General features: G+C 36.2%; 3 protein-coding genes across 7 annotated transcripts; 2 read left to right on the plus strand and 1 right to left on the minus strand.

Moving 5' to 3' along the window:
* Positions 1–19,355: 19,355 nt before the first annotated feature.
* LOC112736526 (uncharacterized) lies at positions 19,356–24,633 on the plus strand. Of its 3 annotated transcripts, none has more exons than XM_025786032.3 (3): positions 19,356–19,969; positions 21,341–21,460; positions 21,707–24,633. In XM_025786032.3, the coding sequence occupies exon 3, from the start codon at positions 21,841–21,843 to the stop codon at positions 24,322–24,324; it is 2,484 nt and encodes an 827-aa protein (XP_025641817.1). In that variant the 5' UTR covers positions 19,356–19,969; positions 21,341–21,460; positions 21,707–21,840; the 3' UTR covers positions 24,325–24,633. The 3 variants fall into 3 exon arrangements, with proteins under 3 accessions (XP_025641817.1, XP_025641823.1, XP_025641830.1); XM_025786038.3 differs by having other exon boundaries at positions 19,357–19,969; positions 21,341–21,430; XM_025786045.3 differs by lacking the exon at positions 21,341–21,460 and having other exon boundaries at positions 19,357–19,969.
* A 1,859-nt stretch (positions 24,634–26,492) lies between these two features.
* Positions 26,493–29,088, plus strand: LOC112721360 (uncharacterized). Its single transcript, XM_025772431.2, has 4 exons — positions 26,493–26,813; positions 27,180–27,492; positions 27,576–28,572; positions 28,662–29,088. The coding sequence occupies exons 1-3, from the start codon at positions 26,493–26,495 to the stop codon at positions 28,205–28,207; spliced, it is 1,266 nt and encodes a 421-aa protein (XP_025628216.1). The 3' UTR covers positions 28,208–28,572; positions 28,662–29,088.
* Positions 29,089–31,025: 1,937 nt separating this feature from the next.
* On the minus strand, positions 31,026–46,678 carry LOC112736543 (probable disease resistance protein At1g52660). Of its 3 annotated transcripts, XM_072214497.1 has the most exons (5): positions 46,473–46,678; positions 45,012–45,080; positions 38,957–39,021; positions 33,124–33,886; positions 31,026–32,732 (listed from the first exon to the last, which is right to left on the minus strand). In XM_072214497.1, exon 5 carries the CDS (start codon positions 32,507–32,509, stop codon positions 31,040–31,042), a length of 1,470 nt encoding a protein of 489 aa, XP_072070598.1. In that variant the 5' UTR covers positions 32,510–32,732; positions 33,124–33,886; positions 38,957–39,021; positions 45,012–45,080; positions 46,473–46,678; the 3' UTR covers positions 31,026–31,039. The 3 variants fall into 3 exon arrangements, with proteins under 3 accessions (XP_072070598.1, XP_072070597.1, XP_029147143.1); XM_072214496.1 differs by lacking the exon at positions 38,957–39,021; XM_029291310.2 differs by lacking the exon at positions 38,957–39,021 and having other exon boundaries at positions 31,538–32,732.
* Positions 46,679–72,089: the final 25,411 nt, after the last annotated feature.

Here is a 72,089-nt window from a genome sequence, read left to right on the forward strand (position 1 = left end):
CAACACCATTCATGCTAGGTTTGCCTGGCATGGTGTATTGCGGAACAATACCACACTCCTCTAGGAAAAGAGCAAAAGGTCCGGGACGTTGCTCACCTGAACTATCATATCTTCCGTAGTATTCACCACCACGATCAGATTTGACAGCTTTGATTTTCTTTCCAAGTTGAAGTTCAACTTCAGCTTTGAAAGACTTGAAAACATCCAAGGCTTGGGACTTTTCATGAATTAAATATAGATACCCATAACGAGAGTAATCATCTATGAGCGTAATAAAGTACCGTTGTCCATTCCAAGATACAGTAGGGAATGGGCCACATATATCGGTGTGTATCAGTTCTAAGACATCTTTAGCTCTCTCGGCACCTAATTTTCTTTCGTTTGTCCTTTTCCCCTTTATGCACTCAATGCAAACTTCAAAGTCCGCCAAATTTAGGGGTCCGAGAATTCCATCCGACACAAGCCTCTGAATTCTCTGTTTAGAGATGTGGCCTAGGCGCTTGTGCCATAATGATGCCGAATTCTCATTAAGTCTTTGTTTTGTACCCGTTTGCAGTATTTCATTATTATAGGAATTTAAGTTAAGCCTATATAGATTATCCACCAAATAACCAGAGCAAATATTATTCGAATTATAAAAGAGACTGACTTTGTTGTCTCCGAATGAACAAAAATAACCTGATTTGTCCAAACGAGAAACAGAAACCAGATTTCGTCTAAATGACGGTACATAAAATGTCTCTAATAAATCCAAATAAAATCCACTCGTGGAACATAATTTAAAGGTTCCTATAGCTTCGACTACAACTATATTGCCGTCTGCCACGTAGATGTATCTTTCAGCATCACTTGGCGGTCGGCTCCACAGGCAACCCTGCATAGTGACACTTACATGAGTAGTAGCAGCAGAATCTACCCACCAAGTATCAACAGGTGCATAACTTAAACTAGCCTCAGAACAAACGAAAGTGAGAATTATACCATTCTTCACACGCCAAGTGGCATATTTGGTACAATCCTTCTTCATGTGTCCCACCTTCTTACAGAAGAAACAGGTTGAAACTTGATCCTGTTTCTTAGCCTTTTTCTGCTGAGAAGGCGCATCCGCAGTAGTATCACGCTTTCTTTTATACTGAGAAGATAAAGCCATGTGAGCACTGAATTTCTTAGTAAAGAATTTCTCAACATTCTTTAGGAACTGTTTGGCATCTTTATCCTCAGTAATTGAGCCCCAAAACGCCTCAGGAATTGAGCGTTTCATGATCATAATGCTCATTCGATTGGATTTCTCCCACTTCTCTATTTTAACCTCATTGAGGTTTTCCGGAGTAGAAGTGGGTTTCTCCTCTCGAAGAGCTGTGTCTAGATCCATACAACCGAGGACAATCTCCACGGTATCCTTCCAAACTTTAAAGTTTGAACCATTCAGCATAGGAATACTGCTAATTTGCGCAGAAACATTGGTAGCTAAAGCCATAGTTTCTGGATTAGAACAAAAAGAACATGCAGTAAATATTAGATATTAATGGGTAAAAAATCCATATTGAGATATCTAGCACAACATTAATTTTCAATCTTTGGATAGAAAAATTAACTGTAAGTGATACTCTCATTGCAGTAATCAAATATTGTCAAAATTCCTGTCACATATTAAGCCTTTCTTTGGACCGACTTAATGCGCACATGGAAACTTAAACTTCGCAACCTATTTATTACCGCATATATTTTCTATTAATTGGCCAAATAATAATCTTCCTTTGGGCCGATTATTGACCGCATAATTAATAGAAAATAAACAAAAGTGTGCAATGCTTATTATTTGGCCAAACAATAAACTTCCTTTGGGCCGATTATTGTTCGCATAAATAATAAGTATTACTTTATTCTTAATTAGTTACCCAAACATGTATTTACCATCAATATGTGTATGTAATTCGGCCAAATATAGACCTTCCTTTGGGCCGACCAATATTCGCATGAATTACATATCACCATATTCCTAATGTTTTGAATAAATCAATTTTCACAAAAGAGACTACTTTGGCAGCATAATGTTCAATCAATTTATTCCAAAACCAAATCTTTATAATAGATGGGTATAATAATCCAAATTATTACTAGTTTCCTTATGTAACAATAAAAAAAATATTTAAATTCTAAAAGAAATTAAATTTTAATAGTGTCTTTTCATACCTTAAAAAAAATATGATTATTAATTTTCATAAGTATCAATTTTATATATATATATATATAAATATATAAACTAAAACGTGCTCGGCATACACTATAAGCACGCAATAATATACATATATATACGTATCGAAATAATAATAATAATATATATGTATAATAAATTACCAACAGTATATATATATATAATATATATATATATATATATATATATATATATATATATATATATATATATGCGTAACGTGTGATACATGCATATAAAAGCAATCTAAAACGGTATGGAAGGAATACGTTTTATATGTAAAGCATATATACGTATTGATGCACACACAATCAGAAATAATTTTATTAAGTGTGCAACAATTTCATATATAATGTAAACAACGCATATGTATATATATTGATCCAATAGAATCAAATATTTTTGATGACTAAATTATGGATGGCTCTGATACCACTTGTTGGAATAATTAATTTTAATATCCCAGATTATCCATATTGAATCACCAAAAATAACAAAATACGGAAGCGTACCTGAATTCATAAACATAAATTATGATGGAAAGAGTTTGGATCTTGTGGTTCTTTCGATCTTCCTCAACCAAAGCCTTCTGTATTCCTAGGCGGCTAAACTGCAACTCTTTTGATGGGAAAAGAGCAACAAAGGCGGCTTTTGGTATATTGGGGACCGAAACCTGAAGGTCTATTTATATTTGAGCATGGCACCCATTAAACCCTTAAGCCCAAATAAAATAGTATCTAAAGCCCAAAAGATAATATATCTAAAATCCAAAAAGATAATTATCTAAGGAACAAAAGATAATATCCGGTTTTATTCTCATTTAATTCCAAATCAAAAGTAATAATGACTTATTCAATTAGCATTTATAATAATAAATGAGATTATCATTATATAAGTCATTTAATTTGAAATAGCATCATTTGTGATTATAATTGATATATGTATTGCCCACAAATAAGTTAGAAAATTAAATAATTTCCTAACAATCTTAGCATGTGAATTAAAATTTCATTAGAATTGAAATCAATCTATTTGATACCAAAACATGAAATAGAACTCCAATTCTCTAGAAAAATCTATTCCAAGAGTTAATCAATACAAAACACATTATTCTAAAAAAATAGTAGGAAATTAAAAAAATTCTACATGAAAATTAAAAAATATCAATTTAGAGTCACAAAAAAAATATCAATTTATATCACAAACATCTAAAGAATGGAAATAACATTAATATATGCAAACAAATAAAAATTAAAAAAATATTTTTTTAAAAACAAATTAATTATATAAAATAAAATATAATTGACAAGACATAATATTTGTATGACATAGTTGTTGAAATAATAAATGAAAATGATATTACTTCATCATAAAAATATGAGTTTTTTAAATATATATATATATATATATATATATATATATATAGTATCATATCAATCGATTAAATACATAAAAAACTTTAATTATGTACAAATTTCACTTAATTGTATTATCATACCAATCGATTAAATACAAAAATATCCTTAATCACGTACAAAATTCAATCGATTGTGTTACTATGCCAATCTGATTAAATAAGAAAATACCTTTATAACTTTGCAAAATTTACTCCATTAGATAATACTACCCATCGATTAAATAAAAAAAACTCTTATTCTATAGCATAATTTAATGGATTTGAGAGGAGACCCTTAAAATACTTTAAAAGGCAAAAACTTACAAAAACACCAAAATATTCTACAAAATTGAGTTATCAACTTTTAGAAAATGAGGAGCTCAAGCTTATCTTTGTTTTCTTTGTGCTTGTATGGGTCTATATGCATTTGTTTCAAACTTAGTGAGACTATGCATTGGTTTGGATTTTCTTGAAGGCGTCTACACAATAAGGAAAGCCAAAGATAAAGTGCAAATGTTGGTTATGCATTTAAAAGAGTCAGGTTTGTTGTCTAACAGTTATTCAAGTGATCATTTCACAATGCAAAACCTTGCTCGCAATGCAGCCTTGTTAATAGCATTGGAGGAAAAAAATGTGTTCGTATTAACAAAAAGAAAGCTAGATGAATGACCTAACGATAATAAACTTAAAAGATATACTACTATTTTTTTCCCTCATTGTGATGTCAATACTAAGGAGTTTTTTCAAAGTCTAAAGCATCCTAAATTCAAATCTTTCATTTTCACAATAATCATTAATACTTCAAAATACCAAAAGACTTTTTTTTGAGAAATGAAAAATCTGAAGGTGTGGTGGTTTAAGGATTAGTTTTTATTATCAAGAATATCATTATTAGGAATATAATGCCTAGAAATGAGATTATTTAGCATATAAGAATTTTATATTTGGTTATAAAATTTAATGTTTTGGAATATTATGTTTGATCAATTATTCTCCATATACTTATTTTACCATATAAGTCTATACATGTCATTTTTCACGCGCCTATTAGTTTAATAGATTTCAGTCAACCTGCGCACCTCTTATTCTTCTTGTTGCACGTTCTTCTTTTTTTTTCGTTATCATTGTCACTAACACTACCTCCTCCTCTTCTTCCTCCTTTTTTTATTCGAATTTCTCTTCGTTCTTCCTTTTCCTCCTTCTCCTCCTTATCTCGTTCCTGAAGATAATGAATAATTAAAGTTTAAATTGTCAATTGAACCAAAACGAAATTGATTATTGTTTTGAATCCAATCAAGTAGTTAACATGTGGCTCGATTCAAGTTAATTTTTTTATTAGTAGTTTATGATTTTATAAGTGAATAATGTTTCATCGTTGATGGTTTGAATTGAATGTAATATAAAAGTTTTGCATTAAGAAAATATTTTTTTGTATTTGCAGCAAATTTGGGTGTAACACGAAGATATTTGGGTATAACACGAAGATATTTGGGTGTATTCTTTAAGAATTTTCGGTGTATGTGTGCTGATAAATTTTGCATAATTAAAAACTCTTCTTCTCACTCCTCCTCATCTTCTGTTACTTCTTCTTCTTTTTCATCATCATCATCATCATATTTTTTTTTCTTATTTATCTTTTTATGTACTTACATTCGTTCAATTAAAAGAAAGAAACAAATAAGGAAAAGAAGAAAAAGAAAAAAAATGCAGCACTAAAGGAAACATTTTCCTGTATTTGTAGCAAATTTGGGTGTAACACGAAAATATTTGGATATATTTGTTTAAGAATTTTTGGTGTACGTGTGTTGATAAGTTTTGCATAATTCAAAATTTTTCATCTTTCTCCTCATCTTCTGCTTCTTCTTTTTCTTTTTTTCATCGTCATTACCATCTTCTTCTTTTTTTCTTATTCATCTTTTCCTTTTTATTTTACCTTTTTAAGTTTCTTCTTATTTTACTCTCTCACCAACACCACCACCACTTCCTCCTCCTCCTCCTCCTCCTCCTCCTCCTCCTCCTCCTTTTCTTCTCCTCTTTCATTTTTCTCTTTCTCCTTCCATCATCAGTTATCTCGTTGTTGAAGAGAATGAATAATTCAAGTTGAGATTGTCAATTGAACCAGAACGAAGTTGATTATTTTGAATCCAATCAAGTGGCTGAGGTGTGGTTCGATTCTAGTCAATATTTTCGTTAGTAGTTTATGATTCTGTAGGTGAATAATGTTGTTTTTGTTTGTGAAAATTATTGTTCATCGTTGATGGTTTGAATTGAATATAATGTAAAAGTTCTGCATTAAAGAAAATATTTTTCTATATTTGCAGCAAATTTGGGTGTAACACGAAGATATTTGGGTGTATTCTTTAAGAATTTTTGGTGTATATGTGCTGATAAGTTTTGCATAATTCAAAACTCCTCTTCTCCCTCCTCTTCATTTTTTGCTGCTTCTTCTTTTTTTATCATCATAATCTTCATCTTTTTTTCTTATTCATCTTTTTTTCTTGTTTTATCTTCTCAAGTTTTTTGTTTTACTCGCTTAACAAGAATAAAAAAATCAAACAAAGAAGAAAAAGAAACACATAATGGTACAAAATTACTTGGAAGAGGATAAACTTACATTTGTTCGAATAAAAGAAAAAAATAATTAAGGAAAAGAAGAAGAAGAAAAAAATGCAGCATTAGAGAAAATATTTTTCTGGATTTGTAGCAAATTTGGGTATAATACGAATATATTTGGGTTTATTGTTTAAGAATTTTTGGTGTATGTATGGTGATAATTTCTATATAATTTAAAACTCTTCCTCTTCCTCCTCCTCATCTTCTGTTGCTTCTTCTTCTTCATCTTCTTATTTCATATTCTCATAATTCTTCTTGGGAGGAAAAAATCAAACAAAGAAGAAAAAAATTCATAATGTTACAAAATCAATAGAAAGAGAATAAGGAAAAAATGCAGCAACAACAACAGTAATAAAAAATGATAATGAAGATGAAACACGCGAAGAAAAAGGAAAAAAATTTAAAGAAGAAGGAGAAGAAGATGGAAGAGAAGGAGGAGGAGGAACGCGAAGCGCGCTATAGAAACCATTGAGTAACGCGCGTGTTAACATGCTCATATGGGAGAGCGTCTTTTTTGTTGGGTTTGCCCCAACTTGTATGACTTGTAAACCAAAATGACTTGTCTGTATAGAACTTCTGATGTTTGATTACGTAATTTTCTTGCTTAGACTTTTCAGTTTTAATATGTTGTTCATACAAAAATGTGATTTGGTTAATTTAGTTTTTAATGTGTTCAAAATAATTTAATTAAAAATAATTAATTAATTTTGTGTCTACTCTAATCTCTTATGATGTTATATATGTAATGTAATTGGCTAATTGCTTAGTTATGAATTTATGATGATGATGGTTTCAGTAGCTAAGAGAAGGGGGGTTGAATCTTAGCCCCCTTTTTTTACTTGCTAACACTTGCTGGACTTAGAGGAGATTTTTCTGTTTTTAGCTCGTCCCTAGCCACGATACATTTTTATTTTGTCTCGTCGCTTGGCACGAGACATTTTTTATTTTTTATCTGAACAGTAGAAACAGAAGTGAAGTAGGAGAGAGAGAAGATTACACCCAGATATATCCTAGTTCAGCTGCTAAGTGCAGTGCAGCCTACATCTAGTCTCCATCACAACAATGATGGAATTTCACTATAATCATCCAGATTACAAGTTGTAAAGTGCTAACCCAACTTACAAGGGGATTCCCACAGAATCATGAAACACAACATAGATGAACAAAGAAACTCTAAGACATCTATGGCTTTTTCTTTTAATTTTGCACTCTCTGCCTTTTTCTGCTCTATGGCTTTTTCATACAAACCTCACTGTTTGTCTTTTTCCATGAGACTCAAGACATGACAAAATTAAACAGAAAAATTACAAAACATAAAACATTGAAGGAGAAGAAAATCTGTAAGCTTAGGTAGCTATGAGATTTCTGTGCTCTGTACTCTCACTTTCTTTCCTTGAATCAAACCATGACTGTTCACCCCTTTTATAGAGAAGTGAAGCCTTCACAGTTGAAACACATACCCGAGCTTAGCTTCCTTTCCTTCAAAACAAACCGGTTCGGCCATAGAGAGAGAAGAGGTAACTAATGCAAAAACCAACATGCAAATACCTCTAGTCCTTTCTTGGTCATCACTCTTCATCAATTCGAGCGCTCCATCCTTAGCTTCCTCTCCAAGATGGATTTCTGGCCTTTGATGCTTCATGATGATGATGGCTTCATCTACTCCAATCTCTGCCTCTTCCATCACTTCGCCACTCTAGCTACTTCCTGTGGTGGTTGAGCAGAATCAGAGACAAGCCATGCTTCCAAGAATCTCACCTTGCTGGCCGAATCTTCTTCTTTCTTTTTGAGTATGAAGGATCCGAGATTACCTTACCAAATCTTACCACATTTGGTGATTATCTCAGCCACAACATACTTTTGGTTTCTTTTTTCTTGCCATCATTAACTTGATGGTCTTGATGCATGCAGCTTCTTCTTTTTCTTTTTGGTAGCTTAATGTAGCTTCCATGGTTGTTGTGACATGACCGAAGGAAGAAGAAAGAAAGATTAGAGAGAGAAGAAAGAAGATATTCAATGGACTTGATCAAATAATTAATGTAGCAAAGAGTAGGAATAAAAGTGCACTCAAGTTTCCTACTTTCCTTTACTGAGAGGCGTGTGGAATCATTAAAGCCATCAAATCAATTTCTCTCTCATTGTTCCAAGGTTTGCAATAACTCCAATTAATAAAATTTGGATTCCATCAAGGAATAAAAGTGATATCCGTTGGAGCATGCAGCACATAATCAAAGGAATGGGTTTCTTTTGTTAAGTGAATAAAACAATGTTGTGCCCCATTGCCTTTTAATTTCGGACCAAGCATTTTTGGTCTCATACCAAGACCTTTAATTGGGCTTGTTATCACTATTGCTGGCCCAATAACAGGAATAATAATTCAGCCATAACAAACAAAATATTTTTGCATCAATGTTGAATGTATTTATAAAACACTTGGGCTTGCAATTTTTCTTTTATTTTCGGCCCATATTAAAATCCTGCAAAACAAAATTATTAATTAACATATGTTAAATGAAAATCAAATTAATAATTTTATAATTAATTATTTTAATAATGTTTGCTCATCACAAATATTAATTTGGAGTTTTCCAAACTCATCAATCTCCTCCTTGATGACAAACATTATTAAAAATTGAAATGGAAAGAAATTAAGAGATTGAGTAAAGAATACTCCCTTTGAATTTGAATTTCTCGCCCTTTCTAAATGTCACATGGCTCCCCCTTAATGTATGTTATTTTACCAAGGGAGGCATAAACCTGTAACATCTTAATCAAGCCTCTAAATGTCAATGTTATTTAGCATATTTATTCATGATGCTAAATGCTTGATTTATGAGCAGATTTTGAATGATAAACAAAACTCGTTTGTTATCAATAATCTGATTTTCTGCTCAATATTTACACACATCAACTGAGCACAAAACAATGTTGTTCAAAAGATTTCAAATATTTTCCAGTCAAGATATCAGAGCCGTATTATTCAAGTAAGGAAAATATTTTTGAATCACACTTGATCAAAACATGGCAGCTGTTAGATATCACAGTTTAAAGAAACTGCCAAAAAATAAATTTTCAAACCAACATGTTTACCAAGATGAATAAGAATATTCCTATAAAAGCATGTTCATCAAGATAAATCAACATTCAGGCATTTATATAACCAGAATAATATATTTGTCAAACAACATCATAAACTACCAAATGTCAAATGCCAGCAGCAGTAACCATAGTGAAACAAATGCAATAACAACATATATTCTTTGAACAAGGGTGATCATAAATTTTCAATTGAAAATTTCATCCCCTGTTTCAGCAGATGCAGATTCTTCCCTGTTTCATTAGTTTCAATTTCAATTTTTGGAAACTAATTTACCTCCCCCTTTTGTCATCAAGGGGTACTTGCACAAAATATGACAAATACACCAAAATATCCATAATGAAGTAGCAAGAGTGTATCAAAGTATCACAGAGCAGTGAGTATCAAGTCATGCTCATACAAAACTAGATTGAGCCAAATGGAGCCAATATCAATTAAAAGTAAAGAAACAGTTATCAATCATCAGAAAGATTGAACTCTGAACCGGAATCATCTTCGCAGTCCCCTGTTCCCATTTCATCATCAAAGCTCTTAATCATGAAGCCAACTCTGTCGTGACATTTCTTCCAAGCCATTTCCTGTTCATATTCCAATTTTCGGACAGTCTTGTGGGATTTGAACATTAACTTGGACATATTGTGCATCTCATTGAGAACCTCCCGGATTGATGCAGTAACTTTTGAGGGTTCAGGATGGCTCTCTAGATCACTGAGAGATGGTTCAGAGGGAACAGATCTCTTGCCTTTCTTGCCCGAAAATCCTCCTCCTTTAATCATTGAAACCTTGTTCTCAACAGATTCATTAGTCAAATCAACCTTAAAATACTCAAATATACATGTGAGGAACATGCCATATGAAAGATTAGCCTTTTTTGTACTTTTCACTGCTTCCCACATATGACGTATCATAATATAAGCAAATGAAATTTGGGAAGAAGTAAGAAGAGCAAATAGAATAATAGAATCAGAAACTGTTACTCTGTGGTGAGAACCGCCTTGTGGAGTGAGAATGTGAGTGATGATACGGTGCAACAGAGAGTTCTCAGGACCGAGTGCTCGATGAGTTGGGATTAGTCCATCCAAACCAGAGAGATTTGCACAGATGTGTTGCAAGACTGTTTGCTGTGTAATGCCAACTTGATCATCCCACTTATCAATCATGTAAACTTTTGGCCCTTCATCTTCATATCCAAGAGCAGCGCCTGTGGTTTGAGGATTGAGGGTCATGTAAACACGCTTGACGTAAGAGTGGATTGAGCCATCAATCAAGCGCATGTTTGCATAGAATTCCCGGACCAGCCCTGGGTAAACAAATTTCTGAATGTGAATCAGTGGAGTCCACTTCAGAACATCAAACAGGGGAGAAAAGATGATTCCTTTGGTGGCCAGTTTTTCAAGATTTACCAAGTAAGAGAGACAGAGAGGACGCTTCAGCAAAACCTCTTTGTGAAATTCATAGAAAGCACATGAGTAGAATCGAGAGGGATCAAAGTGGGAGTGAGTTTTGTGAAATTTGTTCTTGAAATCTAGTGACTCCAAATTTGCAGGTTCTCTTGTATCATGCAGTACAAAGCTTTTCTGCTTCTTCTGAGAGCCTTTTGTATGAGGAGTGGTTCTCTCCGGTGGTGATGGAGGTGGCGAGGTATATGATTCCTCTTCTTCTTCTTGAACACTGGATTGCTTGTTCTTTCCCGTCTTGCCTCTCCCTGAAGTTTTCTGAGCAATAACCTTGCGGCGCATGGTTTCGGTTCTTTTGGAAGGAGGTGAATGAGTAGAAGAGGAAGTAGAATGAAGATGAATGTGTGTATGAGTTTGAGGTGATGAGAAAGGTGGACTTATTGGAATGGGGGTTCGGCCACTTTTCTTTTGTGCCGTTTTCTTTTTCATGGTAGGATAAGGGATGAAGGTGAATATGAAAGGATGGGAGTGCCGAAAGAGAGTGAGGAGGGAAGGAGGTTAGTGGTGCAATAAATGTGGATTGGAGAGAGATGATGGGAAGTTAATGACCATAATGGCGCAGTTATTAACCAAAGGGTTTTTGAAAAAGGTGGTTTCCTAGAATCAAGGGATTGGATGGAGAGAGGGATTTGATTTGACAATAACCACTTCCAATAAGATTTGAAATGACAATCAAAAAGATTTTGATCATCATAAAATGAGGGATCAATAAAAGTCAAGGTGGGGTCAAATAAGATTTTGTGGGGCCCATCAGAAGCAAAGTCTGCGCAGCCTCCCCCTTAATCATAGCTCCTCCAGCATGCCTTGATTTTATCTCGTCCATTCCCACGAGATAAAATTGGACAGAATCAGACATTCACAAATTTTCAACATGATTTAAATCAAACATTCCCAAGCTTTTCCTTAACAAACAGAATCTATCTTCACAGAGGGGTTTTGTAAAAATATCAGCAATTTGTTCTTCAGATTTTACAAATTGAATATCAATAGTACCCTTTTGCACATGTTCTCTAATAAAATGATATTTGATTTCAATGTGCTTTGTTCTTGAGTGCAGAACAGGATTTTTTGAAATGTTTATTGCACTCATGTTATCACAAAATAAGGGTATATTATTGATCTTTAATTTGTAATCTTCCAATTGAATTTTTAACCAAATTAATTGTGAACAACAAGCAGATGCGGATATATATTCAGCTTCAGCTGTGGATAGAGCCACTGTGGCTTGTTTCTTGCTTGACCACATGTTGAGTGAGCTTCCAAGGAAGTAACACATGCCAGAGGTGCTCCTTCTATCCACTCTATCTCCCGCATAATCTGCATCACAAAACCCTACTGCACAAAAATCATCAGATTTTGGATACCATAAGCCATAATCACATGTTCCTTTAATATATCTAATGATGCGTTTAACGGCCGATAGATGGGATTCTTTTGGGTGTGATTGAAATCTTGAACATACACCCACACTTTGAACTATATCCGGTCTAGATGAGTTAAGATACATTAATGAACCAATCATTCCCCTATACCGTGTTTCATCCACATCTTTGCCATTATAATCTTTTTCAAGTTTATTGTTTGGATGCATTGGTGTTCCCATTGGTTTGGAATTTTCTAAGCCAAATTTCTTTATCAATTCTTTTGCATACTTGCCTTGGTGAATAAAGGTACCACTAGGAGTTTGTTTAATTTGGAGGCCAAGAAAGAAAGTTAGCTCTCCCATTAAACTCATTTCAAACTCACTAGTCATGAGTTTTTCAAACTCTTCACACAAGGACTCATTGGCCGATCCAAACACAATATCATCCACATAAACTTGAACAAGAAGAATATCATCATTAGAAACTTTAATGAACAAAGTAGTGTCGGTGGTTCCCCTTTGAAAATGATTTTCTAATAGGAAGGCACTAAGCCTTTCATACCAAGCTCTTGGAGCTTGCCTAAGGCCATAAAGGGCCTTTGAGAGTTTAAAAACATGGTTTGGGAAATCTTTATGTTCAAAACCGGGGGGTTGAGCCACATACACTTCTCTATCAATAAAGCCATTAAAGAAAGCACATTTGACATCCATTTGAAACATTTTGAAACCTTTATGGGCAGCATAGGCAAGAAGCAACCTAATTGCTTCCATTCTAGCTACCGGAGCAAAAGACTCATCAAAATCAATTCCCTCTTCTTGATCGTAACCTTGGGCCACTAATCTAGCCTTGTTACGAACAACTTGTCCATTCTCACCAAGTTTATTTTTAAATACCCACTTAGTACCCGTTACCTTCTTACCATCCGGATGAGGTACTAATGTCCAAACCTCATTCTTGTCAAATTGAGCAAGCTCCTCTTGCATGGCCTTGACCCATGATGGATCTTCAAGAGCTTGTTTGACATTGTTGGGCTCCATTTGTGACAAGAGAGCAAAGTTGCTAGGTTCGGTTTGCCTTTTGGTGGAGGATCTTGTTGTTACACCTTGAGAGGGATCACCAATGATGAAGTCATGAGGATAACCCCTCATAGACTTCCATTCTCTAGGCTTTCGGACAGGTGTAGAGCTTTGATGAACTTCTGGTGGTCTCACTGTTTCAGTTGCTCGTGCCTGCTCAGGAGACAAAATGGAAATGTCTCCTTCAATCTGACGAGACAAAACTGGGTTGACAGATTCTTCATTTTGCACAGATTTGGAAATTTCTTTACTTGTTCCATCTTCTTCACAATCTGAATCATTATCCTTTACAGTATTGGGAATTAAGTTAGAATCACAGAAAGTAACATGTATGGATTCCTCTATGGTTCTATATTCTTTGAGATAAACTCTATAGGCCTTGCTTGTGGTGGAATATCTAACAAACATTCCTTCATAGGATTTTGGATCAAATTTTCAAGGTTTTCCTTATTGTTAAGAACAAAGCATTTGCATCCAAAAACATGAAAGTACTTAAGATTTGGAGGGGTTCCTTTCCATAGCTCATAAGGGGTTTTCTTTAACCCTTTTCTAATGATTGTTCTATTCAAAACATAACATGCTGTGTTCACAGCTTCAGCCCATAAAAATTTAGGAATCTCATTCTCACATAGCATAGCCCTAGTCATTTCTTGAAGGCTTCGATTCCTTCTTTCAACCACCCCATTTTGTTGGGGGGTTCTAGGGCATGAAAAATTATGAGAAATTCCTAACTCATCACAGAATTTTTCAAAGTCTTGATTTTCAAATTCTCTTCCGTGATCACTTCTCAAATGGGCAATTTTCAAATCCTTTTCGTTTTGAATTTTCTTGCAAAGAGTGGAAAAGGCACAAAATGCATCATTCTTATGAGCAAGGAAAAGCACCCAACAAAATCTAGAGTAATCATCTACCACCACAAGACCATAGTGTTTACCTCCTAAACTTTGAGTTCTAGTAGGACCAAAAAGATCAATATGTAACATCTCCAATGGCCTTTTGGTTGAGATTCCATCTTTTGATTTAAAAGAGGATTTTACTTGTTTGCCCAATTGGCAAGCATCACAAGTAAGATCCTTATCAAACTTGATGTTTGGAATTCCTCTAACCAAATTCTTTTTGACTAGCTTAGAAATTTGGTACATGCTAGCATGACCCAACTTTCTATGCCAAAGCCATTTTTCAGATTCAAGAGAGGTAAAGCATGTTACATTTTGTTCCTTTAAATCCTCAAGAGTTAATCCATACACATTGTTGCATCTTTTAGCTTCAAATAGAACATCCCCAGTTTTCTCACAAACAACTAAGCAAACAAATTTCTTAAAAATAACTTCAAAATCCAAATCACATAATTGACTAACACTAAGTAAATTATGTTTCAAGCCATGTACAAGAAGGACATCATTTATACAAGATGAGAGATTTTTACCCACTTTCCCAACAGCCACTATTTTTCCTTTTGCATCATCACCTAAAGTGACAAATCCTCCATCATATTCATCAAGCTTTATGAAGAAGGTTGTCTTTCCGGTCATATGCCTAGAGCATCCGCTATCCATGTACCACATATTTTCTTTCTTCTTGGATGCTAGTCATACCTACAAAATAAGCTCAACTGACCTTAGGTATCCAAATTTTCTTGGATCCTTTCACGTTAAACCATCTCCTATGTCCCAAATCATTGTAATCAAAAACAACTTTGTAAACTTTATCACCAATCATTCTTTTACCAAAGAAACATTGAACTGAAAAATGACCACTTCGGTTACACAATCTACAAAATCTTGGAGTTGCTGTTTTGTTAAAGTAGGTGGGATCTTGAAACCTTGTGTCATTGGATGAAGAAGGTTTATCTTTAAAAGAGGGTTTCTCATCAGATTTATAAAATCCCAATCCAGCTTTATCAAAAAGTGGTTTTTGACTAGCCAATATTTGATTTAGATTTTCAGAACTGAGAGTAAATTTGGCTAAGTCATTTTCAAGATTTTTAACCTTTTCCCGCAACTCTTCATTTTCCTTAAAACAGTTTACATACGCCACTACCGAGTGATCACTTTCACAGCTTCTGAGTTGGGCTTTCAACTGCTTATTTTCTTCCACAAGATCACAAGTAGTTTCGGCCTCCCTTAGTTTTTCTTTGAGAAAATCATTTTCAACTTTAAGAATGAAAATTTGTTGTTCAAGATCATGATTATCAGTCAGAAAACATCTTATTTTTTTAGAGAGGTGATCTATCATGAGATGAAGGTCTTCGGTGTCAGGGTTTTGAAAAAATACCTGATCTACATGATCTGCCATGAGATAAGGCTGTGACATAGTCTCAGATTCTTCATTACTGTCCGAGTCATTCTCTAAGTCTTCCCATGATGCCATCAGACCTTTCTTCTTTCCTCCTTTTCTCTTCTCCTCCCTTTTTAACTTGGGACAATCAGATTTGTAATGCCCCATTTCCTTGCAGTTGAAACAAGTCACTTTGCTAAGGTCTTTCTTCATTTTCCTTGAGCTACTGCCTTTGCCTTTGAACTTCATCATTTTCTTGAATTTTTTGGCAAACAACACAAATTCATTTTCAGATGAGTTATCACTGGATTCATCATCCAGAGGGTTAGTAACAGAAGAAAATGCAATTCCTTTCTTTTTTGACTCTTTTTTCAAATAAGTGTTTTCAAAAGCAAGAAGATTTCCTCTCAAATCATCAAGTGTCATGGAATCAAGATTACTGCTCTCAGAGATAATTAAAGCTTTTGTTTCCCACTCTTTAGTGAGACATCTCAGCACTCTTCTCACAAGCACAGAATCAGAATGTGTTACTCCCATAGCATCCAAGCCAACAGTGATGGTATTGAACCGTTCGAACAGTTCATCGATAGATTCTCCTTCCTTCATTGTAAACATTTCATATTCCCTGTTTAACATGTCTATCCGAGTCTTCTTAACAATGGTGGTTCCTTCATGAGTGATTTGTAATTTATCCCATATTTCCTTTGCTGTTGTGCATCGTGATACACGTCGGTACTCCTCGAAGCTGATAGCACAGTTGAGTAGATTTATGGCCTTGGCATTTAGCTCCACTTTCTTCCTATCTTCTTCGGTCCAACTTGCTTCTGGTTTAAGAGTGACTACTCCTTCAGCACTTGTGTTAGTAGGAAACTGTGGTCTTTAAGAGTGGCTAAGAGAAGGGGGGTTGAATTTTAGCCCACTTTTTTTGCTTGCTAACACTTGCTGGACTTAGAGGAGATTTTTCTATTTTTAGCTCGTCCCTAGCCGCGAGACATTTTCATTTTGTCTCGTCACTTGGCACGAGACATTTTTGATTTTTTATCTGAACAGTAGAAACAGAAGTGAAGTAGGAGAGAGAGAAGATTACACCCAGATATATCCTGGTTCAGCTGCTAAGTGCAGTGCAGCCTACATCCAGTCTCCATCACAACAATGATGGAATTTCACTATAATCATCCAGATTACAAGTTGTAAAGTGCTAACCCAACTTACAAGGGGATTCCCACAGAATCATGAAACACAACATAGATGAACAAAGAAACTCTAAGACATCTATGACTTTTTCTTTTAATTTTGCACTCTCTGCCTTTTTCCACTCTATGGCTTTTTCATACAAACCTCACTGTTTGCCTTTTTCCATGAGACTTAAGACATAACAAAATTAAACAGAAAAATTACAAAACATAAAAATTGAAGGAGAAGAAAATCTGTAAGCTTAGGTAGCTATGAGATTTCTGTGCTCTGTACTCTCACTTTCTTTCCTTGAATCAAACCATGACTGTTCACCCCTTTTATAGAGAAGTGAAGCCTTCACAGTTGAAACACACACCCGAGCTTAGCTTCCTTTCCTTCAAAACAAACCGGTTCTGCCATAGAGAGAGAAGAGGTAACTAATGCAAAAACCAACATGCAAATACCTCTAGTCCTTCCTTGGTCATCACTCTTCATCAATCCGAGCGCTCCATCCTTGGCTTCCTCTCCAAGATGGATTTCTGGCCCTTGATGCTTCATGATGATGATGACTTCATCTGCTCCAATCTCTGCCTCTTTCATCACTTCGCCACTCTAGCTACTTCCTGTGGTGGTTGAGCAGAATCAGAGACAAGCCATGCTTCCAAGAATCTCACCTTGCTGGCCGAATCTTCTTCTTTCTTTTTGAGTATGAAGGATCCGAGATTACCTCACCAAATCTTACCACATTTGGTGATTATCTCAGCCACAACATACTTTTGGTTTCTTTTTTCTTGCCATCATTAACTTGATGGTCTTGATGCATGTAGCTTCTTCTTTTTTTTGGTAGCTTAATGTAGCTTCCATGGTTGCTGTGACATGACCGAAGGAAGAAGAAAGAAAGATTAGAGAGAGAAGAAAGAAGATATTCAATGGATTTGATCAAATAATTAATGTAGCAAAGAGAAGGAATAAAAGTGCACTCAAGTTTCCTACTTCCCTTTACTGAGAGGCGTGTGGAATCATTAAAGCCATCAAATCAATTTCTCTCTCATTGTTCCAAGGTCTGGAATAACTCCAATTAATAAAATTTGGATTCCATCAAGGAATAAAAGTGATATCCGTTGGAGCATGCAGCACATAATCAAAGGAATGGGTTTCTTTTGTTAAGTGAATAAAATAATGTTGTGCCCCATTGCCTTTTAATTTCGGACCAAGCGTTTTTGGTTTCATACCAAGACTTTTAATTGGGCTTGTTATCACTATTGCTGGCCCAATAATAGGAATAATAATTCAGCTATAACAAACAAAATATTTTTGCATCAATGCTGAATGTATTTATAAAACACTTGGGCTTGCAATTTTTCTTTTATTTTCGGCCCATATTAAAATCATGCAAAATAAAATTATTAATTAACATATGTTAAATAAAAATCAAATTAATAATTTTGTAATTAATTATTTTAATAATATTTGCTCATCACAAATATTAATTTGGAGTTTTCAAACTTATTAGATGAGACTTGAATTTGTTGAATATGGAGTTTGTTAATTACCAATTTGTTTGCTAATTTTGAATTTGGAAAGAAAATGTTTGGAGATTGGTTTTTGGTTATTTAGTTTTACTTTGTGGTCATGGTATTATGATTCTGCTAATAAAAATAATAGAGATGCACCTTATTTTCAATTTCAATTTTGAGGGCCTGAAATTACTATAGTTAGAATTGATGGTTAATTGTCTAATTGATTGTTAATTGTTAATAGACTCCGTTGTTACAATATGATTGTTAATTTCTTAGTTAGAATTGATTTCTAATTGCCTAATTGATTGTCAATGTGATAATGTGATTAAAATTAGTTATTAAACTCGGTTAGAATTGATTGTTAATTGCCTAATTGATTAATTGTTAATTGATTAATTGTTAATTGTTAATAGATTTTGTTGTTGCTGCAGTGTGATTATTAATTGCCTAATTGGAATTTATTGTAAATTACCTAATTAATTGTTACCATTATTGTGTCAAATTAAGATATTATTGTAATATTGACTAATTTTATGTTTATTTTTGTATTAGTTATTTTAGAAATTGAGATTTGTTTGTTGTTAAAGTGTTGATGAAGATATATAATTCAAAATTTAATTTTAAATTTTTGACTATTTATATTTTTATTTAAGTAGGATCGAGTCAGCCGATTCAATTGGTGACCTTCCGATTTAACCGGTAACCAATAATCCGGTAATTCAGTAATCTGACCAATTCGATTACCGGTTCAGTTGTGACAACTATGCTTTCAATTTTTTCTGGAAGTTAACAAACAAATTTGACTAGTATTCTGTCTTTAGTAATTTCCGCCAACCCACCACCTTTACGGTTGCGGCAACTTCGCAGGTTCTCTCTCCTCTTCACCGTCCACTGCTCAGTGTTTGACTGTCAAGGTTATTGTCGCCTGCTGTAGAAGGTGTCTTCTCCGTTGCACAACCCTCCGAGCTTCACCATCACTCAAAACTTTCATAGACGTGATTTAACCCATGGTTCTGAAAATCGGACTGAATCGATTGATCAAACCAGTTTGACCGGGAACCAAATGGCTTTGCGGTTCGTCCATTCTAAAAAACCGCGAGATTGGACGGTTGGATCGAACCGAACCCGACCGGTTTTCACAAAATGGGTCAGACACGGTGAAAACCTAATTGCTTTGCTACTTCTCCCCCAGCCCCTGTCTCCCTTTCTTTCTTTCATTCAGAAACAAATTGAGCCCAAAAAAACCCTAGCCATCACCACCGCCGCAAGCAGTGGCACATCGCCGCCGTCCGTCGCACTAAAAGCCGCCGTCCGTCCGTCCACCTAGCTTCCATCGTGCTCCAAGTCTCCAACTCTCCAACTCCTGTTCGCTTTCACCGATCGCAGCTTCTTCCTCGAGGTCAGCTCGGCGTCCGTCGTCTTTGTCTGCTCAGCCGCGCTGCCGCCACCCAAGCCATTGAATCCCTTCTTCTTCGAGGATTGAAGTTCTTCCCCCTTGCTTCTCGTTCGATCTGGCAGAGTGCTCGCTTTCCACCCCCCCAGTCCGTTCTGATAACTGCATCACAGAGCACTAATTCCGCCGCCGCCGCCGCCGTCGTCTTCTGAATGATATGTCTGTTCGGTCTCCGCCCTTAGAAGCTGGCTCGTGAGTCGTCAGTGGTGAAGTGAAGAAGAAGGAATAACAGTGGTCGTCGTCTGGTCTTCGTCTAATCGCCGTTGTCTGGTCACCGTCGCGCTCAACTGCTCTCCGTCATTGTCTGCTCAGACTACTAAGATCGAAGGTCAGTGCTCCCTGCTAGGGCTTGTTCTTCGTTTTTTTTTTTTAATGCTCTGTTCCGAAGTGAGAACGAAGGTTTAGGGTTCTACTAGTGCTACTCAGATTTTTTGTTGAATGTTCATGTTCTTGTTTCTTTGTTCTTCAGTTTAGGATTCTGCTACTGCTAGTGCCAGATTGAGTTGTTGAATGATTACCTCTGCTCTCTGCCGCTGTGCTATGCTGTACTCTGTTTTGTTGCTTTTTCTTGTGCTGTGTTGAAAAAAATTGTGCTGAAATCTTGATAATATTTGTTAATCTTTGGAAAAGTTTGTTAAAATTATGCTGAAATTTTGTTAAAATTATGATCAGTTGTATGTTGAAAATATTGCTAATCTTTGTTAAAATTAGGCTAAAACATGGGCTTTTATTTGTTCAATATAAAAGTATGAGCTTTTATTTGGATGATTGAGTCTTCTTTGCTGCATTGAACTGAATTTATTTATTGAATTTTGCTAAGTTGTATCTTGTTTTGAATTGATTAAAATGAATGATGGAATTTTTATTGTTGTTGAGTTTTTGTTGTTGAATCTTGTTTGGATTAAAAAAAAAAAGGAACTAAAAGAGAAAAAGGAAGTTAGTACATAAAGAACTAATTAGTGTTTATTGAAGGTCTTGTGATAATTGATTATTGAATGTCTTTTGATTATTGATTATGATTGGTGATGTGCTGCTGGTTTTGCTGTGTTGTGTTTTAGTGTTTTGTGATTTAATTGTGCTTAGATTGTGATGATCTTGATGATTTATCGATTTTAGTTATGGATGATGGTATTAATCAAGAAGCATTTGCCGATTATAATACATCTGTGTTTACTCAACCTAAATCTGTTATTTCTGTTTAAGCCTTGAAATGTATGATGAACCTACTTTTTTTTACAGTCTGATTTTTATTTATTTATTTTTTGAAAAATGATTTTTTTTTTAAAAATATATATAGCTGTTGCTGTTGCGTTGATTCATAACAGTCTGATTAATTTTTCATGAATTCTTTGTTCCATGGGAAAAGGAAGATTAAGTTAAGGTAATTGGACGTATTGTATGTGCCATAAATCATAATTTCTTAATACGTTTTAGGCTGATGTAGAAGAAATTGTGCTTAGAATAGAAGAAGAAAATATGAACTTATAACTGATTGAATATGAATCAAAATTCAATTAATTTTCAGTTTTTCACTTAAGTAGTTGCTATGTTTATCATTTAAATTCAATGAATTGTTGGTTTATATTTCATTTAGGTCATTGAATTGTTCTAAAAATTTTTGTTTCGTCCTTGAGCCATTGTGCTTGTTTTCATGGGATTAGAATTTTTTAGTCTTATTATTTCTTGATTACATCTATAGGTCCTAATGGAGTAATGGTTATGTTTGGTGGCTGGAAAGTTTGTCTCTGCTTTGCATGTTGCAGCAGTGAAAGCTAATTCAGTTGAAAAGGTGCAGTCTGAGATTTTTCAGTTTGTTGAGGTAGTTAAGAACAATACTATAGTTTATTTATGATTTATTTATTATTTTATTATAAAACGGTTTTTCCGGTTGAATCATGGTTGGACTAGTTGAACCAGTGAACCACTAGAGCGGTTTGATGACCGGTCCGGTTTTCAGAACCTTGTTTTAACTTTTTCTCGGTTCCGCTTTTATGGATACTTGATTCTCGTTACATTTTTTTTAAGTACTGATTTTACCGGTTTTTTGGATTGTTGCTTCTGTCAGTGATTGAAAATATGATCGGCTTACAGCTTCTGCATCAAAACTTTGAACAATAAGCCATTTATCCCTACAATCTTTCAGCCCCCAATTTGGAAACCCTAGCAAAAAGCTTCAACAAGACACCTTCCTTCCCAGCCATGTCCAAGGCACCACAAGAGGGAGACTCTGCTCTCAAATCCTCACCTGAACCTAGCAATCATGAGGAACTTAAAGATGGAGAGCGAAAAGTGATCATGGAGAGTGGAGAGAAGGAGGAAGTAATGAACGAGATATCAGATAATTCTGATTCTGATTCAGATGATGAGGCTCAGCAGAACCTCCAGCTCCAATCCCTAGAAGCTGGGCTTACTGCTAATCCCTACAACTATGATTCTCACTTGCAGTATATAAAGCTTCTGAGGAAAATGGGTGACGTTGAGAAATTGAGAGCAGCAAGGGAAGCTATGAGTGAGCTCTTTCCGTTGAGCCCTGCAATGTGGCAAGAATGGATCAAAGATGAACTCTCTCTCAACACTGATTCGCAGGATTCTTCCTCTGTGATTGTGAAGCTTTACGAGCGCGCCGTGTTCGATTATATGTCTGTGTCTCTTTGGTGTGACTACGTCAATTTCGTGCAAGAGTTTGACCCAATTGTACGGCAATGTTCGCCAGCCGGTATTTCCAAGGCAAGGGATCTTTTTGAGGGAGCACTTACCGCGGCCGGTTTGCATGTTGCTGAAGGTAGCAAAATATGGGAAGCATATAGGCAATATGAGCAGGCTATACTCCTAACGATTGATGAAACTGATACACAGGCGAAAGAGAAACAAGTTCAACGCATTCGAGGTTTATTTCATCGGCAATTATCTGTTCCTCTTGCTGATATGAGTTCAACATTTACAGACTATAAGACTTGGGAGGAGGAACAAGGAAGTGTTCAGGATCCTAATGTTGTATCCGCATACCAAAAGGCCTTGGAGATGTATAATGCTCGTGGTCATTTTGAAGAACATGTTACTAGATTGGATTCACCTGATTCAGAAAGACTACAACACTACTTGAGCTATTTGAAATTTGAGGAAACTTCTGGAACACCTGCGAGAGTTCAAGTTCTGTATGAACGAGCCATCACGGACTTTCCTATATCACCTGATCTCTGGCTTGGCTACACTCGATACATGGACAAGACTTTGAAGGTTGGTAGTGTTGTCAGCAACATTTATTTCAGGGCCACTAAGAACTGTCCTTGGGTTGGGGAACTTTGGGTAAGATATCTGCTTTCTATGGAGCGCAGTCATGCTTCTGAGAAAGAGTTGGCCGAAGTCTTTGAGAAGTCCTTGCGATGCACCTTTTCAACTCTTGATGAGTATCTTGATTTGTTTCTCACTCGGATAGATGGCTTAAGGCGAAGAATGGCATCCACTGGTGAAGAGGATCAGCTGGAATACACAAAAATACGGGAGGTCTTCCAGCAGGCTTCAGATTACCTGTCGCCACAGTTGAAGAATACAGAGGGTTTGCTGCACTTGCATGCTTATTGGGCCCGTTTAGAGGCAAAACTTGGAAAAGACATAACTGTGGCACGTGGAGTTTGGGAGAATTTTCTTAAGATATGTGGATCAATGTTGGAGGCATGGAAAAGTTATATAGCAATGGAAGTTGAATTAGGTCACATAAACGAGGCGAGGTCCATATACAGGAGATGCTACAGTAAAAGGTTTTCTGGAACTGGTTCAGAGGATATATGCCACTCGTGGTTGCGCTTCGAGAGGGAGTTTGGCAAGCTCGAAGATTTTGATCAAGCTTTACAAAAGGTTACTCCTCGTCTGGAACAGCTACGATTATTTAGAATGCAGCAGGAATCCAACTCAATAGAGGAAAATGAGAATAGTCGTAGGAAAAATGCTCACGACAAGAGAAAGCTTGGGTCTGACATTAGCAAAGAACAGACTCCTGCCAAGCGACCAAGAGGTGTTGATAGAGTGGCAGAGAAAACACATGTGGAAAATAAACATCATGGGCGGAATTCTTCTCAGGAGACAAAACTAGAAGATGTCAATTCAAGGAATAACAAATCTGATGACAACCTTCCCCCAAAAGAAAGCAAGACATACTCTGACCAGTGCACTGCTTTTATTTCAAATCTTCATGTTAAAGCAAACTATGAACATGTCCGTAATTTCTTCAGTGATGTCGGTGGAGTTGTTGCCATTCGTATCTTGAATGACAATTTCACTGGAAAATCAAGGGGACTGGCATATGTGGACTTCTTGGATGATGAGCACCTTGCTGCAGGTTTAGCTAAGAACAAGCAGAAGTTACTCGGGAAGAGGTTAAGTATTCTTCGATCTGATCCAAAGCGTGGGAAAATGAAGTCTTCTGCTCCAAAATCCTTAAAAGAACATGCAGATGCTCCGGATCATTCCAGTCGAAAAGGTTCCATGTCCAAAGAAACCGGTGATACTTCCAAGGTATCAGATGTAAAGGATGAGGGGATCTCTTCTAGAAAGCCAAGGAAGAATACTTTTGCTATGCCTAGAAATGTCAAACTGCATGGTGTCGCTGCAAATAGATCAAAAACAGAAGAAGACGATGAAAAGCCAAAATCCAATGATGAATTCAGAAAAATGTTTATCCATTAAGGGTAATCCTGAGTGTGGTGCCAATACTTTGTAACTCTGAAGATAGCAGTTATCTTTGAGATGTATTTGGGTAGAAAGTATGCAAGTTACCAGTCTTGTATGTCACTTTGTTCTTTTGCGTAGTAGTAAAAGAGTACCAATTACTTATAGGCATCCTATCCTATCCTATAACTATACTTGAAATTGATCTTCATTTTCAAGGCGTTCCTGGTGTACTTTCTTTTGATTTTGAAATTTGAAGTTTAAATATATATAAGCCTATCAAACATTCAAACCATCTCTTAGATAATCAAATTTCAATTTTGTTCATATCATAACCCTCTTTTTTTCTCTATCTCCTCTCGTGTCTTTCTTTTCCTATCTCTATATATCTCTCTGCATTACTTTTTTTTTTTTTTTTTATCTCTATATAACCTGTTGAGACAGGTCTCTTCAACCCACTGACCAGGCTTCAGGTGAGGCCAAGAAGGGTGTCGCGGTACTGTTGTACGAGGCTGCCGAGAAGATCGATGGCAATGATGATGGGATTCGATAGCAAGCTGGCGGTGACGTGTATTGGTTGTTTGGCAGTGATGAAGGGTTCCTGTTATAGTGTTATTTGTCCATTGTGGATCAAATTCCCATCTGAGGAAGCTACCTTCAGCAATGATGAAGCTTTCATGATTGGAAACAGTCTATTAGTGCTGGCGATCTACACTGAGGTGCTTTGGTTATTTACTTATTTTTTCAGTAAAATCATTTGTTTACTTCATGTTTGGGGTTCATGACCGAAGATTTTATAATGCTTATGGATGGTAGCAAGCTAAACAAGCTTCACTGTATTTTCCTGGAAAAGAATCCTGGTATGACTTTAGAATCGAAAATGCATGCAAGGGAGGTGCGACTCACAAGTTAGGTGTTACGGAAGAGAGCATTCATGTCTTCATGAGAGCTGGTATGTGATTTCCTGCTGATTTTTTGCAATTATACCTAATATGCTTTAACAAAATGCAGGACAACGGGAGATAGCCGATAATATAATATGATATTTGATATTATATTTATATATGTACATTGATTTATACAGGACTATTTACAAAAACATTTTCATTAAATTTGTGCTGTTAAAATTGATTCTCAAATCTCAAGGTAAAATAATATCGTAATGGATAGATGGCTAAAAATATCATAAAATTTGTGCCACAATATCTAATGTTAGATTAAGTAATGATAGTTGGCTCAACACTCGTTTTGCCTCAGAAATTGGCTTGTGATGCTCCTGTGCTACATGCTTTCCCTACTTTACTAGAACCACTAGAGGTGTCTTTAGTTTTTTTCTCTGTTCCCGTCCTGTTAGCTATACAAAAATATAGATATAATTAAGAGTTAATACTCAAAATCGTCTCTGAAAGATATTCCAATCTCCATTTTAGTCCCCTAAAGATAAAATTAATCAAAATCGTCCCTGAAAGTTGCTCACGTTGATCGAGTTTGTCCTTCTGTCATCTTAGTTGGTGATGTGGCTAACGTTTGCTGAGCTGGAACGTTAAGTGCCAGCGTGGTAGACTCCAAAACAACGTAGTTTCATCCCTCCACCCCCAAATCAATGGAACGACGTCGTTTTTGGTCCAGAGTGGGATATTCAAACGTTCTTCCATCTCTCCTCTCATAACAATCCTCTTCAACTTTCGCTCCAAGATCTCTCGTCTTCTCTCTACTCTGGTACTCTGCCCAAGGATCCTTTGGTCAGAACCTCGTTGCGTTATTGACGATTCCTGTGCGTGTCGAGACTTGTAGAGGACTTACTATGGTGGATAGTTGGAGGAGCTCGCGGAGAAATTTCGCTGTTGGAGGAAGGAACAGTAACTGCCATAGGGTAAGATTTAATTTTTTTAACAGTTTCTGTTGATTTTGCAATGTTGGTGTGCGTTGGTTTATGTTGAGTTAGTTCTAAGCACCATCTAATGAGACTAGGGTTCGGATTAGGAAGAACATGTTCTGTATGCGTTTGTCGTTAGGGGTTTCCAGGACGTTATGCGTAGGTTTTTCTGGGGAATGGAGGGTTTGCGATGGTTATGATTATGTTGTTTGCTGTGTGTTTACATGCAGTTGTAAGGCTGTAGTTGACTACATTTATTTATTTTTGCACTTGTAAATGGAGGGTCTTCCTATGACATTTGTATTTCACCATGGTGGAAAAGTTTAAAAAGGATGAGGGTGAAAATCTGTACTATGAGTCGGATCACACAGAGGTGTTAATGGGAGTTGAAGGTGACACACTCGGCGTGTTCTTTGTGAAGGGATACTATGTGGAACTGGGATATGCTGAGGCTAGGGAGTGTTGGTGGAAATCTCCAGGAGTTCCTCTTGAATATGGGCTGAGGAGGCTGGTCACAGATCATGATTTGATTGCAATGGTGAAGGATTGCAGGAGGAACTTCAACTTGATCAACCTGTATTTCGAGCATGGTGTTTCAGAGCCATGTGTGGTTGATGAGCAGGAAGAAGATGTGCCAAAAATTAAGCCAACCCAAACCAAGAGACATTACTCTCAACCCACCAAGTTACTATCCAACCAAAAAGCATGCTCTGAATCCACGAAGGCATTAGATGATGGTAGCAGATTATCCTCTCAACCTTCAAAGTTGCCTTCTCAATCCACGAAATTTCCTACCCAACCCACAAAGGAACCAAGTCAGCCCACGAAACTGCATACCCAGCCCACTAACAAACCAATTCAGCCCACTAAGGAGCCCACTAAGCCCACTAGACCATCATCTCAATCCACCAAAAAGTCACATCACCTTGTGCAAACTCCATCACAGCCCAAAAAATCCTATAGTCAGCCTACCAAACCTACCCTTGCTCCATTGTAGACCAAAGAAAAGACCAAGGCCACTGCCACCACAAGAGCTGGAAGGCATGTGAAGACATTAGAAGTTGAAGAAGACAGTGACTCTCATGACTCTTATGAGAGTGTTGAGGACAGCCTTTACAAACCTCCAAAGGTACTAGGAGATGATGGATCTAGCAATGACAGTGATGATGGTGTGAACTCTACAAGGCTGAACAAAAAAAATGAGATCAAAGAGAAGCACAAGCCTGCTAAGACCAGATTAGCAGAGAAAGAAATAGAGACTGACGATTCAAGCTATGAAGCTTCTGAGGATGAGGATGAAAGTGACTCAGGTATTTGGCTAACTGAATTGGTTTGTAGTTGTTGATTTAATTTTGGTAACATGACTAATTACATTGTGGTTTCGATTTGGCAGACCTAGAAGATAATCCCCTTGATGATGGTGATTCGGATCTCAACTCATGGCACTCGGAGGACTCAGAACAGGAATTGGACTCTGATGAGGAATCACCAACCGTATATCCTCAGTATAATGACAAGACAATGTTCGGGGACCTCAAATTTGAGGTTAGTATGATATTCAAATCAAAGGAACATTTTATGCATGCAACTAGGGACTACACAATCCAGTTAGGTAGAAACATATTGTTTACAAAGAATGACAATGTTCGGGTTACGGCTGTGTGTAAGGTTGAGGGTTGTCCTTGGGTAGTATACTGTACACGTAGTAAGCAAGACGGGTCCTGGCAGATTAAAACCCTAGTTGACAACCATATCTGTCCTAGAAGGCGTAAAAACAGGGCAACGACCCAAAAGTGGACACTAAGCAAACTTGTACAAAAACTTAGGAAGCACCTTACAATGAGACATCGTGAAGTGTATGAGTGGTTTGTGAGAAAGTATAATGTAAACCTCAACAGCACCTGCATCACTAGAGCATTGAAAGTTGCTAGGAAAGTGGTAGAGAGGGATGAAGTTGCCCAGTATGGGTTATTCTGGGACTATGCTAATGAATTGCTTACAAGTAATCCCGGGTCTACAGTTTAGGTTGGTGTAATCCCGATGCCAGAGGGTCCTCCACAATTTGAGAGAAGCCAGTTGGGTCAAGCACCAAGATGAAGAGAAAGTACAACCCAATTAGGTGCATGTATTGTGCTGAAGTTGGACACAACAAGAAAAGCTGTGCAAAGAAGAAAAAGGAGGATGCTGAGGAACAAGCTAGGCAAATGCAACTTCAGCTTGCCCTTGCTAAAGGGCCTGCTCCCCCTACAGATGAGCCAAACACCAACAATGAAGTTCAATCACATTCTCTCCCTCCTCCCCCAGTCCAGCCACAACCTGCTGTGGAAGTCGACCAACCAGGAGAGACCCCACCAATGCAAGATACCTAACTGCCTGTTCAAAACCTTCAGGTTATTTAATTGTTGCTTTTCTTATCCCCAATTACATTTATTTACTTGAAACTAAATGGTTCTGCAACTGGCCTATGCATGGTGCAAAGAGAGGCAGGCAACCCAAATTGCATGTCATCAAAAGCAAGGCAAGATCGAATGCCTCCACCCAGTCTCCTGTGGCCATATCTGCTGAGACATTCAAAGGAACAACTTCCGCCACTGCAAAGAAGATGCAAACCTTCATGACATTCGTGCCTATTCCAGGCTTCAAGCGTCCAAGAAAAAAAGATTAACATGTTTAACTAGGAAATATATTTTGTATGTAGTTGCAACTTTGCTTTTTGGGAACATGGTTCTGTAAACTGGTTCTGTGTTCAGGATCATTTAAGTTAGGCCTATAATGTTTTTTTGGTTTAAATGAACAATGTTGTTTGAACTTATGCTTTGGATTGCTCTTTTAACTTCTGGATCCTTGATCACTCATGTGGTGTGTCTACTAAGACAATATGATATCATTATGATGTTTGTTATGGATTACAATGATTTTGACTATTCTGATGTATACAACTTTTTGGTGAATACATACTTAGGGTTCAAACATCACTATCATGTATTCTCAGTGAAACCCATCATGCTTGAATAACAAGTTTATGTTAAATTAAACACAATTAAACCATACTTTCATTCATAAGTAACATCATCATTACATATCAACTAATTCAATTTGAAAAATCTAACAACACCTCTAAAACACAAGAACATAACACTCCATCTGTGGCTTTACTTGGAGATTAATGTGAACAACAATGATACACACAACACACTAGCCATGACCACTGCAACTGACAGTAACATTATCAGCATCTTCGTTGCTCTAACCTCACCCTCCAAGCTACCCAATCTCCATGACACATTCAATCTCCATTCATCATAGTCCCCACCAACCTCTGCATCAGTTTCCGCTCCTACTACATACCCGTCTTCCTCAACCCACCTAAAGAAGTTGCAGTGGCTTCCCTTCTGAATATTTTCAAAAAAAAAAAAAAGAAAATCAATTTCAACTACCCAGCAGAATAGACATAGGAATATGAAAAACAAACTTAATATATCCTAACCTAACTCACCGGGTATCTCGCACAAGTGTGGAACAACCTATCCGGATTCTCTCTTGTGCCGGATTTCTTGATTGTCGTCTTCAACCCACAAAAACAAGTCTAGTCCTTCATCTTCCTCCTTCGTCGCATGGAAGAGTTCGACTCATGGCTACCGATAGATTGTGACGGCATGTCACCACTGCGGCTTTCACTCATCATAGCAGCGACTCCTCAAACATACATCGTCATCTACTACGAGAATCACGCACATTTATGCTTCAGATTGGGGTTAGGTTAGGGTTGTAACATTAGGACTAATTTGACCTAAATAAGCAAACATATCTTATCAGCATTAACGGTTGCCATGCTGGAGTCTACCATGTTGGCACTTAACGTTCCAGCTCAGCAAACGTTAGCCACATCACCAACTGAGATGACGGAAGGACAAACTCGATCAACGTGAGCAACTTTCGGGGACGATTTTAATTAATTTTATCTTTCGAAGACTAAAATAGAGATCGGAATATCTTTTAGAGACGATTTTGAGTATTAACTCATATAATTATTGAATACAATACGATACAATGTACGTATAATATATAAATATAATCACAAAAAAGTTGCTTACAAATTTAAGAAATTTAAGGTATTATCTGATATAAATATGTGTATGAGATTTGTATGCAAATACAAATTAAAATATTTGTGCATTCTAGATGGGTGTTATTTCCTTTCTTCAATTTCTCTCTTATCCGAACAGCCCTCGCATACTCACCTACATTGTACAAGTATTCATAGATGTAAAATACAAATACAACACAAAAGATGTTTTTCTTGGAAAAAACCAAGGTATCAACCCCAACCATGCCTTCAAGGCCTATTTAGGGGCCAACCCTTTCCCTTAGGGCAAAGCCGACAGGAACAAAGACTTGGGCCATTGGGCGACAGGACGAACAATATTAATTTAATTATTAAGAACAACAATATTCTGGATATCCATGTTTGTATATTTGTGCCAAATTCCTATTTCAATATTTTTTACAGAACTAGCTAAAGAGTGGGTTACTCAATTACAATATCTACGTATACAACTACTTATATCTTTTTTCTTCTGATATAGTATAGTGAAGAATTGAATCCCGACTAAATTTTGAAATTAAGAAAAATATACTACATTAGTCCCTAATAATATAATGAATTGCGGGATAAAAAAATTGAGACCAACATAGTATACTTACAATATTTTTTACAATACTTAAAAAACATGGTTAAAATTAAAGTCACTTACATTTTGGTTACACGTTTAATTTTTATTTTTTAAATTAAAGAGTTATTAAATAATAAAAAAATATTATTTTAATTTTAATAATACTTTTTAAAAATTTCGAAAATTATATAGTTACTAGAGCGAAGGCACCATCTTTTTCCCGTATCGCCAAATACCTCAACAATTCATACTTCTCTGGCACGTTCAATTCTGGCTCTAAATGTCTGTTTGAAGAGCCAATGACAATCTTATAACTATGCAAATTATTGAAAAACAAATCCTTTGGCAAACGGTCAATGCTTGGGATTTGTAGGTCAATATTTGATAGATTCAGATTCCCTAACTCTGAAAGACTAGCATTGTCATGACTCTCCCATTCAGTGGAGATGTTGCTCATGTACAATTCCTCCAAACTAGTCAGGTTTGAGATTAAACCAGGTGGAATGGCTTCTAGTTTGGAGCAATTACTTATGTCAAGAATTTGTAGCTTAGATAATTGCATTAATGCAACCGGCAAGCTTTTAATATCAGATCCTGAAAAGCTAAGAATTCTCAAATTCTTTAGCTCCCCAATATTGATGCACAACTGATCATCTAAATTAATGCATTGCTCCAAACAAAGCTTTCTGAGTTTTCTAAGGCATTTTATTGATGAAGACAATTCTGATATATCAACGCCAATCAAGATTAACACTCTAAGTTCTTTCATTTCTTGAAAAAAGTTTCCTAGTATTTTAAAATGATGGTGATTATTATCAAAATGAAAGACTTTTAGTTTAGGACATCTTATGTTTCCAGGAAACTCAGCAGTATTGACATCACACTGACGCAAGAAAATAGCAGTGTACTTTTCAAGTTTATCCTCGTCAGGCCATTCATCCAGTTTACATTTAGTCAGCATGAAAATTTGTTTCTCCTCTGATGCTGTCAACAAAGCTGCATCGCGAACAAGATTTTGCATCGCGAAACAACTAATTGAATAACTGTTAGACAACAAACCTGACTCTTTTAGCTTCATAAGCAATATTTGCACTTTATCTCTTGCTTCCCTTACCGTGTAGATGCCTTCAAGAAAACCAAGACCAATGCATAGTCTCACCAAGTCTGAAACTAAAGCATCTTGGCCCATACAAGCGCAAAGCAAGAAGGTACACTTGAGCTCCTCATTTTCTAGAAGTTGGTAACTCAAGTTTGTAGAATACTCGGGTGTTCCGGTCAACTTCTGCCTTTCAAGCGTTTTAAGGGTTTCCCGCCAAACCAAGTGGTTTTGGTTTTTCAATGCCTTTGCAGTTGTGACTATTGACATGGGCAAGCCGTAACACTTCTTGGCGATTTCAGCTGCTAGATATTCGAGCTCAGAGTTTTTGTAGTCTATTCTAACTTTTGTCATGAACAATTTCTTTGCATCATCAACATTTATGGTGTTCACGAGGAACATGTAATTTGGTTTCACATCCATTTGGCTCAAGACTTGTTTCACCTCAGAAATCAGCAAAACCTTACACCCTTTGTAATTTTCTTCTGCTTTCAATTTACTAGAACCAATGGAGGTGTCTTCTGTTTTGGCATCCTCTGATAATGTATTCTGTTTCATAAAAGAGGGTCCATCGGTTTGGTTTGTCTCGCCTTAGTTTGATCCACATTGCTAAAAGATTTTCCTTCTTTGAGAAGGAGATTCTTTTGCTTGTCATCAGGACTCTGTGATGGAATCCCCAACATATCCAAGTCAATTTTTGCATACACGTCATCAAGGATTATAAGAGCATTCTTCTCTTTCTTCAATTTCTCTTTGATGCGGATCGCTCTTGCATATTCACCTATGTTGCACAAATAGATTACGTCACAGATTAAAGAAGCTTAAGGTATAACAATACTTGATGCAGATACACATAATATAAATATAATAAAAAAAAAGAGTAAATGTCCTTTCCGATACCTGATTATTTACATAAAAAAATAAACTATTTCTCTACAATTCGAAAATTTTTAACGGGTCCTTAACCATCCAATTAATTGGTCTAAGTGGCCCTGTTACTGGACTAAGCAACCTTAACACATGGGCAGGTCACTGTTTACAAAGCTGCTTAGACTAATTACTTTGTTGGGACTGATTAGGAATTTTCGAATTATAGAGGAGCACTTTGTCCTTGGAACAAATAAACGGACATTCACTCAAAAAAGAAGTACTTAAGCATTAACGATACTCACTCTCCTCCTGTAATATAATCCCCAACATGTCAGCTATCTGCCCTTGGGTCTTTCTGATGTCTAGAATTTTGCCCACGTTTGCCATAATCACCACATCGAATACTTTAGATTCTCGATTTTGAACTCTGTTAGCGGCTTCTATGACCAAAGTGGTCTTCCCCATACCAGCTAGCCCGTGAATACCGATCATTGTAGCACTCGAGTCTTCCAGTGCTTTAGTGATTTCATTCATAGTTTCTACTCTCGATTGGAGCTCTTCATAGTCAACAGTAGGAAGCGCAAACCCCATGGAAAGTGGGCCCCCTGCCAGTGAGATATACCATCAGGCTTGTCCTTTTGCACTTCTTCAACCTTCACTTTCATTTCCTCTGCTATTTTGCTGCGATGATGCCTTTTCTGCACGTTAGGAATAGCAAGGGGATACCCATCATTGCTATCGTGTTCTCGTTGGAACTTGTCATATTCAGCAACAACGTCATCCACCTGGGCCAACCACTTATGAACATAATCATATATTGCTCTTCCATATCGGCCTTCTTCTTCCTCGGCTTTATCCTGCACCCATGTTTTATCTTTCTTGAGAGTCTCTGCAGCATTTCTTAGCTCCTCGAATCTTGTCTCATAATCCCACACGTAATCACATTGATTCTTTACAAAGTCAATTGCTGCGTCGATCAAACGTTGTTGCAAAAAATCAGGTATCGGTATAAAAGCAGCCATACTTCATTCATCCTTCACGATCTTGTTGCTCTACATTTTCTCTCTGCAATAACTAGTAGTTAGTAAAAGAGAACATAAATGAAATAAATTGCAACTAGAGTCAGATGGGCGCGATACCGGATAGATAAATTAATTATATTATATAGGGTATTCTAATATTTGATTAGCAGAAGTTGTTTTTCAAAAGGGAAAAATTGAAATGCTTGGAATATATAAAATTGAAATGAAATAAAATATTTAGCGTCTCTGCTCTCTCTTAGAGGTTTCTGTTTCTCGCTGCTGCTCCCTATTTGAGGTGTCACTGTTGCTACTCCTTGTTAGACTGCTTAGTCGGAGTGGCTTCACACCGGATCTAAATCATATCACCACCAAAGGCTTCCTATCCCACGGTTTTGTGATTCGGTGGTGGTGGTCTTCGCACCACTTCCAAACTCGCACCTTAGCTTCCTTCTCCTTGACGATCTACTTCATATGTAGCTGAATCAAATGTACCTTGCATCCCTTGGATCGAAGCGAACATGGAGGATCAGTTCTATTTGGAGGTTTGTGCTTCAACTCACAAAGTTGTTTGCTTCTATATTGCTGCTTTTGACCTTGTATTGCCTACTTCCTCCATCATCAACACTGAGCTGCTAATGGAATCCCGTTATTTTCATCTACTGAGAGGATGAAGAGTGGAAAGGAGAGAGTGGAGTGAACGGGAATGAGAATATGAGGGAGAAGCACAATGTGGTTTCTGGAAATGCTGAGGATCGGAGCAGAGGCGGAAAAGTGTTCAGATGGTTGAACCTGGTGCCAAGTAGGACTTGATTAAAGAGAAAATAGGGCAACTGTTTTCTCGGGAAAAAGTGGTAGAAGTGTATTCGTGAAGGTGAAACGGCTATGGTTTAAGGGAGGTAAGGTGATATAACCACATAGAAACCCAATTGTGAAAACATGTAAGCCACACACCCATTGTTCATAAGCTTAAAAGGAGTTTGGTGTTTGAAAGGTGGTTATGCTAACAGTATCTCTTGGGATAGTGTTTACTGTTTAAGGCACGTCCAAATTTAAATCGGCGTAGCCTCTCTCCCTCCTCCATTTATGAAAATCCATTCTCTCTCTAACCCTCTCATTCTCTCACCTCCTCCCACAATCTCTAGTTTTCCTCCCTCGTTAAAGCTCCGATTAAAGATTCTAGCACCGCCTTTGTATTTATGGCGAGTTTTTCTTCAATTTTGCAAACTTAGATTTTGATAAAAATTAAGTTTGTATTAATATAATTTATATTTAGTAATTTTTACATTAAAATAGATTATATTAAAATAAATACTATTTAAATTTTATAATTTAAAATAATTTATTTTATTATTTTATATTAAATATTTAAATAGATTTTATTTATAAATTTTACAAAATCAAATAAAAAAATAAAAAATTTTATACAAAATAAAAATAAAATACATTAAAAAATAAAAAAAATTCATACAAATAAAAAATAATAAAAATTTTATAAAACCAACAACATATATTATATAAATAAAAAAATTATAATAAAAGATAAATAGAATTCATATGAATAAAATTAAATAAGAAATAAAAAATTTTATAGACAACATAAATATAATATAACAAAAAATAAAAAAAAATTATATTAACAAAAAATAATAAAAATATTATAAAAATCAATAAAAATAAGAATTTACATCAATAATATTTATCATAAGAATAAAAAATATAATAAAAATAAATAAAAATTATATGAACAAAACTAAATAAAAATAAAATAAAAAATTTCATAAAAAATATACATATAAAAAATAATATAATAAATGATAAAAAAAACTCATGAATTAAGAAGTAATATAAACTTTAAAAATATAATATTAGAACATTAAAAAAATAATATAAAAAATATTTATCATATAAATAAAAAACACAATAAAAAAACATAAAATTTAAAATATAGAAGAGAGTACTAAAAATAATTAAAAAATTAATAATTTGTCTTGCAAGTGATTGAAACAAATCTAAAAAGATTTTGATGAAAAAAATTGGAATGAAGAACCGCAAAGAACTAACAGGGTAAATCACATATATAAACTAAATGGAGGCATATATTACACAATTCTACCAAATTCAAAAATGTTACAAAGATCTAGTAGAAGGACAATTTCATATAATTCGAATCAATCAAATTCAAATTATAAGTTATTAACATAAATCGAATTGGACCAATTCGAATTATGCACGCATGAATTCTAGGGATAATTGGAATCACCTTGATTTCAACTACACACACGTTTTGTGATATAGTTTGCAATACTCTTTTATCCATTCTTTTATTAAAAAATTAATAATTTATTAAAAAATTATTAAAAAAATTAATAATTTAAATATTAAAAAATATATATTTTATTCCATGCATTAAAAAAACTAACAAAATATTTAATTACGAGACTTCTTCAAAATATTTATAAGTTATCAATTCGAATTTCATACAATATTCTTCTATCCATTTTCGATAGCTCATAAATATTTTTTAATAAATTTATTTAAAGCGTTAAGTACTGAAATCGTCCCTAAGGTCTGGGTGAAAATCAAAATCGTCCCCAACCTTTTTTTGTTATTAAAATCATCCTCAATGTTACAAAACGTTATAAAATCGTCCTTTTCCACTTCAATTTTATTTTTTTTACCATATTACCCTTCATTATTAATAAAAATATCTAAAAATAATATTAAAAAATTTAAACAAACCTATGCCCTCCTAACTCCCTCCTCACTCTCTCACCCCACTCCCTCACTCACCCTCCCATAACCCCCTCAGCCCACTCCCTCACCCTCCACCCCTCATCCCTTACCCCACTCCCGACTCCCAAACCCCTCATCCCTCATCCCTCGTCCCTCACCCCCTCACCCCCTCACCCTCCCGTAACCGTCTCACCCCACTCCCGTCACCCACCCATTCCCTTCCTCATGCCCCTCTCTTCAAATCTCCAACCCTAATTTTAACTTCAATTTTTCTTCTCGCCGCCGCCGCCGCCCTATTTATTTGTTTCTAGGGTTCGCCGCCGCTGTCGCCGTCGCGTCGTCATCGGGAGGGGGACTCCGCCGGCGCTGCTTCTTCTTCTGTGATTGGCTGCCTCTGCTTCTCCTTCTGCTTCTGCTTGAACTTTTTTTACTGGCAAAGAGAACGATGATGATATTCTCCATCGGAGATGGCGACCTCTTCGAGTCTAACGATCAGAGCTACCTGAGCTCCGGTGTCCTCGTCCTCCCCGGCAGGAGCCTCCTCCTCTTCGCGGTGCTCGGCTTCGGTGTTCGACATGCTGAGATTTAAAAATATGAACATCCTTTTATTAATTCTTTTTAATTTCTGTGGTTGTTGATTTTTGGATTTGAAGTGTAATAGATGATTGTTGAACTGTTGTCAAATTTAAACTTGTTAATGATTTATTTTGCTGAATTTGTTATTGTCCAATTGCTGAATTTGTTGTTGTTGCTGGTAAAGAAGAGAAAAAAAATTGTTGTTGCTAGATTTACTTGTTGCTGTTGTTGAAGGAGAGAAGAAGACTTGTTATTTTTGGGTGGGAGGGGGGAAGGAAGGGGAAGTTTGCAAAGAGCAGAAGGAAGGGGATATCAAGATCCAAGGCCAGTGAGTGTGGCGAAGGAAAGGGTGGAAGAAGTGAGAGGCGTTAAAGGGTGAAGAATGGAGTTGCTGGTAGCTGAGGAGTAGAGGAGAGAGAGTGCGAGGGGAGGGCGGAAGAGGGTGGCGGTGTTGAATTTGAACAAGAAGAGGAAGAAGCTGGATTTTCTCACTGGAAAGAGACATCGGAGGTGGGGGTGTGGGTGGGGGTGGGGGGAGGAGTTTTTTTTATTTTTGTTTTTATTTTTTATTTTTTTATTAATAGTTAAGGGTAATTTGGTCAAAATATAAAATTGAGATAAAAAAAGAACGATTTTATAATGTTTTGTAACGTTGGGGATGATTTTAATAACAAAAAAAGGTCAAGAACGATTTTGATTTTCACCCCAAACGTTAGGAACGATTTCAGTACTTAACCCTTATTTAAATTATACCACAAAAAAATATTTATTCTATACAAAACAATTTAAAAAAAATGGCTTAAAAGATGTTAGAAGTACTATAAAAATTTGTAATGTTCTAATGACTTAGGTAAATACATGCATGTACTCAAATTTTAAATAAAGTACTCTACATAGTCAATAATAATTTAGAAATTAAAAAATATTTTATTCCATGCAAAATAATTAAAAAATATATTTTATTCCATTTAAAATAATTTTAAAAAATGGCTTAAAAGATGTTAAGAGTACTATAAAAATTTGTAATGTCCTAGTGACTTTGGTAAATACATGATAAAAATATATTTTCTTTAATTTCTAGATTATTATTGACTATGTAGAGTATTTTTTCTTTTAAATTTGAGTACATGTATGTATTTACCTAAGTCACTAGAACATTACAAACTTTTATAGTACTGTTAACATCTTTTAAGCTATTTTTTAAATTGTTTTGCATAGAATAAAATATTTTTTGTGATATAATTTAAACAAGTTTATTAAAAAATATTCATGAGCTATCAAGAATAGGTAGAAGAGTATTGTATGAAATTCGAATTGATAACTCATAATATTTTGAAGAAGTTTCATAATTAAATATTTTGTTAGCTTTTTTTAATGTATGGAATAAAATATATATTTTTTAATTTTTAAATTATTAATTTTTTAATAAAAGAACGGGCAGGAGAGTATTGCAAATTATACCATAGTTCGAATTAAGGTGATTCGAATTACCTCTCGAATTCATGCATCCATAATTTGAATTGGTCCAATTCGATATATGTTGATCACTTGTAATTCAAATTTGATTGCTTCGAATTACTCTTGGTTTGTGTAATTCGAATGAGCCTCATTCGAATTACATGAAATTGTCCTTCTGGTAGATCCTTGTAACGTTTTTAAATTTGGTAGAATTATGTAATATATGCCTCCATTTGATTTATATTTGTAATTTACCATAACTAATATGAAAGTATATGGTTACTTGTATCCTTTTCATAGAAGAAAATGAAGGATAGTGTTAGTAGAAAAGAAATAAATTTTTCACCTGATTTTTCAATGGTAACCAGCCACCATCAACGTGAACGCAGAAGCTATAATTTTTAGTTTCACCTGAACAAGCACTTCTGTGTTCAGAGATTTCAAAAGTTGCTAAACATAAAAATAAAGCATTCAAGACACTCAAACAATCTTCTCTCTTTCCCAACGTAAACCCTAACACACCCTTAATTGGTTTAGTTTTTTCGGTTAATTAAACTTTTTTCGATTGCTTTGATGATTCTTTTTTTACTCTAAGTTTGGATCTAACTCAATTTGTTGCAGGTTTATTGTGACATTTGGAGGCTGAGGTTGCCATTGGAACGGAGACATTTCATGTACTTGCTATTTTTTTACAGACATACACTACAAGAAAAATGTTGAGTACCGTCAGATTTAGCGACGCAAAGTAGTTGCGGATTTACCGGCAGTAACGATGTCGAATTCGTAACAAAAAGTCATTACTGGCAAATTCCATTTTTCGATGGTAAATCTGTCGGTAATATTTGGAGGAAAAATAAATTAAATTAGTGCGTCCTTTACTGTCGGGTTTATCGTTAGATTTAGTGAAACGCTGCGTTTTGGTGACACAATGGTTAATTGTCGAATTTTTCCAATAGTAAAAGGGCGTAAATTCAAATCACGAACCCTCTTCTGCCTTATTCAAATTCATCACCACTCTCTCTCTCTCTCTCTCTCTCTCTCTAATGTCTCTCGTCTCCCGTCTCCGCCATTTGTTGCCACCGACGAGACCATCACCATCATAGCCCATATCTGTGGCCGTCAACCCACCATCGACCCCTCATTCTTCTCCTTCTTCCCCTCTTCTTCTCTTTCCTCGCGTAGTCATATGTCTGTCGCCCCCGCCATCATCGTGCTGCCGCTGCCTAGCCTTTGGCGAGTTCCTTATCCTTTAGCGATCGCCCTTCCGCTACCTCTAGCTTCGGCAACCACCATTCCGCCGTTCTGCATTCTGGGTTTCTTTAAAATATGTTTCTCTTTCTTCTTCAATTTCTGTTTTGGTTAGGTTGTTTCATTATTCTAATTTTAGCTAGGTATTTTAGTTAGAGTTAATTTTTTTATTTTAGTAAATTTTAGGTGGTTAGAATAGATTAGTTTTAGAATTATTAGTTTGTTATATTGCTGAAAGTATTAAAAATTAATTGAATTATTAGATAATGCTGCAGATTTTGTGTTGAATATGTTAAATTTGTGTGAGTTGATATTAAAAGATTATTTGTTGTGTTAAACAATTGTTATAATTTGGTTGAATTTGTTGTTGTGTTGTTTAAAAAATCACTTAGTTATTTTCACTTAACTTCTTTTCCATTTGGTTATGGGTTCATGAATGTGACTTGCAAGAAATGTTGGTTAGGTTATTGAAATAACTTAAGATATGTTAAAGTTAATGTATTATATATATTAAAAATTTAAAAATATGTTTATTTCATGATAATTAAAACTTTTGAAACTTCAACAAATAACAAGAAATATTCTAAAATTTATTATAGAAAAAGAAAACACATGACATTTTGATACTAATAGACATGCAAGACAATTCTGTTACGGAAGCTTTTTTGTATTTGACGGATGAGTTCAACTATTATTTGTTTTATTTGTTGAACTATTTGATTTGTTGTTCTGAATTTCTGTTAATTGGTATGCTATTTGCATACATGACGACTGGTAGAGGTATTTCGGATCAGGTTGCTGGTCGTGGTTGTAGTCGTGGTCAGGGTAGAGAAAAAGTTTTTTTCCGATACCCTCGGGACTTCTGGATTCTCTCCCTTTACTCTGACCACTCCGGTGACGTCACGGGTCATGGGTTTAGTGGATCAACCGTTCATCATGATCCTTAACTCCAACTACATGCCTCCGTCTACGGTGATACCATTGCCTCCTCCCGCTCAGTAGCCCATTTCCACGGCAACGCCTCCTCTAGTGACGGAAGCTGCGGCCCTGGAGTCTTTTCACGGAAGTGAGGCAGTTGATGCCCCTTCACCACCTTCCATTGTACGGTTGACCATTTTTCTGATGGCGGCACGGGATAAGTATCACTTTGAGTTTTATATATTTTCTGATTATTTGATTCCTGTTTAGTGGATTTAGGTTGATTTGGCTGCCTGGTTATTGTTTCCTGTTTTAATGATTATGGTTATTGCTAAAAGTTCCTGAAAAATGATTACTGTTTAGTGGACTTAGGTTGATTTGGTTGCTTGATTATTGTTTTCTGTTTCAATGATTATGGTTATCACTGGCATCAACCCTGGTGGTGGCACATGGACATTACCGACTTTTGCGCCACTGACTTAGGGCCATGAGACCAACGACAACGACGACGACGAGGACTACCTAAATCTTTAGTGATTAGTTTTTCATTTTATTGTTTCATTGTATTTATTTGATGTACTTGACTTTTAATTTATTTGAACATTGTATTATTTATTTTAAATAATAGGTTTTTATTATTTATAAATTGACCATTAATTGTGTGAAAATTAAATTTAAATTTAAAACTAAAATTGACCATTTATTTCAAAAAAAAATTCAAAAAAATTGGCATTACTGTCGGATTTACCGTATGAATAATCCGATGGTAATAATGCGCGAAACAATATTTTTTCGCCAACAATACCATTGGAAAAGTTAGCCGGTAATCAGTTGGTTTCCGAGTTAGTAATCTGTCGCAGAATCCAACGGTAATTACCGTCAAATGAAAAAATTCCGACGGTAAATATTTACCGGCGAAATTTTTACTGTCTAATTATTTTCGATGGTAGTTAACTTAGGATTGGATTTTTTTCATTTTTTCGACGGTATTCATCATTTTCTTGTAATGATAGTGATTAATTTTCCCAGTTAGGTTGTTTTTGTTCTAGTTTATTATTTTCTTATTGTTATTTAAGAGAACGCACAAAAGGAAATGTGATCATTCGTAGTGGATCGACAAGCACCTCTCAGGAGACTGTTGTAAGTCTCCTAAACCATTACAACTATTCAATATTATGGCTTATATTTAAATAATGCTAATCCTTTTCCAATATGAAATTAGCGACTATTCGAGGAGATCGTGGCGAAGGCCTGCAAGGAACGTGCCATCCAGATCGCTCAAGAGGGTCTAGAGCCGCCGCCCATTGAGGAGGATGCCTTGTAGACGCAGGCTGTAGGCGAACACAAGTGGAGTAGGGTTTACAATGTCAGATGTATCTCCACCACCACCACTATGTGTTTCTCTGGTGTTAAGTACTTAAGTCCACTACTAGTGAATCTGTGGACATTAGGGAGGTTACTCTGCTCAATGCGGAGCTACGTAGGTCTTGGAGCAAGAGATGCAGTAGCACAGGACAAGATATGTGGAGCTGGAGGCACAATACCAGCCAAAGCAGGAGGAGTTGTGTGCTCATCAGAGGTATGAGGGAGAGATCAGCCGCCTCCAGTCTACCGTTCACACTCAACTCTCCAATCTCGACCAATGGAAAAGCACTGTTACTGACATGTACTCTTACATGTAACAGATATCGAACAACTCATTCAATAGTATGCCACCCATGCCTCCTTCACCTCCACCTCCTCATTCACATCCTTGGTCATCAATGTTGCCGCCACCAGCTCCCATCAGCAAGATGACAAATCACTAAGGGGTGGTGATGGCAATGGTTTCATCTTAGATGAGTACTTGTAGTAGAAATTTTTTTTGTATTTTCAATTTTGATGACATTTTTATATTTATTTTTATTTGTATATTTACAGCATCCTAATTTATCGATTGAATAACCGTTGAAAATATTAAATTAATTATTTTCACGTCTTTAATTATCGACGGCATGAGCGTCATTATTATTTTATTATTGCTGTTACACTTTGTTGGTAATATTAGTCTAGAATTACTAATACATGATTTGCATGCATTTTTATTGACGTTTTGACCTTCGAAAAGGTTGAATAGCGACAGCCTGACCATCATCAGTAAAGCCGTCAGAACAAATTGTTCCCGCTGTAGTGTAATAACAAGAAAAAAAATCATAAACGGTCCCTGACAATTATCTCGAGAGACAACGAGGCCCTTGACAAAAAAAATACCCAGTCCGGCCCCTGAGCTTTACTTTTATGGGACTGATTAGCCCCTGTGCCAAAAAAAAGTCAATGTTGTTTTTTTGGCACAGGGGCTAATCAATCTCAAAAAAAAGAGTAAACTACTATTTCTACCCACGAAAGTTGAAAACGTTGACATATCTACCCATAGAAAAAGGAAATTACCATTTGTATCCATAAAACATGAGTTCCATATAACAAAATTATCCAAACACTAAAAAAATCACATAAAATCCCCAAATTACCCTTATCATCATCCGCATCATCCACCCCTCCTTCTCTCCTTCCCTGTCTCGCCCTCGCCTAAGCTAAACTCTGAGTTCAAAGGCACCACCACCTCATTTTCTTCATCACTACTATCACCACCACCACCATTATACCTCCATCATCATCTTCTTCACATAAAGCAACAACAGCAACAACAATAGAAAAGAGAACCAGGACATCTCCTTTCTTCTTTCAACCCTAAGAAAGATGAAGACAGAATGTCAGCAGAGTCAAGAAAGGAGAGAAGAGAAATTAATTGTCTTTCTTTTGTCCCATAAGCTATAAGCTACTCGACTACCAGGAGTGGAGAGAAAGAGATCACATTCTATCCTAGGGCTAGGGAGAGAGAGATTCCAGCCTTCTTCCACAACAAACAATCAAGCAGAAGGCCTGGCTGTGCGCGAAGAAGGACTTCGGCCATTAGTGAAACTGCTTTCACGAGTTGTTACAGACTCAATCAATGGAGCCGACAGACGGGACGGAGCCAGCAGCAGCAAGGCGCGACGACAGCGACAGCTCCCCCTTCTTTGGTTTTGGCTCGCATCTCCTCTTCGAGCTCCCTCAACAACGGCGATGATGATGCGATAGCGGCGGCAAGTTCCCATATTGCCAGTGCAGTTTTCCTCCCCCTCCTCTTCTCTTTCTCTTCCTCGGGTGGGGGTGTGTGTAATGTCTTTGTGTGTGAGTTTTGGAGGAAAAGGGGGTGGTGGCTGGGTGAAGAGGGTTGGGATTAGAAAGGTGGCTGGGTGAAGGGGGTGGTAGTGAGATTTGAGATTAGAAAGAAAAAGGGGGTGGTGGCTTGGGTGAAGAGGGTTAGAGTTAGAAAGGTGGCTGGGTGAAGAGTGTGGTGGTGGGATTGGAAATTAGAAAAGTGGTGGTGAAGATAAAGGTAATTTAAGAATTTTAGGTAATTTTTTAGTATTTGGATAATTTTGCTGTGCAGAATCCATATTTCATAGGTACAAATGGTAATTTTCTTTTTCTATGGGTAGATATGTCAGCGTTTTCAACTTTGGTGGATAGAAATGGTAGTTTACTCAAAAAAAAAAATCAAGAGCCAGGTTAGATATTTTTTTTTTTATCAAGGGCTTTATAGTCCTTTCGAGATAATTGTTAGGGATTGGATTAGATATTCACTCTAATAACAAGCATTTGATCCAACATACAAATAATAATTATTTTAGTACTTGTTGAAACACGAATATAGTTCATCAATCAACATATGCTGGAAAGTTTTAAATGTACCTAAAGTACCGGTATCTTATCTTTCTTCCTTTTTGTTTGTTTATTTCTTTTTCATCCTTTGTTATTTTGTACACACAATGTTAATAATGTTATCATTCCTTAAAAGAAAATGAACATTTAATATGGTCACAAACATAAAAATCAAAAAGTAATATATAGTACATCCTAGTATTAAATTTGTTTCCTTATATTAAAATCATGTTAATAATTTTTATTATAAAAAAGAATAGGGTGTAATGGTGTATTACGTATGATGTAATAAATAATAATGAAGATGAAAACTCAAGTACAATCGACTTCACGTGAAGTTGATAGATGAAAATCATTAGATGATTTGACTAATTTAACTAAATTTTCATCTAACGTCTCTCAGTTATCAACTTCACGTGAAGTCGACTATACCTGAATTTCCACTGATAACAAAACATATAATACAACTCAAAATCAAAGATAAATCTTACCATTGAATATAGAAGCCCGCTAATCCACACTTTAAACTCACAAACAACCCTTAAACAAGAGAGTTGACCCTGAAAAAGAAAAACAAAGAAGCCCCATGAGCGAGACAAGTACTGACTCTTCAATCGAACCGATTAAAATACTAAATTACTGAATTAATGGTTCAATGAATAAATTAATAGTTAAACTGATAATATCAAATTAATTAATTAATTAACCATTTGAAAGATATTTAAATTTAACTTAGACAATATATTTAAAAAAAACTAGCATATATAATAAGAAGAATTATTTGTTACAGTATTTTAAAAATTATTGTTAAAATTAAAATATTTTTTTATTATTTAATAATAATTTTAAAAAATTATTGTTAAATATAAGTATTACTAAAATATAAAAAAATATAATTTTAATTTTAATAATACTTACATATTTATGGTAACTACTAGAAGTATGTGCCTACTAAAATTCACCTAATAAGAATCATGATATCTCAATGATTGTTGCCTTTGAGAACTAAATTTGAATCCTACCATGTCCAATTTGTAGTTAAGGCTAATTTTATGGTATTTTTTATTTATTGTCTAACTTTTACTTAATTTATTTTTTATAATTTTTAAATATTTAAAATTTGTTAACTTTTAAAATTTTTAATTTAAAATTAATTATTTATTTTTTTTAATAATTAGATAATAATTTTAGACACGATAGCAAATACCTTTCAGTTAATTGGCCACACTCACACTATGATATCAGCATAACATCAGTAAACGAGTCTTATTCTTACATGCAGTGATCTGTTCGGTTCCACCATAGTAGCTCAGGCCGGTTCAGACCGGTGACTTAAACAATGCTATAATCCACTAGAGGTATAGTTTATTGATTTTTCAGTCTTGGATCAAGATTTGATAACAATGACTTGCTACTTATTTTTCAATAAAATATTTCACAAGTTTTATAATTCTATTAGAACAGAAATGATAGAATAAGTTATTTATTTAAGTTTAATTTAAATATAATATTTTATATTTAAATAAAATATGCAAAAAAAATATTTTATGTGTTAGATATATATACAATTAGACTTCCTATACAATAATAATATATAAGAAAGGATGATTTACTTTCTAATTTCCGAATGATGCCAAAGTAATTATCTTTAACAAATTCAAGTTTCAAACTAAATATTTATTTATAATTTCAAAATATATAGTAATATTAAGAATTATTTCTTTCATTTCTGCTTTTATCTGTCACTTTAATTATTATGTGTGGTCATCCTAGCTATAATCTCTCACTTAGCATGCTTGCTTAGTATGTTTAAATAATCAAAACTATGGGAAAATGAAACTACAGGTAGTATGTTTAAATTGATCATCGGAGAGTAAAGTTTCACTTGCTAAACAATATAAGAGTATGTATAGACAAATTATATGAATATAGAGTAGGCTGCTGGAACAAACCTCCACTTCAGGTAGATCTGTAGATGGATGACGATCACGTCATGAAGTTAATCTGTGCTTCATCATTACGAAGACAACCAAACATTTTTTTTATATTTTATGTTTTTTTTGTGAGTAGGAGTGTAAGAAAGGCTAAATATATCCTAATCCTATCTGTAATCACTTCAAAGCACGGAGAGCACGGGGATGTGCGGAGTTGGTGAGCATTTCCCTTGAAGTGGTATTCTATATATTGCAGCCAAATCAAGAGAGTAAAATATATGTGCTGTATTATATTGTTGTTTTTGTTGGGCTATCGCTGTAAAATGTAGTATTTAACTATTTAAGTAAGTACTATATGGATGAGGAGTAGTGGAGTACATCTATCAAATATTATATAGAAAAATGAAAGAGGAAGGTATAAGGGGGCTCATTTTTTTTTTTTGTTATGGAACAAAAATTGGTGTTGTTGAATGTAATGGACGTATGAATAAAAATTTTTTTGCTATGATGTCAGATTTAAAACGTAAGTTATGTTTTACTTTTGTCTTTCTTTTTTTTTTTGTGTTCAGGAAAAGGAACAAACGTGGACTGCGTTTTGCTTTCTGCATGTTTTTCAAATTTTTTTTATTGTGATTTAATCCAAACGCAGCCTGCGTTTTGTGATGGATGTAGTTTTTTATTTTTTTCGTAAAAACAAAATGCAATTTGCGTTTTGTGCTGTATGTCAGCTTTTTTTTTGGGAAATGCAAAACGCAGGCTACGTTTTTTGTGGTGTCAGGTTAATTTTTTGAAAAATGAAAAACTCAGATTGCGTTTTGTGAAAAAAATATTTTAATGAAGAGGCCTATGTCACAGTCTTGGACACACTCCAACGCTACCGTGCCAGCACTCGGACTTACTCAACCTCTTGAGCTAAGACCAAGTCAGCCTAAACCTCAATACTTAGCAAGAAAGCTAAGAACACAAGAGAAAGAAAGTTTTGGTGGAAAGAACACTTTATTGCTCAAGTGTTTGTTACAAGTGATTCACACACCCTTACACTAACTCTCACTTCCTATTATAGCCATCCACCTCCTCAATGGATGGTTAGGATTAAATCTAATCAATGGTCTAGATTAATCATCTAGAACCTTCATTACAAATATCCATCATACCACAACTTTCTAAATATTTCTAGATTCTTCAATACTACTCTTTATACTCCTATATACATCCACACTCTTCTAGAATACTCTATGACCTTCCAAAGTCTTCTAGAACTTTTTAGAGTATTCCGGGACCTTCTAGGACATTCTAGAACATTCCAAAACCATCTAGAGCATTTTCAAATACTCTAGAAAACTCTACAAACACTGTTAAATCTAACATTCTAAAATTTACCGTGACATTTTCCCCACCTAATGCGCAGACGTCCTCGTCGCGTTCTGTTCATGATAGCGCTCTAGGTGTTCTTGGAATTGCCACAGATCTTCACGAGCTTCCCAACTAGCTTCAGTTATCGGGAGTCCTTTCCACTTGATCAAGTATTGGATACTTGGTGGTACCCCTCTTTGTCGTACGACGCGATTAGCTAAGATCTCTTCGATTTCTTTATCAAAGGATCTAATCACCACAGGCGGAGCACGACTCAAATCACCTCTACTCGATTCATCTTGGTATTCATGATATGGTTTAAGCATACTCACATGGAAGACCGGGTGGATCTTCATAGAGGGAGGGAGTTGTACTTTGTAAGCAACCTCCCCAATACGTCCAATGATCTTAAATGGTCCTTCGTATTTGCGGATTAAGCCTTTATGAACCTTGCGAAAGGCTTTGAATTGTTGTGGAAGAAGTTTAATCATTACCTTGTCTCCCACTTGATAGCTTGCATGTCTCCTCTTCTTATCTGCCCATTTCTTCATCCTCTTGGCAGCTTTATCGAGGTAAGAACGAATGACATCTGCTTGTTCTTCCCATGACTTAATCATATGATAAGCTCCAGGGCTCTTCCTTGAGTAAGAGGAAGAAAGAGAGTGAGGTGTAAGCAGCTGTTGTCCAGTCACAATCTCGAATAGGCTCTTCCCTGTAGACTGACTCCTTTGCAGATTGTATGAGAACTGAGCAATGTCTAGGAGTTTTGTCCAATCCTTCTGATTAGCGCTTACAAAATGCCTAAAGTAACACTCGAGTAAGGCATTCACTCTCTCAGTCTGCCCATCAGTTTAAGGATGGAAGCTTGTTGAAAAATGAAGCTCCGGCCCAAGGAGTTTGAACAGCTCTGTCCATAGTCATCCTGTGAAGCGTGGATCTTGATCACTAATGATGCTCTTAAGCAATCCCCAATATTTCACCATATTCTTGAAGAATAGTCGTGCTGCTTCCTCTGCAGTGCAGTCAGTAGGGGCGGGTATAAAGGTAGCATACTTCGAAAATCGATCCACTACCACGAGAATAGATTCAAACCCCTCGGATTTTGGTAAGGCAGAGATGAAATCTAAAGAGACACTTTCCCACGGTCGCTCTGATGGAGGCAGAGGTTCCAACAACCCGCTTGGTGTCTTGTTTTCAATCTTATCTTGTTGGCACACAAGACAAGTCTTCACATAGCTCTCCACTTCATCTATCATTTGAGGCCAATAATAAGAAGATTCAATGAGTGCCAAGGTCCTTCCCTGACCTTGGTGACCAGCCCACTTGGTGTCGTGGCATTCTCTCACTAATTTTCTTCTTAGATTTTCCCATTTAGGGACGTATAGTCTTCTCCCTTTAGTGTAGAGAAGGTCGTTTTCTAACCAAAATCTTTTGGTCTTACCTTCTCTAGCCAACTCCACCAACTTCTTGGATAATGGATCGTGATGCAACCCTTCCTTGATGGTATGCATAATATCTCCTTCAACCATAGAAATGGCCGCCAACTCAACTTTGCGACTTAGCGCATCTGCTACCACATTAGTCTTGCCTGACTTGTATTCAATCTTGTGGTCCACCTTCCTCTTAGGTGGTAGTTGTTTTGGCAACTCGGGAGGCATCATTATCCTTATTTTCTTCAAGGACTTCCTTGATTTTAGGGGGAACAACTTCTCCTTTGGACATTAACTCCTCTTGTAGCAAAGACATCATCTTCCCCTTCTTGAAATCCTTCTTGAGTTGCATGGTCAAGAGCATCGGGATTCCTCCATCTTTTGAGATTATAGGGACTATGCATGGAGATCCTTTCTCAATGATGCATACTATGTTGTAGTGCATAGGTATTATATTTGCCTTCCTTTGCAAATCGAGTCTGATGACTATTTTAAAATCGTCCATGGGTGCTATTGAGAAATCCACAAGGCCTTTCCAAGAACCAAAAGTCATCTCAACCCCTTTTGCTACTCCGTTAAGGGGTTCACCCTTGGTATTCACGGGTTTGAACCAGCCATTCTTTTCGATGATCTTCAACCCTAGCCTCTTTGCTTCATCAAGCGTGATGAAGTTGTGTGTAGCACCAGTGTCGATCATAGGCATGACGGATTTTTCATTGATAAAGGCCTTGACATACATCAAGCCTTTCTTTTCTACGGTGCTTGCCTCTTTGCCCTTCACAGCATTCATGAGTTGGATAGATCCAACACACTCATTTACTTGGGTTCAGGACTCTCGTTCCTCGGCGATAGATGCCAGAGTCCCTAACTTGGGACAGTCCTTTATTTGGTGTGGTCCCTTGCACATGAAGCATCCTCCTTTGGGCACGAAAGCCTTCTTCTTTTCCTCGTACTCTTTCTTTGAAGAGTATTTTCCTTCCTTCTTGATTGAGAAACTATTCCCCTTGTTTCCCCCACCTTTAGTAGAACTAGGCTTGAAGGAAGACTTGGGTTTAGAGTCTCCCCTATGATACTCAGTGAATGATTCGGCCACCACGATGGCCTCATCAACATCCTTAACATTACTTCTTTGTAGTTCTTGCTTTGTCCAAGGTTGGAGTCCATCAATGAAGAACAACAATGCATCCTCTGATGCTAAGTTGGGGATTCGAAGCGTGAGAGTAGTGAATTCTTTTACGTAGTCGCTAATCGTACTCTTGTGCTTCAACTCCATCAACTTCTTCCTTGCTTCATAAACCACATTCTCAGGGAAGAATTGTCTTTTTAATTCCCTTTTGAAATCTTTTCATGTGGCTATGTTGCAAGTACCCTTTTTCATATCTACGCACTTTCTCCTCCACCACAAAGTAGCATTATCAGAAAGGTAGAGAGCTGCAGTGCGTACCTTTATTGCTTCTTCGACCACCCCTTGGCCTTCAAAGTACCTCTCCATCTGCCATAGGAAGTTCTCCACCTCTCGCGCGTCCCTCACGCCCTTGAACTCCTTTGGCTTTAGGAGATCAATCTTTGCCGTCTCCCTTATAATGGTTGGTCGAGATTTTGTCTCCTCGAACCAAACTCGAACTTCCTCAAATAGCTTCAAGGAATTCTCAAGCTTCTCTTCGATTTGGAGCATGATTTCTTTGAAAGCATCTAGTTCTCCTAACACGTGAGCCTCGAGGGTCTCCTTGTCATGTTCTATCCTTTGAAAGCGCTCATCCATAGAGGATAGAACATTCTCCAACATAGAAACTCTTTCTCCTAAGAAGTTAGAGTCCTTACCTCTAGGCTCACTTGAAGAACGGACCTTCTTGCCTCCCTATTGAGAAGGAATAGCATCCCTTCCCCTTTGAGACTCAACATGCTCCATGGTGATACTAGAAGCCATACCCACAAACCACTCTTGCTCCCTCTCAAACCTTGCTCTGATACCAAATTGTCACAGCCTTGGACACACTCCAACGCTACCGTGCCGGCACTCAGACTTACTCAACCTCTTGAGCTAAGACCAAGTCATCCTAACCTTCAATACTTAGCAAGAAAGCTAAGAACACAAGAGAACACAAGAGAAAGAAAGCTTTGGTGGAAAGAACACTTTATTACTCAAGTGTTTGTTACAAGTGATTCACACACCCTTAAACTAATTCTCACTTCCTATTTATAGCCATCCACCTCCTCAATGGATGGTTACTAAATCTAATCAACGGTCTAGATTAATCATCTAGAACCTTTATTACAAATATCCATCATACCACAACTTTCTAAATATTTCTAAATTCTTCCATACTACTCTTTATACTCCTACATACATCCACACTCTTCTAGAATACTCTATGACCTTCCAGAGTCTTCTAGAACCTTCTATAGTATTTCGAGACCTTCTAAGACATTCTAGAACATTCTGAAACCATCTAGAGCATTCTCAAATACTCTAGAAAACTCTACAAACACTGTTAAATCTAACATTCTAAAATTTACCGCGACACCTGCCTTTAAATACGAAGCAAGCTTCGTCGAAACGACCTCACTCCACTTCTACTCATCATACTCTTCTTTCTTATACATCTGTTATAGTTCTTAGTTTTTTTGGCAGTTAGGTGTGTCAAAAAAATCGAATTAGGTGAGGTTGAAGTTATGGAAAATATTGCAAATTTGCGAGTATATTATAAGGGTGAAGTTATACCAAACACGCATGAAGGAGTGACTTTTGTTTGTGAATGTCCGTTGTTATTTTCTGTTCCATGTACCATAAGTTTTGTCGGGTTGCGAAATGGGCTTTGTAATAACATTCAAAGCCACATTTTGAAAAGGGTTAGCAATCTTTTATAAAGAAGTCCTATGCAAGTATTTGGTGGGCTAATATAGTTTCAATTAATGCCCATCACTGATGATGCCAGTATGCAGCAGATGTTCTGTATTTATCAAGAAACCCGATTTCACGTGCCGATGATAGAGCTGTACGTTGAGTTTGAACAGCAGTAAGGGTTGGGCGCGGTCGGCGAGAAGGTCAATGTTGATGAGCTCGAGGATATAGATTGGGAAGAAGATAATAATGACAGTGAAGAGGAGTTCGAAGCTAACTATGAAGTCGATGACGAAAATGATGACGGAGACTTGATAGGCAATTCGGAGGTGCAAAATGAAGCGAATGTGATTGTAATCCAGCACCCGTTTGGTGTTCCGTCTTTTATGCGGACTCTAGATCTCGAAGTCATGCATGCCTCGGAATTTCCTGAGTATGCGAATACGGGTATGTTATGATTATTAATTCAACTTTCCTATAGTGTTTATTTTATTTGCCTTGTCTGACTGATGGTGGTGCGCATGTCGTACGTGAATGCAACGCTGCGGCGGAAGATGGTGAGTTTAGTGTTGGAATGAAATTTGGTTCAGGAGAATCGGTGATATCTGCAATCAAAAGCTACACTATCTCTAGAGGAGTTGATTACACTGTGTATGAGTTTGAGCCGCAGACATTCTATGTGAAATGCAAGGGGTATGGTGCAGGGTGCGATTGGCTCATCCGAGCTAGCTTGATTCGAAAGAAAGGTTGTTGGGAGATTAGGAGATACAATGGCAAGCACACGTGCACCGTGGGCACGATTTCACAAGATCATGCCATGTTGGACTCGGACACAATTGCGGATGCCATTAAGCCGTTGGTCGAATCATACCCCTCGACAAAAGTGAAGTCTGTTATTGCAGAAGTTCAATCTAAGTTCAACTACACTGTGAGTTACCTCAAGGCTTGGTTGGTAAAGCAGAAAGCTGTTGCCAAGGTTTTCGGTGATTGGGAAGTTTCTTACCAGACTTTGCCAATATGGTTGAAAGCAATGACGGTGAAGATGTCAAGGTCTCGTGTTCAAATCAAAACGCTCCCCGTTTACCGTGAGAGCGAGGAGGTTCAAGGTGTAAGAGTTTTGCACCTCATTTTTTGGAGCTTCTATCTGTGTATTGTAGCATTCAGACATTGCAAGTCACTGGTGCAAGTTGATAGCACGCACTTGTACGGAAAATATAAAGGTGCATTTCTGGTAGCGGTTGCACAAGATGGGAATAAAAACATTGTGCCTATTTCATTTGCGATAGTCGAGGGCGAGACGGCAGACGCATGGGAGTTTTTCTAACCAATTTGCGGAGATATGTTGTTACCATTGATGGTGTGGGTATTATTTCTGACCACCATACCTCCATCGGTGCCAACCTCTTCACCTGCAATTCTATCTGACAGTTGCAGGTGCATCCCATACTGCTGTGTGTACGACTCGTAGTACACTGGGAGAGAATGGAAGTCAATAATCTCCTCGCCTAATTGCAATGTGTTATAGTGGTCAAATCTCCACCTGTTAACCCATTCACTGTAAATTTCTCCCCAGTCATGGTTCTGCGCTCTTGTCAACCTCTTGCAATGATCACGACCAAGGTCGAACGCCGGGCCTGATGGAAGCTGTTGCATCCCGAACTGTCGTCTAACTCGGCCTGTCGAGTACCATTCTATACAGTCGAATGACACTAGCAGCGACTGGGTGGAGCAGATAACCAAGTGGGAGAGCGAGGACATCCAGAACTCCCACCCCCATATACGGCCATCATATAAACTGCACATTAGTTACCAAGAGGTCGATTAGAAAAATTATTCGTCTGAATAAAAATGTTGAACATTAATGGTTACAACTTACATCATCAAATCTCATGTCGTCGAGTGCTCGCCTAAAATTCTTTGTAGGCCACCGTGTATATCTTGTATGTCGGCACCAATGACACCACCTAACAAAAAACATAATAATAATAATAATAATAATAATAATAATAATAACGATAACGATAACGATAACGATAACAATAACAATAACAATAACAATAAAAGCCAATATCGTCGCGCGAGTGGAATACCAACACCGACGAGCTGATCGCGGGGTATAGGTGCCAGAAACGGCATACGCTCACGGCTCACATGCCCAAACAAAAAGTAGTATCAATGGGCCGTCCATCTCTTTGCAGTTGTATCGTGATGCACAACACAATGATCTGTATAGGTGTGCCCGACTGGCTGCTGCCAACTGTATGCTAAAATTCGGTGGAAATCCCGAAGTAGCGGTAGAAACTTCGAGTTCAACGAAGTGGTCGACTTATCCGGAAACACAACCGTTCCGAGCACGTAGAAAATGTGCGCCCAGACGTAATGCTCAATAGACTCCTGAGTGTCACACGGCTCGGTATCTCTGCACCGCTGGACCCAGGGTATACTAACCTTACCCAATACGTGATCTTGCGGACCGGGCTCCGGACTAAAACACGTGATACAGTTCTCCACCAAAAACTGGTGACTGCTGTCTGATCTACCAGTAATGGACTTCCCATTAACCGGGAAGCCAAGAATATACGAAACATCTTCCAGCGTCACTGTCACCTCCCGGACCGGAAGATGAAATGTATGGGTCTTCGGCCTCCATCTTTCGATCAAAGCACTCAGTAGTGCAGAATGACCTCTCAGTTTGCCTACTCGTAAAACGTGTTAAAACCCAATCAGTGCTAGTGAAGCTGCAGCTACCTCGTTAAAGGTCTCTAAAGGATCTAATTTTCTGGACAACAAATTTTTAATAGCATGCAGAAAAAATGAACGATCAATAATAATAATAATTAATAAATAACGTTATGATAAAAAAACGTTTATTTTTAACAGAGACATTATTATAAACATATAACAATATACTAATCATAACTAATCTAATACTTATTCTCCTAAAATAGAAAACAATAATAATAATAATAATAATAATAATAATAATAATAATAATAATAATAATAATAATAATAATGTTATTGTTATTATTATAACTAGTATTATTAGGATTAGTAACAATAACAACATTATTATTATTATTATTGTTGTTGTTGTAACAGTAGATAATAATAATAATAATAATAATAATAATAATAATAATAATAATAATAATAATAATAATAATAATAATGTCCATGAACCGTGACATTTTTTTCAAATAATACTATGTTAATGTTAACAATAACATTTACTTATACATTTATAATGATTAATAAAAACAAGATAACGATAAATTATTAAACAACAACAATAATAATAATAATAATAATAATAATAATAATAATAATAATAATAATAATAATAATAATAATAATAATAATAATAATATAGTATAATTACAGTAGCAATAATAAATCTTAATAATACTGTTAATAATAACGATAATAATAATAATAATATTACCTATTATAATACACAATAAACAATATTCGAATATATACATATAGATATCATTAAACATTAAAAAAAATTACTTACCACTTGAGAAATAATAATATAATATAATAACAGTATTAAAAAATTTAATCATAATGAGAAATAAATAACAACATAATATTAGTATTAATAACCACAATACTACTAATTACAACACAAATAAATAAAATTCGACTAAATATATATATTCATTGTTAAATATTAAAAAAATTACTTATAAATTAAGGATGATCCAAATACTCAATAATATGTTCTTCGGGTTTGGTAAAATTACGCACCATTTTTTTTCCGGTACACTTCTTCTTCAACAACACTTTGCTTCTTCACTGTAACTCTTGCTTCCTCACTCATCACTCTCCTTCAACCCTTCCTCACTTTGCTTCAGTAACTCCTTTTTGCCTTTGATCCCCTTCCTATCTGCGTTTTCCCTTTTATGGACCAAGCCGAACACCCTTCGACAACACGTGGCGTGCATGTAGCTTGGAAGCATGCATAACGCAACCTCCGTTTGTCTCTACTACGCTGACAAACGCAGCCTGCGTTTTGCACAGTCCCATGTTGATCAACACCTGCTCCTGTCGACATGCAGGGCACGTTTCGCTAGCTGGTTCCCTTCTCAACCTAATCGCATCCTGCGTTTTGCAGGTCTCTGATCAACGCCTGCAAATTTATTATTTCAACACATGTAAAACGTTACCTGCGTTTTGCAGGTCTCTGATCAACGCAGGTCCAGATTTGTGGACAACACACCATGCATCCATATACAAGTTTATCACCATTCTTTTATCCATAACCAAATTAATTTTTGGTATAAGGGTCCCAATTAAATTTTTAAATGAATCAAGAAAAAAATAAAAATTTTAAACTAATTGTTTCATAGTATAAAATATTATATTGGTTCCAGCATAAATTATTTTCTAACATTTTAAACGTATTATTTTAGTTTCAAATAGTTTAAAATAGTATCAATATAGCCCTACCATTAACTCTGACGGTCAATAGTTAACAGAGCATCCTACGTGACCGTTAAGAAGCCAACGTGACACAACTATTTAACACTACCATGGAGACAAAAGTAAAAGAGGAAGTATAGGGAGTCAATGAAATATTTGTACAATGTGTACAATGGAGGTTTAGGGATGTTCGACTGCATTAGAGATATAATCATTAGTGTTACCTTTTTCCCATCAGCTTAAGCTTTTGGGATGAGTGGTATCATAACATGGTATCAGAGCTCTAGATTCGAAAGGTCAATAGTTCAATCTTTGGTGAACCCCAAAATCAGCGTTCGATCTTTGGTGAACCCCAAAATCAGCTTAAGCTTTTGGGATGAGTGGTTTCATGACATGAGATGTTTATTATTCCTAGTATCCGGATGGTTATTCTGGATAGTATAAAACGACTTTTCAATCTTCATGCAGCAACAAGGGTCGAAAGAGAAGGATGACATGGTTTTGTGCTGAAAGACCTGTGCTCCAAACGTCGTTGATGCCAGAGAAGACCTACACACTACAAGAATGAAGAACAAAGTCTCTGTTTTGAAGGCGAAAGTGTACTATGCTAAGAAGAAATTCATGGTAGCATTTGCTTTATTTGGAGATTGTTGGGTGAATGATGACATTTTTCTTACTATACAAAAGAGTCACAAGTGTTAGGCACATGAGGCTACCATACATGTGAACTAATGGCTTTGAAGGACAGAATGTTTAGGTCTACGGGATTTGGGATTTTATTTTGGAAAAGTGTAATGTATAGCACAAGGGCTATATGGTTTAGCAACATGAATTTGTACACCCTTTTGATGAAGAACTTAGAAATGATGTGATCCTTTTTTATATCAATTTGTGATTCATATTGTAAAATAGAATGTCAGGATTAATTAACACAAGACCAACATATGAAACAAATTTTGGCAATTTACCTACAAAGTGACAATGTATCAATTTTCCATTTCATAACCATTTGAAACCAACACATAGAGTACTAATTCAGTTGGTCCTTACATTTACCAAAATAACATAGAGATTCTAAAACAAAACATAGGATTTCATATGTGGCTCTTGATAATAGAGAAACAAACATAGTTTCTAAACCAAAATACAAAGTTTCATATGTAGCTCTTTAGAATAGAAAACAATAAAGTAAACTAAAAGATAGAGTTCCTATGCATATCATGCAACATTCTTCTAAGTCCTCGGAGGTGGCTTTTGTCATATACTTGAGCACTCTCTTGGATGGGTTTTGCTGAGTTAGGGAAGATGTTTAGGACTAACTAATTCTTGTTGCACACTTGGACTTCTTTGAGGAGGTTTGTGACATTTGTCCTCCGGATTGATTTCAGAATTGGCCTAGTAGCTGAGTCTTTTCAAATCTATCATACAAACAAACAAGATCAAAGAAGAAGAAACAACATTAGCAGTAGCTTTCTATCATACAATCATAGAAGATCAAAGGGTTAAGTATGATTTTGGTCCCTAACGTAGAGGCCAAAAATTTATTTCGTCTCCAGCCTTTTTTCGCCGCAAAATGGTCCCGAAGGTTCCAGTTTGTTTTAAAATCGTCATTTTTACCAAATTTTTTATTTTTATTCCAAAAATTCCCCTAATTAAAAAAAGAAAAACGTTGAATAAGGGGGAACAGATTTGTGGGCGGGGGGCGGCCGGGGGGTTTGGTTCGGGAAGAAGAGGGGGGAAGGGCGAAGAGCCACCACCGCCGTTGCTCGTCGTCGTTTGGTCGTTGGATCTCGTCGCCACTCCTCTAGGCTCGGTGGAGGTGTTCGATTGTGGTGGGTTCTGGTTCGAGGCAAAAACAGGGGAAGGGTTCGGTGGTGAGCCGAGGGAGGAGAAGAGGTCGCGCTGTGACGGTAGTGCTAGGGTAGCACGAAGAGAGAAGAAGAAAAGGGTTGTGGCGCTGTGATGGCAATTTCGGGTGGCTCGCTGGCTTCTGCTTCTATTATGTTGTTGATTTCTAATTATTGTTGCTTATGGTTGCTTTTGCTTCTGATTGATTACATTGTTTCATTATTGTTGTTGTTTTCTGCTCCTGCTTCTGCTTCTGCTCCTGATCCTGCTTCTGCTTGATTACATTGTTGATTCATTGTTATTGTTGTTGTTGTTCTGCTCCTACTTCTGCTTGATTACATTGTTGATTCATTTTTGTTGTTGCTTCTGGTTCTGCTTCTGCTTCTGCTTGTGCTTGTGCTTGATTTTAGGGAAGAAGAGGAAGGGGTATTTTGGTCCGAAAGACAGTTTTAAAACTAAGTTAAACCTTCGGGACAATTTTGTAGCGAAAAAGGCGGGGAACGAAATAAATTTTGGCCTCTACGTTAGGGACCAAAATCATACTTAATCCAAGATCAAATTATATACATGAAAGAGTAATTGAGATACCTTTTCAGCTACAACTTCAACTTTTCTTTTCTTTGGACATGTTCTCTTGTTATTGCCTAAACCAAAACAATATGAACACTTTTGTTGCTGCCCCTCTCTAGACAATGTTAATTGTGGTCCATTACTTGAGATCTCATTATCACTCTTGTTCCTACTTTTCTTAGGCCCTCTAATAGGTTTTCTAAACACTAGGGCCAGCACATCATCATATTGTGTCCTTTCCCAGAGATTAGGACCATTCACATGATATATCACATGTTGGTAATAACAACTAACATATGTGTCTTCAAGATAACATTTATCCACATAGTCATTTACTTCGAAACACATTTTACTTATACAAATCATTGCATGTTCAAATGGGTATCCTGTCAGTTGAAACTTTCTACAAGAGTATTCATGATTTGTCAAATCTACCACAAATTTATCTCTATTACCATGAGTGCTATACACCTCATACTTATCTCTCCGAGTATATACAACTATCCACTCATCACCTTTATCTAATTCTTTTTCAAATTTCTTCTTATTTTTAGCAAAACAGAATCTGTGTAAGTGTTTATGCTTTCCCTATTATCAGCCCATGTATTCATTAAGTACACCCTAATGTCTTTTAACATAGATACAATGGATTTTTGCCTAGCCTCTACTATCATAGACTTAAAGCATTCACACAAATTATTAACCAGGACATCACATTTAAGGACAATAGAGAGCCTGGACTTGCTCTAATATTTTGCGAAAAAATTTGCCAGGTGATTATAGGCTTGCTGATCATGCTTCTGAATGTCACTCATTCTCCTTTCCCATTATTGAACATATGTTGCTTTAGAAGCTCTCCACATCATAAGCTTCAACTGAATCCCTAGAAATCTTTTTCTGAAGTTGTTATACAAGTACTTGTGCTCTATTCTAGGCAGTAATTGATCAAATGTTGGTATTAGATCCTAAACAGAATACAATGTTAAACAAAATATCATTCAATTAGTACACACAACACAGACCAGGAATATAATAAAGTCCAGGATACAATACTTTTTGTTGGTCACATATGAAGATACATTGTCTTATTCTGTCAACCCCAGGTCATCATAGAGGTGAGTCAGAAAGCAAGTCCAAGAATTCTTTGTCTCTAACTCTACAACACTATAAGCAATTGGTAATATTTGGTCATTTAGATCCCATCAATAATTGTCAATAGTTGTCCACCAAAATGAGTCTTGATGAAGCATCCATCAAGACCAACTATGCTCCTACACACCAAGAAGCTCCTCTTGCAAGCATCCAAACTGATGTATAGTCTCAAAAGTTGGTCTCATATCCTTTCCGATGGTGGTCTTTCTAGTGCAAAATCTAGTGGTCTGTAAATTTGAAGATGAACAAAAGATCATAATTACACCTCAACAATTCATGATAGTTGTTATGCAGCCTCTTATACTATACAATATATGTACCATTTATCTCATCTAGTGCTAACTGCCTCACTCTAGTAGCATTGCATTTAGTGAAGTCAACATTCCATTTGTAGTGACATTTCTTCACCAAGGTTTTCAACTTGATCCTGGGATTCTCAGCAATCTTCTTCATAAAAACTTTATTCAACCATTTGCAATTCATGATTCCAATCCTTGTGGTTTTGCTGTATGTATGCTTCTTGTAACAACTCTTTAGCTGCCAGGTGTCTTTCCTTTTTATTTTTCCACAATATGCATATCATTTGCACTATCCTTGATATACAAACTTACACCTTCTACCATCACACTTTGAGAAACTCAAGCCTCTATTACTGTGGTGTTCCACAATCTTTGAATTCATATATGGATACAGACAAAGTGCCCACTTCCCACTTGTACTCCTGCATGTCCTTCAATTGTTTGTGTAGTGGGTATTTTTTAATAGAGAAACTCTTTCTTCATCACTTAAGAGAGCATCCAGCTGGTCATCACTATCATACTCATCATCCTCATCCCTAAACTCAACCACTATCTTCTTATTACTCTTACTGGCACTGGCAGCTTGTTAAACATTGTCAACATTCTCTTCATTGGCAGTCTCCCTGTCCTTTGAACCTTGAGATTCATTCAATGTAGTTATATCTACATTAAACAAATCCTTATCCTCATTCTAATCATCATCACTATCATTAAAGTGTATATCAGCAACACTATCTTTATATTGATAATCAGTCTATGACTCATCATTATCCTCTCCATCACTCTTAGGCTCAAAATCACCATCTTTTGAGTCATCCTCACTCCCTGAGTCTTACTTCTCTGATTCCACATCTTCATCATGAAGAGAAGATGTTCCCATAAGTACCTTTTAGACTTTTTCATCACTTTGGGCCTTGCCAACCTATTGGGCCTCTTTAACCATGCTTTGCTAATCTGAATCTTGGGTTTTATGCACCACAATTGCCCTATTGTTAGCAACCCTCACACTTTCTTCAACTGGCCCAATACTCTCTTGCATTTCTAATTCCTCAATGGTATAGGACTTGCTATAATTTCCAGTCTTATGGACAACATACATCTCCATGTAATCCTCCTTCATTCCAATTTTGGCCATCTCCATTACATCTTTGTCTATTCAAAACATCTTCAGCCTTTCCTTTGTGCTCTCTATTGGAGATTTGTACCACATCGCTGCAATGTTTTCTCCCATAAAACCTTACTCTTTTAGAATCTCAACAACCTCAAACTTGCTCCATCTATCTTCATCATAGCTAGTAATCAACAATGCTCGCCTCACCACACACATAGTATAGGGGTTCTCCATTAAGTCAGTAGTGTCTTACGTGATAGAGAGAACAGTGTGTTACCCTACTGAGTTTCTATTTACTCTTTTATTACATCTTTCTGATGTAACTGTTATTAGGCATTTACTGCCTTTAATGTATGCTTTTAATTCCATAATTTCACAATTTCGTGAATTAATGACTTTATTAATCTTAATGATGTAGCCGTTAGCTAGTAGCGTAGTTTTTTCATTTATTTGTATTCTCGATATGCAATTCTTGTCCAGAATAGTGCCCCAACTCGGGTTTGTTGATTTAACGACTTTGTCAAGAATACCCAGGTTTAGGGTTTAACGAATTTATCAAGAATACCCAAGTTTAATGGATCAAACCCAAATAAATTTTTGCCCTTCTTATTTTGAGCACCAAAAAATCCATAGAAAACTTTTTAGTTTCCTTCAAATAGTTGCTTCTCTTAGTTTTCGAACTGTAAAAAAAGTGAAGGGTCAGTCATATTAATGATAACTTATCTTATCAATCAATGTAACTTTCCATCAAGAAAACTCCACTTTTTTCTTCAAACTCACTTTTACTGATGAAAATATTTCAAAACTCCCTTCTCCTTTCTTTCTTCGAAGAGACCTTTTGGACGCTTGAATAACTTCACCAATCGTTTTTCCTCAAATGCTTACAGTAATCTCTATTTATTAAGAATTTTCTTACTACACTCCCTTTGAAGCATTTTCTTTGACACTTTGGAGTTCATTTTCATGTTTCTGTTTGTTTATGATTTTTTTTCTCTGGAGTGCCAAGCTTTTCGGTTACTACAGCATGCATTTCTTGGATAATCTTGATCTTCCTTCGTAATTTTGATTAGGTAAATGTAGTAGGGGTAGCACTATTTTGGTTTCCCCTAATTTGACTAGTATTGATTTAGGTTTTTCTTGCCCCTTCCTGGGTTTTCAGAAATTGGTAAGTTTTCTTCAATTTTTCTTAGTGATTTTCGAAGTTTCCCCTTATAATGTAGCGATGGTACCTCTGAAGGTTTTTTCGAGATGCTCAGGCAGAGGGCTATTGCCACTCGCGAATGCATTGGTTCCTCGAGATAACTGAGAGCCCAACTTGTCCCAGCTCCCCACGTTTAACAATCTAATGAAGTGGATATCTATTTCTGGGTTTCCAAGGAAGTGAAGTCCACTCCTTCCAACATCACTCAAGAGAAGTTGGACAATTTTTTAGGATCCGGGATTATCTTTACTCGGATCTAGGTAATTTATATGTATTGCTGGCTCCAAGTCTTGATGATCACTTATGCCACATAAACGAGCATGTTAGAAATATACCAGACTGGTTATGGATGAATGAATGTTTGTTCACATGACTTGGTATCCGTCTTTCTTTTACAAAATTTCAGAAAATTATTTTAAAGCATACTGGTTATGCTCCGTCACAAATCCATCCTAATAGCTGTGCTATTATACGTGGTTTCAAACTTCTATGTTCTTTCTTAGGTCTTAACATCTCCATTAGAGTCTTTTTCTATTTCTTTACTTTCACCATGCCTTTTAGTTTCCAAGGTCGTGGGTTCATCTCTTTCTGAGGTAACTCTAAGAGAAGAATTTTTAACCTTTTCAAGGAATATTATCCTGGATTCAAAGAAAGATTTTAAAGATTGAGATAATAGAAGGTACGACACCTTTTTTCGTGACTTTAGAAGATGGCAAAAAAGGTTCAACGTTTACTGGAACTTTAATGTTTTTTCCCTAAAAATCTGACTTCAGGACGTTAATGCTTCTGAGCTTGTTAGCATTCACATGATTTTGGGGTTATGGAAAGAACATCTGATAAACCACTATTTTATGGTTTACAATGTGTTTAATTGTGTGGTTTTATCATGGTCTTTACCCACTTATTCATATAATTAGCATGCATTTATATTTCCTTCCTAAAATTATTATATGATTGAAAACATGCTTCTTTGGTCTTAATTTAGCTAATCTTAATCCTCTCTTATTACCATTCGATGCCTTGATCCGTGTGTTAAGTATTTCAGTCTTTATAGGGCATGAATGAGTGAGAGATTGGGAAGGAAGCTTGCAAAAATGGAAGGAACACAAGAAATTGAGGAGATGACCAGTGAGAAGTGACGCGTACACAGCAGCGACGCGACCGCGCAGAAGAAAGGAATCTGCAGTGACGCGGTCGCATGGCTCACGCGACCGCGCGGATTGGAAAAGCACAAATGACGCGGAAGCGGCGAACGCGTGGAAGGGAAAAACGCGAATGACGCGTCCGCATGGATGACGCGATCACGTGACGTGCGTGATCTGCAGAATTACAAAAGTCGCTGGCAGAGATTCTGGGCCGCATTTCAACCCAGTTTTCGGCCCAGAAACACAGATTAAAGTCAGGGAACTTGCAGAGACTCGGCAGTTTTTTTACAATTCACGATTTTAGGATTAGATGTAGTTTTAGAGAGAGAGGTCCTCTCCTCTCTCTTAGGATTTAGGATTTTAGGATTTCTATTAGTTTAGTTCAATTCATCTTCATTCTAGGTTCAATATTCCTTTTACTATTTAATTTCTCTTCTATTTTTAGTTACTCTGAAGCTTTTATTTATGTTTGATTTATGTTCCCCAATTGGCTTATGAATATTTTCCCTGTTAGATTTTACTGCTTTGAATGAATTTGAGGTATTCCAGATATTTATGATTTTAATTTAACTTTCTATATTCTTGGTTTGGTTAAGAAATCAGTAACTCAGAGTTATCTCAACTCAATATAATTGATAATTGTTATCTTTGCTAATTGAATTGAACTTCAATAATCCCAACCTTTTCTTAGGAAATAAATAGGATTCGAAGATCAAACTAATTAGTCGCTTGACTTTCCTTTGCTTTAGCAAAGGTCAACTAAGTAGAATTAAGATTCAACTTTCATTATTATTGATGAGGATAACTAAGTCTGGACTTCCAATTTCTCATACATTGCCAAGAGTTTATTTTATAGTCAATTATTTATTTTACTTGTCATTCATCATAATTGTTCCTCATTCTTAAAACCCCCAATTTACAACTCATAACCAATAATAAGAACATACCTCCTTGCAATTCCTTGAGAAGATGACCCGAGGTTTAAATACTTCGGTTATCAATTTATTTAGGGGTTTGTTACTTGTGACAACCAAAACGTTTGTATGAAAGGACTTTTGTTGGTTTAGAAGCTATACTTGCAACGGAAATTTATTTTGAATTCTAGACCACGCAAAAGTTCTCTCATCAACATCCTTTAAGCTTAAGGGACATCATAATTGATGAACACACTACTCAAAATGCTATTGGTACTTTTTAATTGCTTAGCTTCCGACTTTATTATTTTTTCACTTGTTCTTTCCTTGTTTTTTATTTAACGACTTCCTCACTTTTCTTTTCTTTTTCCCTTCATTTGGTAGTTAACATGGCTGGAGGACTTGGAGCTATCATCACCATGAAGAGAATGTTGGCTTCTAGATCCAATCTTCTGACTAACCCTAATGAAAGTGATAAAGTGTCTTCATCAGCCACAATGAGCAATGTCCCCTTCCTCTAAAATTTGATCAAGGACTTGAAATCCATGACCTAGAGGAAGAATCTCCTACCAATTCACCAAAGAAGAAGTCAAAGAACAAAGTAAAAAACCACGTTGAACCATCTGGGGTCATTTTCTCGACCTTTTTTGGTTGCATTCTAGATAAAGACTTTCATTCTCCTGAGTTCGTGGACTCATATCTTATGACTGAGTCCACCAAATTAGGGCTAGCCAAGATGCCCCTTAAAGACACCTTGTCCCAAGTTTAGAGGATGATTCTTCGCTCAGCTACCTTTATTAGGGATATTAAGGTGAACATTTCAAATTTTCGTTCTAAATTTGTGATAAAGCATAAAGACATTGACAATGCCCACACTCAGATTTAGAGTTTAAAAGCATCTTTGGCCTCTTTTCGAGAAAAAAAATACCACTCTTCGGGATAAAGTAAAAATCTTGGAAGCAGAGAATACTTCTTCTTATAACAAAATCGAGAACAGGTTGTCGAGCTCATGAAGGAGGTTGAAACCCTCAACTAGTTATTCACAAAGGTTGAATGTGTTGCTGTGGATGGGTTGTTCGATGTTGAGCATAACATGCTTGAGTAAGTAAAACTCTTAGCTCCCAACTTGGACGTCTCCAAAGTCAGTGTTTCTAAGAAGGTTATTGATGGGAAAGTAGAGGAGATATTATAAAGATCTTTGTGAATTTTTCTAATTTATTTGTGCTTTAAGTTTCTGTACTTAGTACTTTTATTTGCCTTTGTAGACAAGTTTTTTTATTTGTTTTTGTGGACAAGTTTTTTTTTTTCATTTTTTTGAAAAGCTTTTAGCTGTTTTGAACTTTTTTTTAGACAAATAGGCTAAGTTTATTTGAAAATTTATTGCCTTTAAGTTTCATGATCGTGCTTTTATCTTTTACCATTTTTCCGATATTAGTATTAATTGCACTTTATTACTGTTATATCGACAGTGATATGGAATGTATTTTATATATTTGTGATGTCGTTATACCGACATTAGTATTTATGTACATTAAATAGACAATAATGACATTGATGTACGGAGCAATTGACATAAATATAGAACTTAGGCCTCATTAAAAATCTAAGTTAATAGGAAAATAGTAACTTTACTATAGTAACTTTCTAAGAATAATACCTTTTAAGGTGGATAGCATTCTATGTTCTCGGAACCTTAGAACCATTTAAGTTTTCTAACTTGTACGCCCCTTTACCTATATTTTCTTTAATCTTAAAGGGTCTTTTCCAAGTTGGGGTTAACTTTCCTTGAGATACCGAGGTACTAGCATCATCTTGTTTCAGTAGCAGGTCTCCTACTTGGAAGCTCTTAGGTTTGACTTTGGTATTATATCTCTTTGGAACTTTTTGTTTATTGCACTTTATATCAACTATCAAATCTCCTTGGATAGTGGTTACACGACCTTCAGAGGTCAAAACTTCATCCCAAAACTTTGTTTGTATAAATGCTCATAGGTGATTTATTGTCTTCCTTTCCAGGATCGCAATGTAGGCTGTTGAATCCTTTAGGATCACATTTATTATTTTTCTTCCTAACTTGTGGTGTTGACAACCTTAGGGTTGAGGATTTTCCCAAACTTCCGGCCCTATTAGGTGGCAGAGCTAGGTTTTTTTCTTTTAGTCGAAACCATCTTTGAGTCATCTTCATCTCGCATATATTCCAAGGCAACCAATTAATTTCCTCCATAGATTTCACATCCTTGGAAGTCAAATGTCTCTTGGAATCACCTTCCAACAAAATAACAATGAGGCACAAGCACACGACTTTAGGAGTTTGTATGTTAACCTCCAGTAAGGCCTTGTTAAAGCGATCCAAATAACCTCAGATGCTATCACCCACTCTTTGTTCTATACCAAGTAAGGAAATCAAGTGCTTGGCCTAAGTTCTTCTGGTAGTGAAATGTGCTAAGAACTTTGTCTTGATGTTAGCAAAAGAGGATATGGATCTGGAAGGCAAAGTGTTGAACTAAGATAACTTTTTGAAGTGAGCAAGAACAGTGACGATCATCCTCTTGACGTTGAACATGAGCTTTTTCCGGGGTTCTCCTTTCAGGACTATGCTCCCGTCCTCTAATTGTACAACTTTGGAAATGGGATTACCTTGATTGCGATTGCTCTGCGAGTTGTCACTCGAACTGTTACGCTCGATGGCGCATTTCTTGCATGGCATGGACATAGTTCTCACCCAAGCTAGCAAAATAGAGAACTCTAGGGTTTTGAACTTCCAGACATTCGAACCTTGGGAGAACTTGATGATGTTTCTGATTAGCGGATGGAGTAACATCAGTCTCATGTCCATTATTTTGATTTTGTTGTTTCTTGAAAGGAGTGCTTGGGTTAAATACTGATTGTATTTTGTGGTCAGTCACGGAACCAATAGCGTAGGATATCTACAAATGGTGCCAAATATTCATACTTTTTGCAAATGTGACGAATTAATGAGATTCGGAGATCCTAATCTGACAACGTTGGAACCAGGTCGAGAGGGCAACCTGCAAAATACTCTGATACTTAAGTCAATAGTGTTTTAGATGATACAGTGAACTATGTGTTACCTTTTTCCTTTTATTACATCTCTCCAATGTAATTGTTATTAGACATTTACGACCTTTAATGTATGCTTTTAATACCATGATTTGACAGTTTTTTGTGTTAATGACTTTATTAGTCTTAATGACTTAGTCATTAGCTAATAACGTAATTTTATCATTTATTTATATTTTCGATATACTATTTTTGTCCAAAATAAGGACCAATTTATAATTTTGACCAAATATTAGAGGCCAATATAATATTTTATCTTTATTTCATATTTAAACATAATTTTTTGGGGGTATTTTATTAGCAATATTTTTAATAATGTTCTTTTAAAATAATGGATCATATTTTTTTTAATTGGCCTAGCTCTAATGGACCCGAAAATGACTTCGTTCGCAGTTGTCTTAAAATAATAATAAGATTAGACGACATTGTCTTTATTATTGTTTTATAATCATTTGGCATTATCATGTGCTGTCACTTTTTTTTTTATTCTTCTTCACATGACTTGCTCAAGTCGTCTTATATTATTTAATTTTCTTCTTTTCTTTTTTTTTTTTTTTCACATGACTAACTCAAGTCTGCTTTTTAATTTGTATTTTGAGACTGAAATAGTATTTTTACCGTTATTAGTATTGTGTGTGTAATTTTTGAATGTGGACAACAAGGAAAGACAAATCTGAGGTGCAGATTTACAGTTTCGCAAATTGAAAGATCAGAATTACTCAAATCGAATTCTTAAATTTGATTGTAACTGAGACATGTTTTTGTAACAATCAGATGGTCAAAGACGAATGAGTGAAAATCGAACGCTGAATGCTTAATGTCTAAAATCTGAATCTCAAATTTCACTGCTTATCAATTCAACGGACATGAGTATATTAATGATGATCGACATTGAGGGAGGGCTCTGAAGGATTACTATGTGTTCATAACACACGCAGCGGAAGAAAATAAAGTAATCCTTAAAGATCTATTTTGTCCTTAAACTTTATTCCAATAATAAATATATATTAGATCAAATCTAAATACCAGAGTACGCTAGTAAAAATTTTTTTCTCCTTCGATGGTACGAAGGCACTATGCGTATCCACACCGAGACCAACATTTGCTGTCAACTTCTTGACCAATGGACATCTGATCTAAATTGAGAAACCTCTTGCAACTCTTTGCATGCCATAAAATTCTTCTCCAAGAATTAGGCTCACATACATTTATGTGTGTAAAGATAAAGGAATAAAACTCTTGTTATTCGCGTCTACATCACCTTCCTCTACTCTTGGCATACACATATATAGCATGAGATTTGTTACTGATTTTAAATTTGATTCTCAATTCAAATTTAAATCATATCTTGAAATTCCAAATCTGAATCATTCAAATTTTATGAATCATATCATAACTCAATTTGAAAACAGAATCAGTTAGGATCTCATCCAAATTCAGAAATAGAATAACTAATTATTCTCAAATCTCATTTAATATTCTCAATTATCATATTATTATTATATTCTTGGTGCTAGCAAAGAATATAATAATATTCCATTTAAATTAATATAATTATTTATTTGATCAAATCAAAATAATAATTAAATAATTCTATAGCAAAGGTTAGAACAGTCATTAGTGTGTGACCCCATAGGTTCAATACTAAGTGGGTAGTAAATTAGTCGTACTAAATTTACTAATCAAGGTTGGCGTCTAGCAACACTCCTCAACGACCCGATAGTATGACGTAATATATTTTTACTAAGAACCTTAGAAGAACAAAGTATAATTCCTTCCATCTTTCCAGCTCTTGGTTAACCCTTAGAGTATGGTTTAATTGTCAAACTCTAACTTGTTACCATTATTATAATGAACTGTGAATGACCTAAGAAACTCATTTCTTCATTCATTCAATCTCCTTGGTCAAGATTTTATTCATCTCAGTCATTATAATCATAGAGCTCAAACTCTTTACCGAGAGTTGATGGATTCCTTATTGACTAATCATTAATTCTACAAGTATTTAAATCATACCCAATATCCATTCAACTAGCACCCTAGGGTATTAGGTGTCCGGAATCAAAGTATAATAAATACATTGTTAATTACTATGAGAGTCGCAGGTCAAAGGAAACTCTATTACTATGTTCATCTTGAGAATATCCTATTGACAAATATACGGTAATTATAACTGTTACGTCCTGTGGGTGCCGAGGTATAGCAGTCCCTCCTACAGATCACAATGCTCAGCGGAAGGATAATACTTCGGCTGAGGAAGAACACGGCGGCGGGAGCACCTGCAAAAAGCACTCCGACGTTTAAGTAAGAATATGAATTAAGTGAGAGTATGTTAACTAAATAAGAATGAGTGTGTTGTGTAACCTGTCTTCTGTGAAGTTACTTTATCTGTTTATATAGGCGTTGGAAGTAAGTTGGTTAGAGCTTGTTTTGGGATTTTCCGAGTTTGCCGAGAGTATCCCGATTCTAGTTAGTTGAGATTCTGTGTTTTGTTGGAGCTTTCGGATTCTTTGGTGTTAATTGTTTACTTGATTCTGTTTGGTGAGGTATCATGGTTACCAGAGTTCTGTTTCGGTGAGATAAGCTCTGTTGACCGAGCTTATAGGCTACGTATCATAGCCCCCAAGGTCGCCTTGTGTCCTTTAGGGGACAGTGGCGAGCTTAGTCTTCTCGTTTTTGCTGGATTTGTTGTCGTGGTTTAAATGCTTCGTTTTCTGCATTGGTTTTCTTGGAAAAGAGGAAAAAGAGCATTTAATTGCCATTTCGTTTCCCGTGCTGAAATGATTGATGTAAGTTTCTTAGTTGCGGTTTCCCACGCGATCCTGGCCCTTGATTTTTGTTGTTGTTTTTTGGATGGCTGAGATCAGAACGGTTTTATCTTGCTATTTTGAAACCGTTTCACTACCCCATGTTTTATTACTGGGGTTGCTGTAGGTAACTTCTAATTTTCTTATTTTCGATACTGGGTTTGCTTATTAGAGGAGGAAAAAGAGAATGAGTACCAAAGGTTTGTGTTGAAGGTTTTCGGTATTCTCATCTGTTTTCTTCTTATTTTTCGTTTTTTCATTTACCATGGAAAAGGGTAAGGTTGTTGTGTCAGAAGATGATCCTTGCAGTTGGGTTAGTGAACAGGTGAAGCAATGTGTGTCTAGGTTTGATGATCTTCAGTCTGTGAAGGTGTTAGGTTCTAGTGTGTGGGTTAGGGAAGGTCATAAGATTAGGATAGAGCTTTTACCTTGCGAGGAAAAGGATCGTGTGTGTGAGCGAGTTGAAGGCTGGTCATACTTCTATGTTTATTCTTGCATATTGACTGAGCTGGGTGTCAGGTTCCTTTTCACGGATTTTGAATGTGGCATGCTATTCTGGTTGAATTGCGCTCCTTCGCAATTACACCCTAACTCTTGGGGCTTTGTACGTGCTTTTGAGATTCTGATGGATGTCCTGGAGCATCCTCCCTCCTTGAGAGTGTTCTTTTCCCTGTTTCAATCAAAAGGAGTCAGGCGAGGTCTGTGGGTGAATCTTAATAGCCATCCGCGTCGTTCAGTGTTTTCTTTGTATAAGTCATCGTTCAAAGATTTTAAAACGATGTTTGTCAAAGTTAGAAGCGTCGAAGATGAGTTTCCTTTTTATTTGAACGAGTTTTTAGAGGAGAGGTTCCCCCTTTCTTGGTCTCCCGAACCTGTCCAGGTGCTTGATGTTGACGATAGGGTTTTTGATGATAACGTCGTGTTGGATTTTTTATTAGAAGATTCAGTAGGTTTGTTATCTGTTGCGGATTTATTGAAGTGGGATTCGGATAAGGAGGCTGTTTTGGATTATCTAGGTAAATAGCTTTAGCCTTGTTTCCTGGTATAGTGGTATGGCTGTTATTGACGTTTTCCGAATTTGTGATTTTTGTTTGCAGCTGAAAAAGCCCCCACCATCATGACTGCTAGATTGAAGTCATTTTTCAGTCAAAGGAAAAAACGCGAAAAAGCAGGATCCACAACTAACGTGGGTAAAGGTGGTGATGATGTTGTTGACCCTGCGACTAATCCTCGTTTAAAAAGGAAGAGGCCAAAAACCCGTGCTGAGAAAGCTGAGAGTAAGGAGGAAGATTCTCCTGCCCTTCCTATTGTTGAGGCAGCATATGAATCTCAAAAGAGGCTCCATTGTTATCGGGAGGATGACAATATGAGGTCTCTGTGGTCGAGGTTCTTCCCTTTTGCTACTCTGGCTGACGAGGTTTGTCGCTTTCCTGACGATTCGAAGATGATTGA

Source organism: Arachis hypogaea, chromosome 2 (genome assembly GCF_003086295.3).
Source record: "Arachis hypogaea cultivar Tifrunner chromosome 2, arahy.Tifrunner.gnm2.J5K5, whole genome shotgun sequence".
Lineage (NCBI taxonomy): Eukaryota > Viridiplantae > Streptophyta > Magnoliopsida > Fabales > Fabaceae > Arachis > Arachis hypogaea.

Coding starts and splice junctions, on each gene's coding strand:
- LOC112736526 (XM_025786032.3), top strand. CDS start 21,841: ATGTCCAAGGCACCACAAGAGGGAGACTCTGCTCTCAAATCCTCACCT.
- LOC112721360 (XM_025772431.2), top strand. CDS start 26,493: ATGGTGGAAAAGTTTAAAAAGGATGAGGGTGAAAATCTGTACTATGAG. Junction 26,814..27,179: donor TTGATGAGCAGGAAGAAGAT/GTGCCAAAAATT, acceptor GCTCCATTGTAG/ACCAAAGAAAAGACCAAGGC. Junction 27,493..27,575: donor TGAGGATGAAAGTGACTCAG/GTATTTGGCTAA, acceptor TCGATTTGGCAG/ACCTAGAAGATAATCCCCTT.
- LOC112736543 (XM_072214496.1), bottom strand. CDS start 32,509: ATGAAACAGAATACATTATCAGAGGATGCCAAAACAGAAGACACCTCC.